The 62323-nt window shown below is 45.5% G+C and overlaps 2 protein-coding genes across 2 annotated transcripts; both read left to right on the top strand.

The window, feature by feature from the left end:
• Positions 1–12284: 12284 nt before the first annotated feature.
• Positions 12285–14140, top strand: CCDC184 (coiled-coil domain containing 184). Its single transcript, XM_036904747.2, has one exon. The coding sequence runs from the start codon at positions 13218–13220 to the stop codon at positions 13800–13802; it is 585 nt and encodes a 194-aa protein (XP_036760642.1). The 5' UTR covers positions 12285–13217; the 3' UTR covers positions 13803–14140.
• On the top strand, positions 13856–29658 carry LOC118922205 (olfactory receptor 10AD1). The gene is given in 7 exon segments (XM_057488008.1): positions 13856–14009; positions 16923–17058; positions 28356–28407; positions 28410–28734; positions 28737–28971; positions 28973–29193; positions 29196–29658. Coding segments are annotated over 7 exon segments (1170 nt in total). The 3' UTR covers positions 29243–29658.
• Positions 29659–62323: the final 32665 nt, after the last annotated feature.

Raw genomic sequence — 62323 nt, 5'->3', positions numbered from 1 at the left:
AAAGCTTTTCCTTTAAGATGGGAAACAAGATAAGGATGCCCACTTTCCCCACTACTATTCAACATAGTACTGGAGGTCCTAGCCATGGCAATCAGACAACACAAAGAAATAAAAGGCATCCAGATTGGCAAGGAACAAGTTAAACTGTCCCTGTTTGCAGATGACATGATATTGTATATAAAAAGCCCTAAAGAATCCACTCCAAAACTATCCAAAACTACTAGCTCTAATATCTGAATTCAGCAAAGGTACAGGATACAAAATTAATACACAGAAATCTGTGGCATTTCTATACAGTAACAATGAACTAGCAGAGAGAGAAATCAGGAAAACAATTCCATTCACAATTGCATCAAAAAGAATAAAATACCTAGGAATAAACCTAACCAAGAAAGTGAAAGACCTATACTCTGAAAACTACAACACACTCATGAGAGAAATTAAAGAAGATACCAATAAATGGATACACATCTGTGCTCATGAATAGGAAGAATTAATATTGTCAAAATGGCCATCCTTCCTAAAGCAATCTATAGATTCAATGCAATTCCTATCAAAATACCAACAGCATTCTTCAACGAACTAGAGAAAATCATTCTAAAATTCATATGGAAACACAAAAAACCCAGAATAGCCAAAGCAATTCTGAGAAGGAAGAATAAAGCTGGGGGGATTATGCTCCCTAACTTCAAGCTCTACTACAAAGCCACAGTAATTAAGATAATTTGGTACTGGCACAAGAACAGACCAACAGACCAATGGAAGAGACTAGAGAGCCCTGATATAAACCCAATCATATATGGTCAATTAATATACGATAAAGGAGCCATGGACATACAATGGGAAAATGACAACCTCTTTAACAACAGGTGTTGGCAAAACTAGACAGTTACATGCAAGAGAATGAAACTGGATTATTGTTTAACCCGATACACAAAAGTAAACTAGAAATGGATTAAAGACCTGAATGTAAGTCATGAAACCATAAAACTCTTAGAAGACAACATAGGCAAACATCTCCTGAATATAAGCATGAGCAACTTATTCCTAAACACATCTCCTTGAGCAAGAGAAACAAAAGCACAAATGAACTCATGGGACTACATCAAACTAAAAAGCTTCTGTATGGCAAAGGACACCATCAACAGAACAAATAGGTATCCTACAGTATGGGAGAATATATTTGTAAATGACATATCCGACAAGGGGTTAACATCCAAAATATATAAAGAACTTACAGGCCTCAACACCCAAAAAGCAAATAACCCAATTAAAAAATGGGCAGAGGATATGAAGAGACAGTTCTCCAAAGAAGAAATTCAGATGGCCAACAAACACATGAAAAGATGCTCCACATCACTAATCATCAGGGAAATGCAAATTAAAACCACAATGAGATATCACCTCACACCAGTAAGGATGGCCAGCATCAAAAAGTCTAAGAACAACAAATACTGGCGAGGATGCGGAGAAAGGGGAGCCCTCCTATCCTGCTGGTGGGAATGTAAGCTAGTTCAACCATTATGGAAAGCAATATGGAGGTTCCTTAAAAAAATAAAAGTAGAAATACCATTTGACCTGGGAATCCCACTCCTTGGAATTTACCCAAAGAATACAACTTCTCAGATTCAAAAAGACATATGCACCCCTATGTTTATTGCAGCATTTTTTACAATAGCCAAGATATGAAAGCAACCTAAGTGTCCATCAGTAGATGAATGCATAAAGAAGAGGTGGTACATATTCACAATGGAATACTATTCAGCCATAAGAAAGAAACAAATCCTACCATTTGCAACAACATGGACGGAACTGGAGGACATTATGCTCAGTGAAATAAGCCAGGGGGAGAAAGACAAGTGCTAAATGATTTCCCTCATTTGTGGAGTATAACAATGAAGCAAAACTGAAGGAACAAAATAGCAGCAGACTCAGAGACTCCAAGAATGAACTACTGGTTACCACAAGGGAGGGGTGTGGGAGGTTGGGTGGGGAAGGAGGGAGAAGGGGATTGAGGGGTATTATGTTTAGTACACATGGTGTGGGGGACCACGGGGAGAACAGTGTAGCACAGAGAGGGCACATAGTGGATCTGTGGCATCTTGCTGCACTGATGGACAGTGACTGCATTGGGGTGTGGGTGGGGACTTGATAATACGGGTAAATGTAGTAACCACATTGTTTTTTCATGTAAGAGTGTATATCAATCATACCTTAATAAAAAATTAAAAAAGAAAAACAACAAAAAAACTTCATTCTGTAATTTTACTGTTAGTACACTGATTTTATGAAAGTGTTTTATGAAGAGCATAAAGCAAATAACTTCAGTGTAAAAGTAATAAAAATATAAAATCAGGCAAGTTTAAAAATGTAGTGTTTTAATTAAATTTAAATTAAATCTGCAAGCCACAGGTATTCTGAGGAAGGCAATAATCTCACTGAAGAACATTAATGAGCCAAATAATTTGAAGCTGTGGATGACTCTTTGAGTAAGGAAACACAGAAGACTTCAGTGAGCCTCAGACAGCCTCTGTGAAGCTGATGACATATAGTACTAGATCCTGAATATGTTGATTGTTCTTAACCCTGAGCATTACACAGTTACAAGGGGCCAGATGCTTGGAAGACAGGCAACATCATCATCGATGAAAACTATTTCAAGTCACAATGAAAAGGCCTTTATATATTTTGGCTTTTGGTCAAGGGAAATGTGAAGAGAATATTACATACAGATGGCTAGAAGACCTCTGTATACATAAAAAAAGGACATTCTTCAGGTTTATATGTGGACTATATGCAAGCATTGCTATCTATTTTAGGGCAAGATCGCCTTTACAAGATACCTGTTTGGAAAAAAAATGGGGGGCACACATTACAGAATTTTACTGGTGGGTTTGATGGAATTTTGAGTCCAAGAAGACTTAGAACTTGTATTTTCTCCAATTAAAAGAATTAAGTCTCTTACCTAAAGTGCTATCATCCTCTGAACACCCTGATTTTCAACTAGCCATATTTCAAGTAGTCAATATCCATACGTGGCAAGTGGTTACCATCCAGACAATGCGGGCAGAGAACAATTCTATCATCGTGGAAAGTTCTGTTGGAAGGAACTGTTCTAGAGCAGTAACAGCAGCAAAACAAAAGAAAAAAGGGAAGACGAAGAGCTAAAAAGCCAAAAATGGAGGTAAAAAGGAATCATTTTAAAATTATTATTCCAATTATTCTAAACACTGGAATAGAAATAAGAAAAAAGAAACAACAGGTGGGACAAATAGAAAACATGTCACGAGATGATGGAAATCCAATCTTACTAATATTTGTAATTAATGTGAATCTAAATTGTAACAAAATTTAAATGTCTTTCATGAGTATCCCAATTAGAGGGTAGAGATGGTCAGGCTGGATGAAAAGGAAGACCCAAGTACATTCTGTCTATAGGAAACCCATTTGAAATATAAAGGCACAAATATGACAAAGGGAAAAAATGGAAAAGATATACCATACAAATATTTTTTTAAAAAGCTGAAATGGTTTCATTAATATCAGACTAAGTAAATACTAGAGCAATGAATACTACCAGTAATGAAGAAAGGAATAAAATGGTCAATTCAGCAAAAGGACATGGCAATACTAAACTGTTAAACATCTAATAAACGAGCTTCCAAATATAGGGAGCAAAATTGAACAGAAACAAGAAATAGATAAATCCACAAATACAGTTTAAATACAAATAATAATTTTATTAATATTAAATATAATTGCACTTAATGCTTTAGAAAAAAGACAGAGCCTGCTAAAATGGATAAAAAGAAAAATATCCAAAATCTGACTATATGCTATTTAGCGGAAATATACTTAAAACTTCAGGAAAAAGAGGTTGATAGTAGAGGAATGGAAAAGGATATATCATGCACCCCAGTTAAAAAAAAGCTGGTGCAGCTATAGTTAAAATTGGCTTTAAGGAAAAAAGCATTGTTAAGGAACAAGAAAACCACCTAATAATGAAAGTAATTTAATCTACCAGCAAAATATAACAGTTTAAAAATGCAAATCACACTTACTACATAGCACTAGAATATGTAAAGCAAAAATGACCAAATACAAAAAAAAATAATCAGAAGGATAAATTCACAAACCTAGTGGAAGCTTAGAATAACCTTTTCTCAAGTAATTTGTAATATAAGCAGACAAAACTCACTTAGGATAAAGATATTTTTATAAAGTTTATAAATTAATTTTAAAATTTATACTAATGGATATGCCTAAACCTTGCATCTGACAAATGCAAAACACATAATCTTTCATGATGCACACATGTAACAACTATGAACAAAAATGTGTCTATTAGGCAAACTTCTATAAATTTTGGAATCTTGATATTCAGCAGGAAGTGTTCTCCAATAATGGTTTTAAGCTACTAATCAATAATGAAAAGACAACCAGAAAATTCTCTTGTTTGCAAATAAAGACATTAATTTATTCAACAAATATTTAATGCATGCTTACTATGAGCTGGGCACTGTTCTAATCAGTTGGGATTACATCAGAGAAAAATTAATAATTAAAAGTCTGACAATACCAAGTGTTGGAAAGAACATGGAGTGATGAGAGACTTTTTCCTGTTGGAGTGTAGATCATCACAACCACTTTTGAAAACAACCTGGTATTTTCTAGTAGAGCTGAAGATAAGCATGTCCTCTGATTCAGCAAGCCCACCTGTAGGCATAAACTTTAGAAAAACATTGTTCTGTGCACCAGGAGACAGGTTAGTAATAGCCTAGGTTTGAAAGCAACTGACATGTCTATCAAGAGTGGAACGCACAGCAGAATGTAGACAGATTCAAACAACGGGTGCAGCAGAGCAATGAAAGTGAACAAAACACTGATAATATTTACAAATTAATGTGAAAAAGAAGCAAGATACAAAATGATCTACTGTGTGATTCCAATCATATAAAGTTCATAAGAATAATAAATTCATTGTTATTCCTACCATATAACGTTCAAAAATGGACAAAATTATACTACTTGTTTGGGAATGTATAAATATGTGATAAACTATAAAGAAAAGCAAGAAAATCATTACGATGACACTCAGGATAGTGGTTACCCATAGGAGGGGGACTTGACTCCTTGCAGCTGTGGGGGCCTTTGGGGAAGGGAGGGGAGACAGTGGCAATACTGCCTCGTGACTGGGATAGTGATTTTATATGTATTGCCTTTATTCACTAAATTGTACGTGTATGCTTATTTATGTGTATGCATTGGTGTTAATAAAGGTCCAGAAGAAAGGAAAGAAAAGAAAAGGTGGGAAGGGCATTTTAGACATAGAGAACAGCATGAATAAAGGTATGGAAGCAGGAAGTATGCTGGGGAGTGTGGGAACTACAGGTAGATTTGTGTGTCTGGAAGGTAAACAGCGAGGCAGAAGGTAGAAAAAAATGAGGCTGTAAGCTATGGGAAGCCTTGGAACATTTTAAGCTGGGTTGTAAAAAGGCTTAAATTTGACTTTTAGGCAGATTTGCTAACTGTTGTGAGGAGATGGCTGCCCAAGGAGAAAAAGAATAGACGGGGCAGAGGAAAGGCTGAGACCTCTACCCTCCTGCAGGCGGGAGGTAACAAGAGGCCGGAGGCCGGAGGCGTGGTGCTGCTTGGGGAAATGGGGAGGAGGAAATGGAGCACAGAAGTCCTGTGGGTATGACAGTACAGTAATCTTCCTATTTGAAAGACACACAATCACTTCAGGACTCTTTCCACTTCGAGTTTGTGGTTAAAATATGGGCGGTGGGGTGCCAAAATATCACACAGCTGGCCACAAAGGTAAATGAATCTATTTCTAAGTAGCTAACTCCCACAAGCAAGCCCGCCCTGGTTTTCAAGTCCTCCTGCAAAGGAGCTTCCAACGCCTCATCTCACACACCCGCCATCCCCAAGAAGTCCTTTAGGAAGCCCGGACTGAAAGGCTCCCTCCCGCCTCTGGCCCTCAGTGGGGTGGGCGGCGCTGCTCTCTGGGCGCTGGTCTGGTCTGAGTCAACAATCTAGGCTTTCTTTCCGGCTTCTGCTTCCTTCTCCGTCTCTGTCGATTACTTCCTTTCTTCCATTAGACCTTAGACTCAAATTACATCCCTGGCATTATCTCCATGCTCCATCTCCAATTCTTTAGAACCTTTCTCCATAATCATTCTTTTCTATGAAGAAAATGTTCCCCGAAACACTAATAAATGTCCACAAGTAGGAAGCAGAGGGGCCTTACGTCCCATAGACCTCATTAAAATTTAAACACCAGCGACTCAATGTTCTCATAATGTGAAATTGTGGGCAGTTTAGTATCAGTCACACCCTGGAGGTGTCACATGTGGCACTCATTGTTCTCCTGAGCAGCAGAAGCTACCACTGCCAGCAGTCAGAGGAAGTTGATTTTTCATAATAATAGAAGCAATTAGAAGCAGGTGTGCGATGGTGATGGAAAAGCTGGGATGAATAGATTGGATATGTGACTCAGGAGCACCCTCTGAGGGGAACTGAGTCCCAGTTTAACACATTTGATCTGGGCAATCACCAGAGAGCGTCACATGAAATTGTCCCCTGCTCCTTAGAGCCCTGGACAACACTGCTGGGCATACCAAGGGCTCACTGAAACTGTCCCCCTAAGGCTGTTCAGATTCTAACTAACCTCAATTCCTGGAATATTGTTTTTCTGAACCATGTTTAATGTGTGGTTTTTATTTGGTTTTACAATCTGAGAAAGACTGATCTTTGTATCTATCTCCTTTGTTATATATTTGACCAATGTGAAGAATTTTCATTTGTTTTTGTTTGGCTTCGGAACAGAAGTAGGGGAGGCAAAGCGAACAGAAAGGCCTCATTCTTATCACGGTAAAATATACCCTGAGCTGTCATTACCCTCATTACTAATCTAGCAGTTCAGGAACTCAAAGGGAGCAGAAATACTAGTTTTAAAGTATAGTAACCTTTCTGTTCATGATATCCCAATCTTATCAACAGCAAAAGGGAGCCTTTTTTCAGCCTGTCTCTAGCAGAGTAAGAGTACGTCAGGAGTTCTTCTCCTTGATCGACAGGAAGGGGTAGATCAAGGCTTGGCGTCATCCGGTTCTCAAACAACCTGCAGGGAAGGGGAAAGCATGCAGTCCTTCGCTCTTGAGTTATGACCGAAACGTGTCCTCAGTGTCTTCGAGACTTTGATGGGGCAGTGGTAGAACATGCCGTTGGGGTTTCAGGTCGGTAGGTAGGTGATAAGTCTCATTTCAAAGCTGCAAGCACTTTTCTGTTTTGCAAGAGGAGGAGATTCCCATGTCTTATTGGAAGTATCCCTTAGTTCAAAAAAAGCCTCTAAGAGGGCCATTTAACTGTGCGGACATAGGCCATAGATCACCACAGTTGAAAGCTAAGCAGCTGAACTGCTCTCTAAGATAAGGCAGAGCTGGGACTCTGCAGGCCACATGGCCTCAAGGAAGACGTTTCTTTTTCTAAGTATGGATTCAGGCTTCATTCATCTGTTCAACAAATATTGAGCACTTACCACATGCCAGGCACTATCCAAGGTGCTGGAGACACAGCAGTAAACAAACCCAAACCTCTACCCTAAGGGCTCCTACACCCCAAACAAACAAGCAAGTGAACACAGTGTAACAGATGGTGCCTGCGGTGGAGAAGAATAAAGCAAAGAACTGGAGACCCAGCGTGAAGGGCCTTGCACTTGAAAACAAAAGAAGCAGCTTTGTGCCTATGCACTGTGAGGGTGTAGCTGACCAGAGGAGATGGAGTTGTTCTAATGCAAAACTTCTTAAAACAGGTTATTCCGGGTTGGGAGGAAAAGCTGGGGACAGGGCCCTTCTCACTTCTGCTGCGGAGCTTTGAAGATGTGGTTGACATTCAGGGCACCCTGTCCAAAACACCACAAGAGGACTGGTACAGTCCCTGTCTGGGTGTTGAATAGAGCCATGGAGCACCCTCAAGTGGCTGCTAAACTGCAGGGCCTTGCTGGTCTGGGGTACTATCTTATGGCAAAAGTGAAGCGGCAGAAACCACTTTTGATATTATTTTTAGGGACTCTGAGAGGTGTGCAGAGAGCAAATTGAATGTGTTAATAAGAGTGGGACCTACAGAATTTTGAATGAATTGTCTACGATAGAAAACCACAGAATTCTTCAAGATAAGACAGGTGAGAAGAAGCCTGGAGGTTGATATGTCTTTATTGAGGAACATTAAATTTCTCAAAACTCCTTTAAATGGAAGGGAAGTCTGTGGCAGACATACTACAATCCATACCCTACCCAGATACTTGGACATAATTTCCTCCAAATTGACTGAAGCTCTGGTAATTTGTAAAGAAAAATTGCCCCGTGGCATCAGAAATTGTGTGTTCTCAAGTGGTGCAATGTTATCAATGCCTGATGAAGATTCTGACTTGGGCCCAAATCAGGTCCTGAACTGTTTTCACTTTCTTGGGCCAGAAAATATACGGAGAGGAGGGAGGTGCATGAGGCCCTGCACCAGGAGTCGTGGGTGCCTGCGGAGCTCTGCCTGCCTGGATCTGCAGCCCACTAGCCAGCCACACTTGGGCTGGTACTAGTCAGGTCAGAGTGACACTGGATAAATGACTGAACACATGCTGAGAAGGGAAAAAAGCCAGATAAGTGTTGACACAAGAGGACCTGCTGCACTCAGGAAGGGGAGAGAGGGTGAACACCAGTAAGCAGGTCTACTTGGTTGACATGTTCTTTTCTGTGGAAATTCAGATTGCATGAGGAGCTGGAAGATCCCCCTGGAGTTCTTGCTTGAGCAAAATTAATAATGGAAGGGAAAGAAATGGGCAATGGCCTTTAGTACCCCTAAAAATAGTTTGAGGGCACAGAGCAAACAACAGCAAGTCCAGCTCAGCTCAGGCCCTAGGTGAGGGGTGTGTGTGTGTGTGTGTGTGTGTGTGTGTGTGTGTGTGACCTCACGGCCAGGTCTGTGGCAGGAGAGACTCTTGAGTCTGTGGGCAGTTGAACTCCCTTTCCAGTCAGAGGTTTGTAAGGGTCCTTGCACATTACCATACCCATTTCTCCATACAAGCACAGAGTGGGTGAGCACAGCTGGGCAGCTGTAACACTGGGCAAACAACCCTCTCATGCTGAGAAAATTTAGTCTATGTGACAGACAAAATCCACAACAAGATGAGGATTCTGTCTTTCTTGTCCTCCAGGAAGGAGACCTCTCTCATTGACAGTTGGGTTCCTGGTCCTGTGCAGATTAGGGAATGAGGGACAGAAGAAAAGAACAAAGACAAGGACAAGGAGTTCCTTCTTGCAGGAGAGATAAAAAAAAAACACATCCAAGAAGTGAAGGGAGCAGAGGAGTGAAAAGTCAGAGCCAGCTTGAGAGAAAGGTTGGAGGTGTTTGGGGAGAAAGGAGAGAGAATAGCAGCAGCTCTGCCATGATGTGCGAGATGAAGAGAGAAGGAGGGGGAGAAAAGTTTAAGACACTTTGCTCTGTGCTAAGACTGTTAACCCCACGAGAGTTTTCCAAGAGACCACAACACAAATCTAAATTGCTTTTTGAATCTTTGTGGCTATTGGCTGTGTTTCTTTTGAATGTGATACCTTGCTGAGATGGGCACAAGGCAACTCAGCTCCATGGAAGTTACATTTGGGGAGCACTGTTGAGGTATTGGACCTAAGGTGCAGCAGCCAGCTCTACCTTGATTTTGACCACTACTCCACATATGAGTCAAGCAAGCATCCTCATCATGACTGTTGGCTTTATAAGTGCAAAAAGTACACCAGCCATGTAAGATAAACTAGACACCAGACAGAGGAAAATGGCAGAGACTACCAAGGACCACAATTTTAGGAAGAGTGTGATGCTTGGAAATGGGTGCATCTTAGGGGGACCTACACCTGTGCAGTTTGGAGTCTCTTCTCCCCATTGGCTGACGAAACAGGATGAAGGAAAGAAGAGCTAAGGTGATTCCCAGAGGGTAAGAGAAAGGCAGGAAGCAGAAGAGGACTGTGTGGGAGTTATTTTTTCTTGCAGTATGGCATACTTGCTATGTGCCAATACTCTCGTGGCATGGCCAGAGCAGATATTCAGCCCCCTTTCTCTTGGGGCATGGACCCCTCACAGCCCCTAGGGTGCTGGTGTGCAGAGGGCCCAGCCCTGTAGCCCAGATGGCCGACTGAGACTACGCTGCACTCTTTGCATCTGTCTCCCTTATTTTTCTGAGACTAGACCCTTATCTTATTTTCCCTTGTCTCGTTTTCACACAGAATTCCTAAAATGATCAGGCCTGAATCTGATGCACCAGTTGTCTCCTTCCTATGTTTCTGAGTCCTGCTACCAGTCTACTCCCCTAGTTTCCACCTACCCTTGGCCCTCAAATGTCTGACCTGGAATTTGACTGGATGGGTCACATCCCTGATTCCGGCATCTGTTCCCCAGGTTCTTATGTGCCTCTCCAATAACTCCCCCTCCCTCTAGACTCAGACCCCTATACCATCAGCAGACTTCATGCCAGCACTTCTGGGCAGCACGATGTAACCTTATGTGGAAAGCCTTGGGATATGTGGTATCCTCAACTATATATAGTGGCAAAGGGCATTGTGTGCTGGCATAACCCGGCTCCTACTGTCTGGGGGCTGTGTTTAATGTAAAGTTAAGGCTAAGATGCGAGGCCCTATACTGGGGACAGGGTCAGTCCTTGTAGGTAGAAGGTAGGGACCCTCCCGAAGAGTGAGGAAGCTGGCAACATGAAATCGTCCATGCGAAGTTGGGTTAAGAGATGTGAAGTAAAAGGCTCAGGTGACAAGCCCTGGAAGTTGCCTTTTCTGGCCAATGCAGAGCTGTCCGGGGATGGAACAGCAGGTTGAACTTGTAAGCCCCGAGAACATGCTTGCTGTAGTACGGTCAGAAATTCATGCTGTGTAAGCCTGGCTGTTTTTTTATGTCTTGTCTCTGTTTCTAGTTTTCCTGTAGTACTTTTGGTAAGGTCTTTTTGTAAAACCAGCTCATTTCATCTGTGCTTAGGGAAAAGCATTTCTGTCTTCTGAACTTCAGGAGTGACCTATGGGGAGCATGGCTGAGGGAGGAGTGAAGATAGCCAAGGTGAAAGCACCGCACAGTTTTGGAAGGAAGGAAGGAGCAAGCAAGTAGGATTGAGTCATTTGTTTTCTAAGATACAATGCCAAAGGGTTTTTAACTTGTTCATACATTTGTTTTGGGAAGTCACATTTTTTATGGCTGCAGAGTACTTGGTTATATCAACACCGTCTTAAATATTCTGCTGGTTAGAAAATTTCCTAATTTCTATTTTAATAGCAGTAAGACAGGCATAGGCCAAACAGGTCTTTAGTGCCTCCCCCACCCACACCAGTTTCTCTGCCTCAGCCCCACTCTTCATCACTAGAGTATGAAGCCAGAGAAATTCCAAGATAATTCATTTGCTTCACTGAACCCCTAGTAAACAAAACACCCATACCCAGCTCTCCCCCATCTTGAAGTGGCAGTTTGCTTCTCTTCCCAGGGTTTTCTCCTCATGAACTTCTTTTTTGGTTTCTGACCTCTTGGCTTCTCCAATCTACGAAGGTTGTTATTGTTTGCTTCCCAATCCAAGGTCATCTGTCCTTACATTAAATTCAATTTTTCTTCCTCCTCATCCCCTGCTACTGCAGCCCTCAAGTAGGGAAAGGAGTGGTCACAAAGGTTGAGACACTCAGTGTCTGTCTGTACATTGGCACTGGGCCTGCGGAGGGGGGACTGGCCGCACAGTTTCCCGGTCCACCCCTCCCACACATTGCCAACAGTTCACCCTTTCATCTGTGAGCTGATGCACAGTGCTGTTGAGTTAGCAGCAGTATTAGAGATTGTCCAGTCCAGTCCCCAACACATCAGGAAAATGACTTTAGTCAAGGTCTTTGAATGAATAGGTAGGTGGCAGAAACAAAATCTAATTCAGGTCTCCTAAAATATACGACGGTGTGGACTGGGGAGTTGTGGGTGGGGGAATAGGACGTAAAGCCTCGCTTCTTTTTAAAGAAGTCATTCAGCAAATGTACCAGGCATTTCCTTCCTGCTTGCCCGGCACTATTTTAGGTGCTGGGAATTCCGTGATGGAGGGCGCAGAGGATAGAAACCTTTGCCCTTAGGAAGCTTTCCTTCCCAAAACTTCAGTACGTGGCCTCACCGTCCTGGGAAAACTCCCCGTGCCCTGGGTAGGACCAGCGGGGTCTCAGCCGGGAGGGAGTCACTTCCTTTGTCAGCTCCCGTGCTGTCTACAGGGCTGACAGGCCGCAGGAGCCGACGCGAGGCGGAGCCCGCCGAGCCCCTCCAGCCCGCGCGCCGCCGACGCCGGCGGGCCAGCTCCAGGGCGCTGCGCCCCGCCCCGTCTGCGACCGCTAGAGGCGGCCGCACCGGCCCGCTTCCCGGCGCCCGGCTGCAGGACGCGGCAGCGAGGCCCGGCCCACCGCGCTCTCCGGAGGGCGGCTGCCGGCGGGAAACGCCCGCCACGCAGTGGCGCGAAGGGTCCGGTGCCGGGACTGGCGGAGGGCTGCCCTCTCCCGGGCCGGGGGTTTGCGCAGCCGACCCTCGCTCACGCTTCCCTGTTAAACACCGCAACCACCCTCTCCGCAGCCTCAGCGGAGCCGCCGCAGCGTCCCGCCCAGGCGCCCCGCCCGCGAGCCCGACGCCTGGGCCCCACTGCAGCTTCCCACGCGGCCTCTCCTCTCTTCCTCACTTCCTGGTTGCCATGGAGACATACGTCATCTACGTGGTGCGCGTCGCCTTGGAAACGGGGGCATCCGCGGCTGAGAGGCCCGCCCCTGCCGCCTCAGGCACGCTCGCGGGCGCTGCCGGTCAATGGCAGGGGGGAGTCCCGATCCGGATCCGCTGCCGGCCGCGGCTTCGATCCGGGCTCCTTCCTCCGAGAGCGCTTCTGTGAACAGGGTGCCGGCGCGCACTGCTGCCCGCGGGGCCCGGGGGGCGGCGCGGACCCGGGCGCGATTGCGGACGTGAGGCGGGGCAGGCGCTTCTGCCCCCGGCGAGCCGAGAGACGCCGGCCGGGACTCTCGCCGGGTCCTCGGCCCGCCGGCTGGTCCCGGCCTTCCGCGATCCCGACCGCGCCCTCCGCCGGGGACTCGCCTCCTCTCGTCGGCTCCCTCCCCTCCCGGCCCCTTCCTCACCCGGAGGCCGGGCTGGACAGGACCCGCTGCTGCCATTCAATGGAGGACGGTTTGCTGGAGATCATGACCAAGGACGGCGGCGACATGCCGGCACCTCTGGAAGTGTCCACCGTGCCGGCCGTGGGGGACGTGCTCTCCGGGGAGTACAACGGCGGGATGAAGGAACTGATGGAGCACCTGAAGGCCCAGCTGCAGGCCCTGTTTGAGGACGTGAGGGCCATGCGGGGGGCCCTGGATGAGCAGGCCTCCCACATCCAGGTGCTCTCAGACGACGTGTGCGCCAACCAGCGGGCCATCGTCTCCATGTGCCAGATTATGACCACCGCGCCCCGCCAGGGAGGCCTGGGCGTGGTCGGCGGCAAGGGGAGTCTCCCAGGCGCCCCCCGAGAGCCCGAAACGCCTTCTCCCGGGATCGGGGACAGCGGTTTGCTGGGTCGCGATCCTGAGGACGAGGAGGACGACCAAGAGGAGAAGGCGATGCCCTGCTCTGCCACACCCACTAGTCACTGCGAGCGCCCGGAGAGCCCCTGCGCTGCTCTCCTGGCGGGGGACGGGCCACTTGTGGAGCCCCTGGATCTGCCCGACATCACTCTGCTGCAGCTGGAGGGCGAGGCCTCTCTGTGAGGGGACTCCGAAGGGGCACGACTGTCCCGGGCTGCCATTGGGTTTCCAAGCGCATGACGCGAGGGACTGGAACGGCGCGGTGCAGCAATGCTGCTCTCAGACCGCTGCGCCCGTGGGTCAGGCAGAGAGATTCCCTGGAGGAAGGACTTTGGGAGCATCACAAATTCTTTCTGCCTAACCAAGGGAGATGTAGCAAACTGCGGAAAGGTGAGGTTCCGGGGAGAGGAAGCACCCATCTCTGGACCGCCGTCCATCCCCTATCCTGCCCATTTTTCCCTCCCCAGGCAGCAAGAGAACTCCTGACTTGTGTAAATAAAATTCTGCTTTTTCTATTCTGACAAAGGACTAACCTAGGACTATGGCAAATACTCTTTAACGATTTACCTAGAAATTAAGGAATTTGGGGGTATTCTGTTCTGGCAACAGGAAATTTACCCTTCTGCTGAAATCCAAGATGTTGAGCGCTCTGCAGAAGCCTCTACCCCTCACAGATCTCTGCGGCTGCTGATTGGTAAAGGAAGCTTGAGGAGGGAACTCCAGCCCTAGAAATCTGTGTGAATGGGGGTTCCAAGGGCCCCTGGACTGGGAGGAGCTGGCTGTGAATGTGCATGAAGACGTAATAGCTCAGCCACTAGGATTTTGCATGCAGAGCGGATTCTGCCTTGTCATCCCTTCAACTGGGATTGCTTTATCCACTCGCTGGGGCTTAAAGAACAAAGAGCCCAGTTCACAGGCAGAGACTTGGGGGGTGCTCAGCCGCACCCCTCCAGATATAGGGGATATCTGAGGGACTCTTGGGGGCCGCAGCCAAAAACTCTCTCTCTCCTCGCTACACCTGCTTAACTTCAGTTCCTTTTCCTGTCGAAATGTCCCTACCTGCTGCCTCTCGGTGTTGCCTCCATAACGTCTTGTGTGTGTTATGTGTGCCAACTTGTGTAGTAGTGTGTGAGCCCTGAGGGGCAGGGCTTGTGGCTCTGGTGTTAGGTTTAGGGGGCTTCAGATCCTTCTGAGAGTTCCAGGCTATCATGGCGCTTTCCCCTCTCCTTTCCTCTTATCCCCCACAACCAGGGCATGGAGCATGTGGCTGTCCTGAGGTTCCTAAATGATATGCCTCCCTCCCAGCTCAAGTGGTGACTTTGTGTGCCCTTCCTCTTCCTCTGTGTACTCCTTCTTAATGCTTTCCTTGGTGTTAACCTTAATAAAGAGGTGTCATCTCCCCTCCTTGCTGAGTGGTACTAGTGGATGGCAGGGTGGGGCTTCTGGGCCCGCTGCACGGACCAGAGCTTAGTGGTAACTGCAGGGACCATGCCTTCCCTCCTCTCCCCTTGCCTCCAGCTCTAATGAGTCGACCATCTGTGTCCTGGTTGGGACACGCACTGCCAGTTCTACCCATTTCTTTCCCAGCTGTTCTGGACCTGGACCTCAAGCTGGACTGGTGAAGTAGAGGGTAGCGCTGTGACGCCCAAACAAACAAGGGATTTTAGTAGCTACAACTCCAGATGTGCAAGAGACTTCTTTTCAGGGAAGCACTTGGCCTCGGGAGATGATTCCCAAATCTAAGTCCTGGAATGGCAGGCATGACACCTGTTCCAAGGGAGGGCTTGCGAGGGGGCACTGTTCAGGAGGGATTGCCTGGGATCTCTGGGAGCAGAGTGACACATCACAAAGAAACCACAGTAACTGCCTCAGGCCCTGGTGGAGAATGCTGGTAAGGAGATCCCCATGGAGCTCAGACTGACAGCAGCTCTACTCTGCTCCCCAGCACTGGAGATTTCCTGAGGCCACCCCAAATGGATTTGGGAAAAGAATGAGTTGGGGTGCTGTGTGTGTGCAGCCAGGAGCTGGAAACAGCACCGGAGTCACAGATCTGGGCTTGAATCACAGTCCAGCACTGCCTGAGGCTTGATTTCCTGCTTGAGACCTAGTTACTGCATGTAAAATCGGGACAAGAAGTTGTCGGGGAGAAAAATATCTAAGACCCCGTAGGACATGTTGTGCAAAGGTTTTTTTCTTATAGTTCTCTTGTGATGGGGACAGGTGAGGGGTGGTGGTGGTGGTTGTGGTGACTGACATCGCTGGAAAAACAGAACTCGGAAGATTAGGAGCTTTCTTTTTATATAGTGCTTCCCTATTTAAAGAACTCTTATCCCTCAGGATAGTCAAGTCAATGGGGATGATGAGATTCCCAAGATGACATAAATGTCATACAGCTTTTCTTGATGTGGGAGCAAAAACATTTTTGTCATATATGTCATGCAGCTATGGGCCAAAAAGGCCTTGGGGGCCAGACCTGTGCATCTAGGATGACCAGAGGAAGCCTTGGATGTGCAGTGGTTGGTGAATGTGTTCTGGGGCCCCAGAGAGGGCAGCAACAGTATATTAACGGGGAAATGCCCCTGAGGGCTGGGTAATAGGCTCCTGTGCCAGTTCCAGCATTCAGCACCAGTAACAACAGCTGTCAGTAGGCGCAGACGGGGTGTCAGACACTGTACCCAATTTTACCTCCCAACAATTGTATGAAGTAGGAACTATTATTTTCACCTAACAGTTCCACAGGCTCGAAGATTTGCTCAAGGTCACACAGCTAGTACTTGGCAGAGTCAGGACTTAGACCCTGGCTTCTGACTTAAAAAGCCTTAGATCGGATCCCCTCTGCTAACTGCTCTATTGTTTGGGTCTTCAGAGAAGGAGATCCCTTTGTCCCTGATCAAAAGTCTAAGAGTTCTGAAAAAGAAACGCTGTTAGATTTAGTCACTTTTCATCTTCTCAACTTGAACAGGAAATTGCAGTTCAGTTTTGCTTAGTGACCTTTCTCAGAGGCCAGTGGATGGTAATACAATAGTGGCACAAAGAAGATGGCCTTCCGGACCTGCTCCTTGAGAGGAAGAAGCCAGTGCTCCCGGATAGTCCCTGATACACCTTGTTTCTTGTGTCTCTTTCCTATTACCTTTAACTCAGATTCTTCAGTCTGACATGAATCCCATTGACATGATGGTCTGGTTGACAGAAAGGTCTGGTTGAGCCCTTTCACCCTTGACTGCATTTCAGTTCTCCTTCTTATGCTCACTGTCCTAAATGTGTCATAAGTTTCTCACCTAGTCCCTCCCACAAATTCTCTAGCTATTGCTCCCACATCAAGAAAGCTCCAACTGCCCCAGAAGGAGCACTTGCACCGGCATCTCACAGGGGGCCGACAAAGTCTCTTCCTCCCACCCAGCTCCGCTCTTCTGTTTATCCTTTCGGATGCTCCTCAGAAGTGAGTTTCAGATGAGATTCCTAACCTGGGACTCATGACAAGGTCACTGCTGAACTTCAGGGGGCCATGGCCTCATGAAATTAAAATGCAGAATCATGCAAATTCTCCAGAGAGAGGCTCCACTATTTCAACTTAATATTTAAAGGTAGGAATTAGGTTAAAAAAAAAATCAGTGACACTTTTTAACTTGAAAACTACCAAAGAAGAAATGACTGTGCTTGAGCTGGGACTGTATGGAGTAGGCAATACACCCTTGCCTTCAGGGGCCTCCAGAGTATTTCCTACACTTAACTGAAATCTTCACATAAATCTGATTATTCAAAAAATTCAAATTACATTGAGAACCACTGGAATGTGCTAAAAATCCTGTTTCCCATTACTTCCAAGTATTCTAGTACTTGGAGTTTGCTGGAGCACTGCTGGTATGTACAGGTGAGAGGGTTCCCTCCACAAGTCTGGGCTGCACTTTATGTAACACAACACTGCGTGTGACTTACCCAGCTCTTGGTTTCCTGCAGGCTTGTCTCTCATCAGGGGTAGCTCTTAATCTCAAAGTGAAATACATATACCTTCATAGAATAAGCAACTTTAGCCTGGTACATCTAACATTTTTTCTAGAGAAATAGTTATTTCTCTAAGAGATGCAACTGAGCTCCGACGTAAATATGCAGTTTCATGTAGCCTCCTCACCAGCACAAGGTATTGTCCCCTCTTCATGTATGTAATGCAAAGGCCCACCTAGAAGTTTCCCCACAACTAAGGAGCAGTTCTTTCTCAAATATATTTAGGTTTATACTATTTGTAAGACAGGAAAACTGCTTACATCTTTGAAAAGAGTTTTCCTAAGCATCTCACCCCATCTACATGCCTAGTAGAAATTCAGTCAAGATACTCTATAAGAAATGATAAATACAAAAGGAGTATTCTTGAATCTTTTATCTCAGCTGCCCTCCTGCATCCCCCTTTTCTAGATTGTCACCAGAAAGTGAATTCCCTCATAGAAACACAGCCTTTCTGCTTGGAAGCACTGTACTTAACGCAGGAAGGTTGCTTTGTATGCTGTAATGCTGTAATGGTGCCACCTGGCGAGGACTTGGGACATTACAAGGGGACCCTCAGGGTGAATTGATGGTTTTCACTTCAGCAATTCCTGCCAGACGCTTAGTAAAGGCCTGGCTGTCAGCCAAATAGCGGGTGACGAGACAGAAGGGAAAGCTGAGCAAATAGCAAATAGAATGTACCTGAAGAATATAAACACTAATTGCAATAAACTCCTAACTGGTCTCCCCTAGCCTCTCACACATCTAAAATCCTGAAGATTAATCTTCCTAAACCACAGCTCTGAACATTCATTTTCCTCAGAGATCTACATCATGTCCCCATTACATGTAAATAAAATCCAGTGGTTGGGGGGGAGTCTGGTCCTCCCCAGTAAGGCCCTGGCATACTTTTTACCCATGCATTTCATTTCCAGGTACTTTTTCTAGCCACCATCCCATCATTTGGAAACCCAAATCAGCCAGCCAGCTGGAAATGATTCCCAAGGGTACCCCAGCTCTGTGGATATGTGGGCTGGGTGAGAACCCCCAACAGCCCATTTATCTTAGTCATTCTTCCCAAGTGCAGTCAGGTGAGAACCTCTCCTCCAGAAAAGGGACTACTGCACCTGGGTCACCCGCACCAGCTTCCATGGGCGTCCAGCAAAGCTGCTTTTTCCTCTCCCTCTCTTATGCTACCTTTAAGTGGGAAATCCCCAGAAATCATATGCAAAAACTTTTCATTATAAATTTGTGCTTTTATTTCTAGGAATTGGGTTCATAGCATTCACTGAATTCTTAAAGGGGCCTATAAAGACAAAAAGGTTAGCAAACCCTATAGTTAGAATATGCTATTCACCATTCCCCAGAAATGCCTGTTTTCTTACATCTCATCCCTTGCTCATTCTCTTTACTCTTCACACTTCATTCCATCTCTGCAAGTTGGAATCCTACCAGTTCTTCAAGGCCCTTCTCAAAGGCTACTTCTTTCATGAAGCCTTTCCTAATGTGATCTTGTTTTCCTTTAAAGGTCCAAATCTTTTTGTTTGTATTTCTTTTGAGGACAAGTACATTTTTTCCTTGCTTCTGTTATCCCTTATGTGCTTGTTATTCCCCCTCACCGATTATGAATATCTTGAGAGCTGGAACTGCTTCCTCATGTTTATAGTCTCTGAAATACGTTATTTTAGTGACTGTAAGCCATCATCTATTGTGTGGCACATCATTATTTTAGGTACTATTAAGAAAGAAAAAATACTGCCAATTAAATAATCACTATGCTTTCTTATCAATTATATTTTAAATTTTTACTCAGTTAAAGAGCTCATTTAGACTTATTTAGAAATAGAACATTTTTATATGACTACAATGTACACAAATATAACTGAAAGTCATTATGGTATTCCTACACAATTCTTTCACACTGAATCTAACGTTTCTGAGTTAGTTTTTGACTCAAAGTTGTTGATGTTATGTTGCCAAGTTTTTATGTTTTGGGGGTCATTTTGAGCGTTAGTGAAGCAGCATTTCTTAAAAAGAGAGCTTCACTGCTATCTGTGGGAATTTCTTCCAGGCCACACACCTCATTCTGCAAGTTCTGCAGTGGGGACTTTTTTGACCTTGCCAGAAAATGTTCAACAAAGATGTTCATTCAGACAACTAGGACTAATATTTCCTTAAATTGTCCTTAAATAGTTAATTGACTGAAACTTCAAGGGATTGTAGATTTCTAGGCATGCCACCTAGAATAGCAACAAGGCCCAGGAATGTGCAAGAATGATAACTATGTTCTGACTTTGCCGCTCAGCCAGCAGTAATCATCAGCTGACATTGATGATCAAGTACAAGGCATACCCCCTTCAGAGACATTAAAATGTGAGGGGAAAGTGTGTCTGGAGTTGATGAAATCAGTAGTAAAGGACCTTTCTCCTAATAGGCAGAAAATAAGTGTTTCACTGAGTCAAATCTATAAATGAAAAACTTACATGATTTTAGAGCTGGAAAAAAATAACCATCTCTTAGAATCTTCAAAAATGTTATTGTCGAAAAAAACCTTAGTGATGATCATATAACCATTTTATATATAACTCAGATGTCTGAAGAGATTACCAGGCCTCTTAGAATCTGATCAAATTTGGCCCAAATTCAAATTCCAAAATCTGGCAATTCCATAGCATTCTACAGAATTTTTGCAATGCTCTGTGGTTTATTTTGCTTTTGCTTCCCTCTGCATGCACACCCCTGAGTCCATGCAAACTGCCTCAGTTTGACTCCTTATCAACTCTGACACATGCAGCAGCCTTTTCGGTGGCTTCAATAAGAAATATAACCCTACTGGACATTTAAAGATACATACTATAGAGTTGAGTGAAAAAAAAAATAGAGGGAGAAAATCATAAAGAAAGTTCCCACTGGGGAGTTCATGCCTTTCACAGGCTCCTCCACCTTATCCTTCCTGTGCTCTCTTCCTCCTCTTGCCTGCTCCATATAACAAGCAAATTCTCTTATTTTGAGAAAAATAGTTTCTCTCATGTTTAGTCCCCTGGGTGGGGAAAATTTACCTTATTTCTACTGCAAGTACTTTATGAAAAATATAGTCTCCTTCTAAGAGGATTTATAGTGAATAAATGTTTTACCATTGCATATAACTAACAAAATAGATGGGATGACATGCCCAAGGCTGCATAGTTAATGACAACAGAGAACTAGAACCCTGTTTGTCTGAATTATAAACCAGTGTTGTACTTTTTCCCATTAAGTTGTACTGCAACTTACTCTGCTCTAAGTGGTTACAATATGCTATAGGAAGCTTATAGTGCTTGGACTTTGAGAATAAAAAGGGGAAGTCAAAGTTCCTTGAGGAGGTGAATAAAGTTTGATGCAAGGAGGGAATCCAAGAAGGGAACCGTGACTAAGTCAATCTGCTGGCAGGCATTCGCCAATTGACTGCCTGTTATGTGTCATGGCAGGTGGCAGGCACAGGGGCAGACTCCGGGAAGTCATGGTCCCTGCCCTTAAGGTGCTCACAGTCTAATGATGAGCAAATGATATGTTCTTGAACTGAGACAGAGTGCTTCTCTGAAGATTGAAGGGAAAATCTGTTTTCTGTGAGCACTGTCAGCTGAATTAAGAGCACTTCAGTGTGCTGTGCACTAGGGGTGGGGATGAGAAGATAAAATGGAAAGGACAAAAGTAAAAAAAAAAATGAAGAGAAAACCTACAAGATTTCATTCTAGAGAGAACATCTATTATGACATTGGAAGGAAGGCAGTAGCGGAGGAGGCATTCCCTGGACAAGGTAAGTAGAAAGGGGTTGGGAAAAAAAGTGCATGCGGCCTCTACACTGGTACACAAAGTATAGGTAATATACAAATAGAACTTAAGATTTTATACAATGAGAAAAATAAAAGCTCACCGATATAAAGACACTTGGTAGGATGGGACTCATGCTTGGAATATGGCAGTGAAAAAGGGTACAGTACATTGTTTCTAAGAAACAGAACTGGGTACTGATGTGCAACTGGAAGGATTACCAGTCATATTATACACTGTACACTTTTGGGGAACCTGCTTCTGGGACAGAAGCAGCTTCTTTGCTGTGATCTACAGAAAGTCAGCCCTTGCCCTCAGCATTTACAGGATTCAGAAAGGAAAGGAGGGGAGAAAAGAGCAGGGAGGGAAGGAAGGAAAGAGACGAAAGGAAGTGGGAATAAAATAAGAGCAAATGATAAAAGGAAAGTCAGAGTAGCATGAGGGGAATGTCAATTTAATGTAATATAATCCTTCATAAGGAAGATTGAATGGCAGAGCAGAGATGCAATTCTGGATCAAATTCTGACCCACAAAGATGGAATTGATTAGTGAAATGGGAGTGAAGGAAATCTTCAGAGAAAGTAACTGCCATTTTTGTTCCTCTTGATAGCCAAAGATATACGGTGGTGTGTCCAGGGCTATGGGAAGCCTGTCTAAATACAGTTAAAAGATATGATTTTCATAGCCTGAGACTCCATGGGACTCCATGGAGGGGAAAAGTTTAAGGAAGATGGGATTTTCTTAAGAATGTAGTTCAGTCAATGCAATTACTTGGTAGTCCAATGAAGAGGAATGGATAGAATGACTATAGGGACCTCACTAATGAGCTTGGATTTAGAGATGGCAGGCAGAGAGCAGGCATAACAAAGAGAATAGTCCACATTCTTCAACACTTTTGAAAGCACAAACCATAGGCAAAAACTGAGGAATCTGATTGTTAAACAGTGAAAGATTTATATTCTATAAAGGGCATAATGGACAAAGTTAGCAGGCAGATGGCAAAATGAAGGAAATACTTGCTTTGTCTAAGACTGATGGTGATATATTATCCTAGAATATAAATGGAATTTCTGCAAATGAACAGGGAGAATACAGCAACCCAACAGAAAAAAGATGCAAAACATATCAATAGGCAATTTACGGAATAGGAAAAAGCTAATATGCATGTGAAAATCTGATCAAAATCATTAGTAATCAAATGCAAATTAAACTAACAATGAGATATCTGTTCATACCTCTCAAACCATCAAAAATTAGAAATCTAGGTAATTACAAATGAAACCACGGATGTGGAAATACAGAATCTTGCAGTGCTGCAAGACTGGTTCTATCACTTCTGGAAAGCAATCTGGCATGACTTGGACCCATTAAATAGATGCATACCCTGTACCCCATAAATTCTTCTCCTAAGTAATATAAAACAAATTCTTTACAAGTCCAGAAGAGGACAAAAATGGGAATGTTCATTACAGGGTTATTTGTAGTGGCATGGTGTTGGGGACAATGTGGATGTTCATTACTGGAGGAGTGGAAAGGTACAATACGGTGAGTGCACATCATAGAGTGCTAGGCATTGATGTGAAGAAACAGATTAAATATTAGCATCCAGCAATGAGGATGGAGATGAAAAACAGTGCTTAGTGAAAAAAGTAAGATACAGAATGAAACCTATAACTTAATAGCTTTGTAGTAATAACTATTTTCCATATACACATTTAAATAGGAATATGTACATTAAGCACATTGGGAAGTTGCCTATTGTGTGGAGGGGATGAGAGTTGAGATAAAGGGTGTTAAGACAGATTAAAGAAATAAAGACATAAAACAAGAGAGCCTTTCCTTGCAAGGACCAAGATGGTGTATCATAAACTGAAGAGTATGATTAACTGAGTCCTTTGTGGAACAAAAACTGTAAAACAAAACATAGCAAAACACAAACACAAATATATTAGCACCTAGAATACTAGTAAAGGAGCTCCTGGAAGAGGAAAAGCTGAAACGAGGAGGAAAAACTTGCAAAAATATTGACAGTGAAATGGGCCTGTTATTCCCAACAAGAAATACAAGGAACAGATAAGTCTGATGCTCAGGGCACACAGGGTGCTTGCTGTTTACAGCTGGAAGGGAGAAAGTAATATTTTTGGAGGTATACTTTATTTCATTTAATCCTCAAAGCCACATTAAAGTAGATACTATCTTATTTAAGACGTTTTGGTTGCAAGAAAAAGAAACCCATCTGTAATAGTATTGAAGAAAAAAGGAGTTTATGATAAGAATGCAAGGTTATCTCACAAAACTCAAGTGCAAAAATGCAGTTGGTCTCCAAGGCTAACCAAAACCCAGGCAGCCATTGTCTCAAGTTCTTTCTCTGGAGACACGGTCTTTTTTTTTTTTGGTATCATTAATATACACTTACATGAGCAACATTGTGGTTACTAGATTCCCCCCATTATCAAGTCCCCACCACATACCCCATTACAGTTACTGTCCATCAGCATAGTAAGATGCTATAGAATCAGTACTTGTCTTCTCTGTGCTATACTGCCTTCCCTGTGGCCCCACCCTCTACATTATGTGTGCTAATCATAATGCCCCTTTTCCCCCTATCCCTCCCTTCCCACCCATCCTCCCCAGTCCCTTTCCCTTTGGTAACTGTTAGTCTATTCTTGGGTTATGTGAGTCTGCTGCTGTTTTGTTCCTTCAGTTTTTTCTTTGTTCTTATACTCCACAGATAAGTGAAATCATTTGATACTTGTCTTTCTCCACCTGGCTTATTTCACTGAGCATAATACCCTCTAGTTCCATCCATGTTGTTGCAAATGGTAGGATTTGTTTCCTTCTTATGGTTGAATAATACTCCATTATATATATGTACCACATCTTCTTTATCCATTCATCTACTGATGGACATTTAGGTTGCTTCCATTTCTTGGCTATTGTAAATAGTGCTGCGATAAACATAGGGGTGAATATGTCGTTCTCAAACTGGGCTGCTGCATCCTTAGGGTAAATTCCTAGGAGTGGAATTCCTGGGTCAAATGGTATTTCTATTTTGAGTTTTTTTGAGGAACCTCCATACTGCTTTCCACAATGGTTGAACTATTTTACATTCCCACCAGCAGTGTAGGAGGGTTCCCCTTTCTCCACATCCTTGCCAGCATATGTTGTTGTCTGTCTTTTGGATGTTGGCCATCCTAACTGGTGTGAGGTGATATCTCATTGTGGTTTTAATTTGCATATCTCTGATGATTAGTGATGTGGAGCATCTTTTCATGTGCCTGTTGGCCATCTGAATTTCTTCTTTGGAGAACTGTCTGTTCAGCTCCTCTGACCATTTTTTAATTGGATTATTTGCTTTTTGTTTGTTGAGGTGCATGAGCTCTTTATATATTTTGGATGTCAACCCTTTATCGGATCTGTCATTTATGAATATATTCTCCCATACTGTAGGATGCCTTTTTGCTTTATTGGTGGTGTCCTTTGCTGTACAGAAGCTTTTCAGCTTGATATAGTCCCACTTGTTCATTTTTGCTTTTGTTTCCCTTGCCCGGGGAGATATGTTCATGCAGGAGTTGCTCATGTTTATGTCCAAGAGATTTTTGCCTATGTTTTTTTCTAAGAGTTTTATGGTTTCATGACTTATATTCAGGTCTTTGATCCATTTCGAATTTACTTTTGTGTATGGGGTTATACGATCCAGTTTCATTCTCTTACATGTAGCTGTCCAGTTTTGCCAACACCAGCTTGAAATGATTTCTTTAATCCCCAAAATAAGGGATTAGAGATTGCAGAGAAGAAACCAGGTTTCAAGCTGTGAACAATTCAAATTGTGAGAGGTACGTTTTATTTAAAGCATACCTGCAAGATGATAGCCAAGCCTTGCAGCAGGGTGAAGCTTTCTGAAAGGAGAATCTACAGGAGTCAAACAAGGCTAGCGAGTTCAAATACTACTTGGGTGAATCACCACATTCCTAAAACAAACACACTCTACAGAATAAATGAACAAAACAGTGGCACATTATATTTCTTTCCTGTGGTCCTAGCATGCTGGAAAGCAACAGAAACTCTGTGGTTACTGTTGAATATATTTAGTACTGTCCTGCTCATCTTCAGTAATATGACAGGAATCAGAGTCTTACTTTATAACAACACATTTTCCCACCAGTGTCAGGGGTAATAGCACACTTTGTTGATTGTGCTCCTGCGGTCATGGAATGGAGGCCTGTCTCCCTTAACTCACCAGCACTGGGCTTTGAGAATTCCACGTGTTTATCAGCAGAGCTTTTCCCTCTCAGGATCTATCAGACATCACTGTGACTCAGTTTCTCTTCATTATAACCAAAACTCTATGATTTCTATGTTTATAATTTTATGTCCACATATGTGATGATATTACTACTAATAATTGTTAAGGACTTTGAGGGGACTCAGTAAACAGCACTGCTCTTCCCATCTGGTTCTGAATCAACTGAGAAATAAGACAGGGTCTGCAGATGAAGGCTAAAATATCACCTTTTTATTAGCAGCAAAGCAGACATTTGAGCAATTGAACTTCCTGTTGCAGAAGCACAGAGTTAGACACACAGACAGACATATTTCCCCGTAACTGGCAGCACTCTGTAACCACAGAGCCTCCCCAGGCAAGGGTAGAGCCTGTGCTGGGGAAGGCCACTCGCTCTCAAGGGTAAGACAAGAGGAGAGGATAGAACACATGTGCTCAGTCTCTCCTAAAGTCACCAGTCAGGTAAGCCCCTCCGCCTCCTGTGAGATGGTGTGAATGAGGGAGAAGAGAAAGGTCAGGACTGTTACGTTATTACAGTTCCACCCGGGTGGAAGGACACATCAGGAACGTGGAAGGCGGCACCTTCCCTAGCCTACGCCACCCCTAGCAGCACCCAGCACCGCCTTCCCTTACCCGTTAGGTCTGTGGTTAACCGGCATATTCTATATTAAGACAGTCCTACTTCCACCTTCCTGTGGCTGCTTCTCCAATGCAAACCACTCCCTGTTGAGAGGCTCTTGGAACATTTAAAACATTCTGTTTTGATTGAAAATGGTTCTAAAATGGATCAAAACAGTAAGTTACTGACTCTGAAGCCAGTCTAGACCCACAGCTGAAAATTGATTCCCTGTTCTTTGGCAAACTGTGTTCAGCTACATTGTCCAACCCAGCTTAACAGAGATTCTTCTTGAGATTAAATTGCATCATCAAATTACATAATGAATTGGAGGTTCAAATGCCATGATATGTGTGAACTATTTGTAAACTATTGGTAATTTAAATGAGATTACAGACCCTCAAGTCTTGAAATAAGAAACCTGAGGAGTCATGGGTAGTTCTTTCTCTCATCTCTATACATTTGGCAGAAGAAAATCCCATGATCCTCTTCTGGTTTAACAAGGAAATCTCACAAGTATATACAGCTTTCAGAAAACAGAGAGCTATCAATTTAAATATTTCCACAGCCATAACTGAGACCACCATTAAAAATGACATTTTAGAGGTTTAGGTTTAGTTTTACAGCACATAGCAATAATTTCTGATGTCCAATCTTAGAAAATTCTTTGTCAGAAGAATATCTGCAAGCATATGGTTTATGCTGTAGAATAATATGATCTTTATCTGCAGCTAAAAGAGAATGAAGTTTTCTATTTTCTTGCTGGTATTTCTTCAACTAACAGTGAAGAGGGCCTATGATTTCCAACTCAAGGTGCTAAAATTCAATTAGTTAGTACTGAAACAAAATTTAAAATCCTGAAAAGGTCAAATCATGCACTATGAAAAAGTGGGGACAAAAGAAGATTGTTAGCCAATGGAATATGTGATGTGTAAGGATTCAAACCTGTTCTATGAAATGCAGCACACACATAACCTAGTAATGATACTTAATTAAACATTCATCACCTATGGTCCAGATGCCAAAGAACTAAGTTCATCAGACACAGCTTCTCTTTCAGAGTGGCCCACCGGATCAGGCCATCCCCCTGGACCGGTGCATCGTCAAACAGCAGGAGACTGTCTCTTATTTGCCACAGTGATTCAGTGACAAGTGATTCATGACCAGTTGAGACACAGAATGAGGTAGGATGTAATTTTCAGGATATTGACCTATTTATTTACACAACCGCTTGATTGGTTTAAGCCCCAATGGTAGTTAACAAGGCACCAGGTGCCAGGTTTCACAGAATATTCTTTCTGGCACAAAGAGCCACAAATAAGCTTATACTCCTTAGGTCCTAGTGATTCCTTAGGTTGAATTCAGTTCCTTCTTGGACAAGTCTCGGGCTTGTCTGGACTGTAGCTCACTGATTTCTCTTCTGGACCCTGACCTCAGCCCCGACATGTCTACTGGGCCCAGGATTCCAATCCACATCTTGTATTAAACAGTGCTCTCTGACCCTCCCTGCCCTCTCTGGGCCCCTAAAAGGGGGATTTCCAGGGACGAGGTTTAGGAGAGCATCCCAAAGCAGACTATGGTGCTGCCATGCTCCCAGCCGCTGCCCTGACCCATCGGGAAACCACCTAGAGGGAGTCCAGACCTGAGAGGAGCTAAAGGTGGCAGTAGGGGGCTAAGTATCTTCTAAAAGCAAGATAGGCAACTCGAGGTATTTAAAGACAGGGAGAAGAAAAGGGAGTTCAATCAGAGGTAGTAGAATGGCAGACATCCATCACCGAAGAGGAGAACGGAGAGGGAGAAGAAATAATTGAGGAGAGGAGTTAAGTGGAAAGACTAATGGACGGGGAAGGGTGAGAGTGTACGGAGGTGGGAGTGGGAGAAGAGAAACAAAAGAGGAGTGGCTGGCAGAACTGAAAGTTAAAAAGGAATATAGCAACCGTCTGGAAGCATCGTCCACCACTCATTCATCTTGTTCTTCCGGAGCTGGGTTTCGGGCCCTGCTGAGTGCCTTGTGTTACCTGTGCTGCTCCTGTCCTCCGTCTGCAAGCAGGTCCAAGACAGCGCATCTAAGGAGTGGCGGCACAGTGGCAGAGTTTATCCTCGTGTTAACTCTGAGCAGAGCTCTCCTTCCACTCAGGCATCGCTCTTTGCCCTCTTCCTAGCCCTCTACAGCCTTGCCATGGCCAAGAATGGCCTCATCATCCTCATCACCTGGACAGACGCCAGGCTCAACGGCCCCATGTACTTCTTCCTTGGCCACCTGTCCTTCCTGGACGTCTGCTTCATCACCACCACCACCATCCCACAGAGGCTGATCCACCTGGTGGTCGGGAACCACACTCTCTCCTTTGCCTCCTGCTTGACCCAGATGTATCTGGCTTTCAGGGTAGGTGTGGCCGGGTGCATCCTCTTGGCTTTTATGGCCTATGATCCTATGTTGCGGTCTGCCACCCCCTGAGCTATGCCCAGATCATGAGCCGGCAGGTCTGTGTGAAGCTGGTGAGTACTGCCCGGTTATTTGGGCTGACCAATGGCATCTTGCTTGATCACATGACATTTCGTGGTCCATTCTGTAAAGACAAACACATAGGAAACTTCTGTGAGGCCCCCAGAGTGATTGCTCTCTCCTGTCGGGGCCCCCAGCTCAGCCTGAGAACGATCTTTGCCCCTCCCGGCCCCCGTCCTCGGAAGAGCCTCCTCCTCAGGTCTGTAAAAGACCTTCTCTACCTGTGCCTCCCATCTGACTGTGGTCATCTTCTTGTACACCTCAGCCATGTTGTCCTACATGAATCCCCGCAGCACACACGGCCCTGACAAAGACAAGCCTTTCTGCCCCCTCTCCACCATCATCACGCCCATGTGCAACCCTGTCATCTACAGCTTTCGGAACAGGAAATGAAGGGGGCCGTGGTGAGGGCCCTTGGGAGGACCAGCTAGAATCAGGCAGATTCTGTGTAGTGGGAGGACTCCTGGAGGGAAGCTGCCTCCCCTGGCTTGGTCATCCCCTAGACCTTACAAGTGGGAAACTCACTAATTGATAAGCTTCGGAAAAGAGTATTACTGGCTTCATTTCTACCAGCATCAGTCCTGGAAGATCCTATTGAGGTTTAATTCTCATCTATGTGACTTCGCTTCCAGCACAGACTGAGCCTCCCAATCTTCCCTTACTAACACATTTTCATGATTGGAGCGGCGAGTGTAATGAAATGAAGAAGTTTCTCTAAAACTTAGGGAAAGGCAGTATGCTCCTCAAAGGGAAAGACAGCGAAGAAGATGACCAGCCCATTCTTTGCAGAGCATTTTTTTCCAGGGCATAGTCAATTACTAGGAACCCTGGCTTTGAAAAAGGAGCAGTTTGGGAGGCATGAGGGAAGCAAAAGGATGTGTAGACGTTACAAGAAAAGCAATGGGTAGGAGAAATATACTGTCAAGTATATACTCAAAATACTCTAAGAAAGGTCCCCCAAAACATGAAATGATTAATAGGATTGCATCACTTCTCAAAGGTAACAAGAGGTAGAGCCGAATGCCAGTACGTGTGGATCACTAATGCAGAGGGGAGAGGGCAGAGGCAAGAGAAGGTAGTGTGAGGAAAGCACCACGGCCCTAGACTGTGAATGGGAGTGGGAGCTTTAGAACAAAATCTTCTAGTTCTGGAAAACTTCATGTGACATATATAAGAAAATAAAAAGGACAGGTTAACTTACTGAACATTTATTTGCTCCTACTTGAAAATTTTCTTACTAGTCTGGATGTGTATTGTGCAATTTAAATATACCTCTTATTTTTCATGAACACTATTTCCTATCTCTTGTTTAACTAACAATATACTACATTTTCTGAGACCCTTTACTCATATCTCTGTCTTCTTTCTCCTCTATTTCAGTCTCATCATCTAAAGTCAAGAATAAGGGTTTACGGGGGGGATGATTTTCTTCCCTGTGGATATTTGTCAGTGTCTTAAGACATACTTGGTTGTCACAACTAGAGGGGCATGTATGGTACTGGCATCTAGGTAGGTAGAGGCCAGGGATGCTGTGGAACATCCTACAATACCCAGAAGAGCAGCCTTGCTGCCCAATGAAGCAGTATGCAGCTCAGGATGTCAGTAGGGCCTAGGTTGAGTTAACTTGATATAGAGATGACATATGAAATGGGAAGAACCAGGAACGATTAGAGGTACTGCTAGGGGAAGAAAAGAGACAGCGGGAAACCAAGAAGAATTTAGAATACAGAATTCTTTCTGCAAAGCCATTTTCTGTTTGACTGTGGGCAGGATTTCACTGGCACTGCCATGGCAACAATCAATGTAAGGAGTTCTGATAAAACCTTCTCTAAAACCTCTGTGTTTGTCTCCTTCTGAGCCTACCTCTGCTCTTCCAGTTTCCTCACATTATAGGATTTATCCTGAATAATGCCTTTCTATCTGCCAGCCCAGCATGGGCTCCTATTTAAATTCTGACCTTATCTTTTCTTAGTTCAAACCAAACTTCTCCCACCCAGCAGTCATCCTTCCCTTGTTCCCACCAGTCTGGCACCCTGCACAGCTCAGTCCTGTGCCTCGTCACCTCGGCTCACTTGCGGTGGGACTCCTACGAATACCATCTAGTGCAACCTGTGGGCCCACGTGTCCTCTTACAGGAACACTCCCCATAATCTCAACATTTTCTCTCCTTTGCCTCACCAATCTCCTTTTCTCAAGGCTTGTATTCCCCCACCCATATGCTCCACTCATCCTAATTGGTCTGCTTTACAATTCAGGTGTGCTGGATATTTTCTTTTGCCCCTCTAGAACCAAGTACGAATCTTCTCCTTCTGATCTGTAGACAGACTTTTGTTGACTGCATCAAGATTCTTCATTGCCCTCTGCGGTCTACTTGGGTTCAGCTGATAAGAGTTACATGATATGATAGAGGAAGTCAGGACGAGAGTCAATACGGATGTTTATTTTCCTGGCTCCTTCCCTGCTGTCCCAGAGGCCCAGTCGGGTGGCCTTTTCCTACAGCTCTTTCCTTGCCCTTATATGGTGGTGCCTGCTCTCTTTTCCTGAGAACCCATGGTGCTTCACCATCCCTCTCTGATTTTCCGTACTCCTGTCCCCATCATGGTAAGTCCCCTCATTGGTCCTATTTAAGTGTGTCGACTATTTTCTCCCAGCACATTGGCTGACTCAGTAACAGGTACCAGGCGCATATTACCAAACACAAATGGAAAATTTCTCAAAATAGGCTGTATACTATTAAATAAAGCAAATTTCAAAACATTTCAATGATACAGAATCATTCAGACCAAGTTCTCTGATCATAATGTAGTTAAGTTAGAACTCAGTATCCAAAAGTCAACAGGAAAGAAATTCATTTGCTTGGAAATTTCGAACCATGATTCTAAGTAACCTATTTAATTATTCTAACCAAACAAAGAATGAATTCAAGTCCTACCACATGAAATGAGTAATGGGCTTGGAAGTTGTTATGCCCACCCTCACCAATAAGAAAGAAAATAGGGTGAACAAAGTGAGAATCAACAACACTTCTTAGGCCCACCAGAGAACTGATATCACAGGGCGGTCTGCAGCCCCAAAACCTGGGAGGCAGCCGAGCACAGACAATCACAGTTTCCTGAGGTAGAAGCTGGAGCCGGGGCCTGGTAAGAACACTTAAAGGGAAACTGACCAGTTACTGGACACTGAACATGGCTAGATTCAGAGATGAAACTCCTGGGCGCCTGCCCCTTACAGGGTCCCTCATAGTTTCATGAGGTTTACTTTTAGCATCCCCACCAGATTCTCATAATGCAGATCAGAAAAACATCCCCTTGTGCTTTCAGAGAAGGTAGGGAAATGGAAATGTAACCATTCAGAAATAAACCAAGTGAGCTCCTTTCCCCTTAACAGCCTATCCTCAAGGAAAACTATTTTATGAGAACCTCACCAAGATGGAGATGGACTCGAGAAATAAAAAAGCTGGGAAGCACTTGCGAAGGTCACAGTGCAGGAACACAAACTCACTAGAAGACTGAGACCTAATCATACGACTATGGAATGCCCCCCCCCCCACCGCCACATCTTTCATGACATCAGTAGAGGTGGAGGATTTCAAGGATTATAACTGAAAGAACTGCCACCCTCAGTGCCTGAGAATTTTACAAAACCAAAAGAAGACAATAGTCCTCAAGTTAAAGAGGACTTAGCTGTCCCCCAAATATAATATTTGTAAAGGAAAAACACACATGGGGACACAAATAAAATTTCTGAAAATGAAAAACAAAGAAACGTAACAGTCACCTGAATGAAAAGACAGGTTCCCTTTTAGAGAACCCTTCTCATTTTGACAGCTGTTTTCTTAACAATGAAAGTCAAAATATAAAATTTATCTCATATAAAACTCCATAGTAGCAGACTAGAGAGGAGTTGGAATTCAGAGAGAGAGAATACTCCAGCTGGCCTGGCAGAAAGCAAATAACCACACTGTGAACTGCCTGTGGGTGCCATGTGGCAAGGAACTGTGGGCAGACTCTAAGAGCTGAAAACAATACCACAGTGATGACTAGCAAGGAGACAGGTACTTCAGGGCTACAACTGCAAAGAAATAGATTTTTCCAGTAACCAGTGAGCTTGGAAGAGGACCCTGAGCCTCAAATGAAAATTTCAGCCCAGTTGATACATTGATCTCAGTCTGGAGAGACCTTGAGCAGAAGACCTGGCTAACCATACCCAGACTCCTGACCCAAGGAAATTGTAAGATCATAAATCTGTTTTACTTAAGTCACTGAATGTGTGGTAATTTATTCCACAGCAAGACAAAACTACAACGTTTTTAAAATTCTAAGAGAATTCTATGGCAAAATGTATGACATTAAATCTGCTAACACAGATGAATGGAAAATTGCTACAAAATACTATTATCCAGAACTGAGTGAAGAAGGAATATGAAACATGATCATACCTATAACCATCTAATTAAATCCACAGTTAAAAAAATATTTCTATAAATAAACAGCCAGACATGTGACTTAAGGCAAATACTGTGAATAAAAGAAATAAATTCTAATTTTAGATATATTAGAAAAAGAGGCAAACACTTTGATTATTTTAAATGATACCATTCATACCAAACTTGAAAAAGACTAAATAAAATGTGATACCAAAACTTGAGAGAGACAAACTAAACTAATCTCACTCAGAAACACAATTTAAAAATTCCTTCTAAAGAATTGTGTCCTACAGTGTTATAAAGATGTAACTTGCATCATGAAAAAAATATAATATGTCTCAATAATCCAAAGATGATTTAATATCAGAAGATGAGTTAATATAAATCCCTACATTAACAGATGGATGAAGAAAAACAAATGATCATCTCAAGAGATTCAGAAGAGCATCTATTTTATTGAAAATTCACACCTACATAAAGGAAAAAGAACACACCTCTCAGCAGACCAGGAATAGAAATGAACTGAAGCTATCAAGTGAATATACATCAGAAATCTATAAGAAACATCATCCTTAATAGTAAAACATTAAAATTACCTTAAATCATAAGCAAGCCTAGGGTAACTATTATCCCTACCTTTATTCAAGATTGTACTAAAGATTCTTGACAGTACAATTAAGCAAAAGAATTAGATAAATGGTACAAGAATTGAAAATGAAAAAATTATAGTTACAGATAATATGATTATCTTCTTAGAAAACTGAAAGAATGTGAAGATAATTTATTAAAATTAGTAGAATTTAATGAGGTTAGTGAATACAAAATCAATTTACAACAATCAAATTACATTTGCATATGCCAGCAAACAAAGCAGAAAGCTAAATTCTGAAGATTTCATTTGAAATAGTATCCAAAATATAAAGTACATAGGACACAGTGAGATATGATTTCACATCAGTAGAATGGCTTTTATCAGCAGGTCAAGAAATAACAAGTGTTGGTGAGGATATGGAGAAAGGGGAGCCCTCTACTCTGTGGGTGGGAATGTAAATTTGTCCAGCCAATGTGGAAAAGAGTATGGAGGTTCACACAGTTGGTCTGTCTTCCTTCTTATCCTAAAAAGGACACCGATGTCAGAGCCCTCAACAGCCTGTGCCTGGGCAGGATGGGCCTTGTCATGGACAAGCAGGGTGTAGTCAGCTCACTGTGGCCATGCATCAGACTGAGACATGGTCCCCAGGCCACAGGCCAGCTGTGGACACACATCCTCCCTGTCCTGGGGTCAGTGTCCTGGACCCCCTTTGGACTCCCTTCCCTTGGGCAGAGGCGGCTCTGAGGCAGCCTGGACTCACTTCCCCTCTCGCAGCCACCTGGGCTTGACCTTGTACAGCCTGAAGAAGTGGACAGGGACATCCTCGAGCTGGCAGGCCTCTCTGATGAAGTGTAGTATGGCCTCCTTGGGGCTCTGGCCCCGCTACTCGCGGTACATGGTGGGACCATGCCTGAGGATGTAGGTGCTGCCCATCTTGGCGACGATCTGAGGGGGTATCACAGGCCTGTAGGGCTCTGCCTGCTCCCCCATCCCCCTGCCCTGTCCTGGCCCTCAGCCTGTCCTCACTGGGCAGGGGGAAGGCTCTCTGCCATCCAGAGCAGGAAGCCTTGGTGGCCTTACCCACTGTGGGAAGTAGGTCTGTGGCTCTAAGTACCTCCTGACATGGGCCAGCTCCTGCTGGTTGCCCAGGTCAGCCTGCAGCCCGTAGGCAGCCAGCAGGAAGGAGGCCACCTTCTGGTGGGTGCACTCAGACCTCAGCACCTTCTCCCTCAGGTGGCAGTAGTTCAGGTTCCTGGCTGTCCTGTCCCTGGAAGGCAGTTGACAGGCTTCTGAGAGGCTGGCTCTGCCCCACTGGCCTGGCCACCACCCTGGGCCTCCTGTCACCCTGCCCTAGGTCCTGGGCCTCTCCAGGTCCCAGGAGGCCCATCCCTGTCACATGGGCCACTTTCCAGGGTGGCGGATGAACCTGCTGCCATCACACCTCAGCTCCCGCATGCTAGACCCAGGCCTGTTCCCTTAGCAGGGGTGGCCTTCACCAACCCTGGGCCAGCTGCTGCCAGGGCTCCAGGGACAGGCCCGTGCAGGACTGCCTGGATTCACGGGAACTGGGCAGGCCCAGAGTTGAAGCTCATTCCCAGATGGGGTGTTTTCTGTTCATTCTCAGCAGAGGCGGCTGGGAGAGCAGCTTAGATTTTCTAATTCTATGGACCATGGCTGGTCCCAGAGCCAGCATAGCTCCCCTCCATCACCCCAGCCCTTCCATTCTCCTCTCCATGACCACTCCAGACCCTTCCACAGCCACACCCTCACTCCAGACCCTTCACAGCCACACTCTCATAGTCAGACCCTTCCAGAGCCATACCCTCAATCCAGAATCTTCTACAGCCACATCCTCAATCCAGACCCTTTCATGGCCACGCCCTCATAATCAGATCTTCCCACACATTTTCAGTCTGGAAACTTTCACAGTGACACCCCCCACTCTCCAGAATCTTACACACAAGCTAGCACATGCCTTCCTCCCCACCTCTCTGCCTAGGAATGTTTGTTGGGGCCACTGGCACCAGCTCAGGTGACACCTGGGGATGCAGGTCCTGCTCACGTGCCCCTGGTCTGGGATAAACAGGCCCCTGGGCTGTCGGGGGTCCACCAACCTACAGGCTCTGGGGCAGATCTCTCAGGAGAGTAGCTCCTGTACCTCTGGTGGAGCCTGCTGGGGTCCTGCCCTGGGAACCTCTCCCGCCCAGGCCAGTGCCCAGCATGGAGCCCCACACAGGGGGACAGCCATCTCAAAGAAGGCATCTTCACATCCTCCCAGCACCTGCCAGGGAAGAATCCCGTCTGGAGACCCAGGTCCCCGTGTGCCAGAGAGAGCTTGTCTTTACAGCATGTAGAGTATGGCTCCCACCTGCAACGCAGAGCCAAGTCCTTCCTGCCTCTTGGTTCACCGTGGTGGATGCCCACCATCCCAGGGAACATCCTTAATGTCAGCAGCAATTACCTTAAGAACCTTCCATTTTCCACATAGTACTGCACCCTGAGGAAGGTCATAAAGGCTGTGCCGGGCCTCCTGAGTCCCTGTGGGTAGGGGCAGAAAGAAGGAAGGCCATGCGAGTGGCCCAGCTGGGCCCAGCTGGCACTGTCACCACGGATAGGCCTCCGAAGGCTTTAAGCTCAAGCTCAGGTCTCAGCCAGGGTAGGTCAGTTTGATCTTACATTCCTAAAAGGGAAACCCAGTGGAGCATCTGTGGCATCCCCAAGCTTTCACCTAGACCCACACCCAATGCCAACTCCAGGAGCAGCGAGAAAATTGAGGGCAGCAGGTGCACCAGCTGGGCTGCAGGCCATGGATGGTCACTCTGCACAGGGAGCATCCTGGTGCCCGCGCCTGACCCAGAGGAGTGGACACTCGCTCAAGGGAGTCTGGGGCAGCCCCCACCTGGCGGTCTAACTTACTTTACACATGTCTCTATTCCAGTCCTTTGAGAAGTACTTGCTGAGCTCCTGCTCCAAATCCACGAACATGTACTCGTTATCTGAAAAGAGGAGCCTCGCTGGAGTGATCCCTATGGTCTGGGATAAACAGGCCCAGGGGGCATGGTGGAGTGCGCTTCTATGGAGTGGCTGCTGGCTGCTTCCTGGGCTGGCACTCCAAGCACAGCCCTCAATGTCCAGGGGTCAAATGTTGCTGGCTGCACAGATGGTTTCCAAGTGCAGGAATATTGGATATCAAAGGTGATATGTGCTTCAGGAAAGCACCAGGTGTCCACATGGTCTTACCCCTCTACCTGGGGACCCCTGGCCCAACTTTGGAATAAGTCCTGTACAAATAAAAATGCCTATGAATCTGGAAACGAATTCACCAACTTCAAGTTGACAATCCATGTTAACTTGGCTCTGCCAGGAAGGGGACCACATGAGGGGCTTCCTTCCACATTATGCATTTCTGTACTTTTGGAATATCACAACCCTGTGTTTCCTGTATACACTGGGAAATAAAGCAATTATCTTAGAGAGGAACATAAACCTGAGAGTGCCTCCAGGCAGTTACACTCAAGGCTTGGTGCCGGGACAGGCCGTGAGTCGTAACAAACGCACCCCTTGGTGAGGGAGGCTGTAAACGCAGGGCTGTCATGGTGGGGGGGACAGGGGGGCTCACTGTGTCTTCCCCCAATTCTGCCGTGAAGCTAAAACTGCTTTAAAAAAATAAACACTTTAAAAAAATCCTAGTGTCCCCTCCAAGTCCAAGGTGTGAGGGTTCTGGGTGGACCCTGAATCTGCAGCTCAGTTGTCCCAAAATCCCAACATGCTTTCAGATGCCTTCAGCTCATTGAGACCACAGTCCCGAAGACATTGGGTGTCCCCATAGTTTTAAAAATATTTCATGTAGGATGCAGGTGTGGTTACTTCCCATCTATTAGGAGCAGGGCAAGGCCACAAAGGCCCACAGAGGCTCCTCTTTATGTCCAGGGAGCCCCTGAGCAGCTAAGAGCGAGGACCTTGGGGACAGTGGGGGCCCCACAGAGCCCCTGCCAGGTGTCCACATGTCCTCTCCCTTCCAGAAGGGAGCGCTCAGCCATCCATCCAGTCTGCATGGCCCCCAGGAATGTGGCTGCTCCAGACGTAATGAAACAGGGGCTCGGGCCCTGTAACCCTGGGCCTGTGGGACCCTCCCTGTGTCCTGGGAGCAGATGTCTGCAGAGATGCCTGGCCCAGGGCAGGGAGCCCTGGGCAGTCGCCCTGAACTGACCCCGCTCCTCCCAGCAGGTGGGGGTCTGCCGAGTCTCTCAGGCCTGCTCTGTCCCGGGTGGGGGCCTGTGGAGGGTCTACAAGGGGTCCCTCTGAGGGGACTTCTGGAAGCCCCCTGCTGGGTTCCTGGGAGGACAGAGGTGCTTCTCACTGAAGACTCCCATTTTGTACCATTTGAGGCCTACCCAGCTGTGTCCCGTGGTTCCAAAAAGTCACAAGGCAAATACAGGTTGAATAACGGAATGAATTCTTCCCCAGTGGCCAAGACAAGGCTAGAAAGGAGGGCTGGAGAGGAAACGGAGAGGCTGGGGGCCAGAGTGGCACACAGGGCCCCCCACTGGGGTGGCCCTCCCAGTGGGAGGGGTCGCTGCACCCAGGGACCTGCTCTGTCCACATGGCCTTGTGGGACTGAATCCTGCTCAGTGTGCTCAGCACACTAGTCCTACAAAGCAGAAATGGGGGTGTGAGATGTCATTCTAACAGTGGCCAGCCCGGCCACGCAGGCAGGGGGTGGGCCATGGTCACAGAGCTGAATCACGTCCATTATAAAGGATGTGCCTCTGGTGAATGCACTCCTAACACTTCAATCAGAGGTCACAACCTCATGCAAGGTGTGGCACCTTCTGTATAAGGTACATAGAGTGCTGCAGAGCTGGGCACCTGTGGAAGGAGGCCATGTCCCTGGGGCCACCGCCTGTGGAATGTGGGGGACAGGCGGGGCAGCCAAGGCCCTGGCAAAAGGCTGTGGAGGTCAGAGGGGTGGCTGACAATGGGGTGTAAAGCAGCCAAGAATTGGGAAACCACAAAACAGAAGAGAGTATCATAGGGCAGCTGCAGCCGCAGGCATGGTGAGCCAGGGAGTGGGGATGGGGGCGTGCAGCTGTACCAGGCCTTGCAGGGGTCCCAGGCATCTCTGAAACCTGCAGACAGCAGCCATGCCTCTGCCTCGCCTGTCATGCAGGAAGACCACCCCAGAAGCGCAGGAACCTCTGGGAAGGAAAGGCATCAGTCTTTCTGAAACATGCTGGGGCAGTGGGCAGCACAGACACCTGAGCGTGGCCGGTCCAATTCCCCTTGCTCAGAGCCCACTGCCCCTGCCCGGGGAAGTTTGTTGTTTAGGCAAGTGGACCAAGAGTTAGTTAAGGGCTCCCCCAACCTGCCATGGTAGCTCACAGCATGCCCTGCAGACACAGGCCCCAGGGGGCAGAATGGCTGGGTCCCCGGCCTCACCCCTGGCCTGGCACAGGAGGCACTCCCTACCAGCTGTCCTCTGAAGAGAGGACAACTGTGCAAAACACACTTTTAGCAGTCCAATCTCACAGGTGACTTAAATGCATGCTCTCGTTTACACCATGAGATTCACATCCAGAGCACAAAAGCTCACCACAGCAGCTCCCAGGTAATGCGATGTCCCCTTAAAGCACCAAGATTGCATAGAAGGACACACCATCCCCAAGTGCTAGCATGATCTAGAGATAAATCCTGGGCACCAGCAGAGAAGACACTCCCCTACGTCATTCACCTTTGGGGAGGCCCTTGGGGGTGGCCTCAGTTCCTGCTGTGCCAGGTCACCAGAGGTGGGGACACTCACCCACCTGACTTGCACTGGGTGCTTGCCCACAAAGCACTGCCAGCAGCGACACCCTCTGCTGTATGCCAGGCTCCAGGGTAGGACTCAGAGCCGCCCTTCCATCTCTACCTTGTCACTGTGCCTACCCCGTGGTACAGATGGGGAAACCAGGGCTTGCAGAGGCTAGAAAACGTGCCAGTCACACAGCTAATACAGTCTTGATTACTGGTTCCCCACCAAGGAACCCCGAAGGCAGGGGCTGGCAAACTAGGGCCCTGGGCCAAACCCCGCCTGACACCTGTTTTTATAAATGAAGTTTTTTCAGATCACAGCCACGCCCATCGGCTCACGTGATCTCTGTTGCCACTCTCATGCTCCAAAGCCAGAAATGCTCATTATCTGGCTCTTTACAGAAAAAGTCTGGCGACCCCTGCTCTAAGCAAACACCATTTTTAAAACTGGTGTAGCAGCTACATAAGAACATACTCTCTTTCAAGAGATACATAGAGTTTTTAGGGGTGAAATAGCATGAAGACTGGGACTTAACTTTAAATAATTAACAAAATATGTAGGGTTTGATAGAGCAACTTTGGCAAAAGGTTGCCAATCATTGAACACTATTTTATCTACTTTCGTGTATGTCTGAAAGTTGCCAAGATGCATTTTCAATAAAATAAGCCCTGGGTTTCCCTACCGTATAGGCAGGCGGGGCTCCTGGGACCCTATCCTGAGAGCAGTGGAAGGAAAACCGTGAGCCGCAATGGCCCCCTGCTTCTTCCTCTAAAATGCCTGCCTCTTTGCTCCAGGGGACCAGCCTGCCACCCCTTCCACCCCTCCTAGTCCTTCTATTATTTTACTCAATAAGTACTTATTAACTGCCTACTATGGGCCAGGCCCTGTGCTGGGCTGATAAGCTGGTCCCAGCCCTGCCTTCAAGGAACTTGGTTCTAGGGCAGAGAGACAAGCATGATATGTAATATAATATGATATACGGATTCCTGAACCTGGGCACCTGTCCCCTGCCTCTCCTCCTACTCCCCACAGACCCAATCTCCTCATTGCAGCCACAGAGATTTTTCTAAAATAAAAATACTCGAGGGGGCGGAAGATGGCGGCGTGAGTAGAGCAGCGGAAATCTCCTCCCAAAACAACATATATCTATGAAAATATAACAAAGACAACCCTTCCTAGAATAAAGACCAGAGGACACAGGACAATATCCAGACCACATCCACACCTGAGAGAACCCAGCGCCTCGCGAAGGGGGTAAGATACAAGCCCCGGCCCCGCGGGAGCCGAGCGCCCCTCCCCCCAGCTCCCGGCGGGAGAAGAGCAGGCAGAGCGGGAGGGAGACGGAGCCCAGGGCTGCCGAACACCCAGCCCCAGCCATCCGGGCCAGAGTGCAGGGCCCTCGATACTGGGAAAACAGGGCAGCAAGAACAGTGAGCAGGCACTGGAGGCTGGGCGACAGAGGACATAAGAAAAGCGCGCGACCATTTTTTTTTTTTTTTTGCTTTTTTTGCTGCTTTGTTTTGGCGAGCGCTTTTTGGAAGTCTTAAAGGGACAGGGACCCCAATATTAGGGAAACAGGGCAGAAAGACCGGTGAGCAGAGGCCTGAGGCTGGCACCGGAGAATAAAGAAAAACGAACGACCACCTTTTTTTTTTTAATTAAAAATTTTTTTTTTTTTTAATTAAAAAAAAATTTTTTTTTCTTGTTTTTTTTTTGTGGTCGTTGTTTTGTTTTGGCGGGTGCTTTTTGGAAGTCTTAAAGGGGCAGGGCGGGCCACTTAATCCAGAGGTAGGGAATCCGGGATCTCTGGGCACCCTAACCCCTGGGCTGCAGGGAGCAGGGAGGCCCCTTACGGAGATAAATAGCCTCCCAGCAGCTCCTGCTCCAACGCGACTCCACCATTTTGGAGTAGCTGCCCGAGCCAGGCCACGCCCACAGCAACAGCGGAGATTAACTCCATAGCAGCCGGGCAGGAAGCAGAAGCCCTGTCTGCGCGCAGCTGCGCAGCACAAGCCACTAGAGGCCGCTGTTCTCCCAGGAGAGGAGGGCCACAAACCAACAAGAAAGGAAGTCCTTCCAGCCGTCACTCGTCCCAGTTCTGCAGACTATTCCTATCACCATGAAAAGGCAAAGCTACAGGCAGACAAAGATCACAGAGACAACACCAGAGAAGGAGACAGACCTAACCAGTCTTCCTGACAAAGAATTCAAAATAAGAATCATAAACATGCTGACAGAGATGCAGAGAAATACGCAAGAAAAATGGGATGAAGTCCGGAAAGAGATCACAGATGCCAGAAAGGAGATCGCAGAAATGAAACAAACTCTGGAAGGGTTTATAAGCAGAATGGATAGAATGCAAGAGGCCATTGATGGAATTGAAATCAGAGAACAGGAACGCATGGAAGCTGACATAGAGAGAGACAAAAGGATCTCCAGGAATGAAACAATATTAAGAGAACTGTGTGACCAATCTAAAAGGAGCAATATCGGTATTATAGGGGTCCCAGAAGAAGAAGAGAGAGGCAAAGAGATGGAAAGTATCTTAGAAGAAATAATTGCTGAAAACTTCCCCACACTGGGGGAGGAAGTAATCAAACAGACCACGGAAATACACAGAACCCCCAACAGAAAGGATCCAAGAAGGGCAACACCAAGACACATAATAATTAAAATGGCAAAGATCAAGGACAAGGAAAGAGTGTTAAAGGCAGCTAGAGAGAAAAAGGTCACCTATAAAGGGAAACCCATCAGGCTAACGTCAGATTTCTCAACAGAAACCCTACAGGCCAGAAGAGAATGGCATGATATATTTAATACAATGAAACAGAAGGGCCTTGAACCAAGGATACTGTATCCAGCACGACTATCATTCAAATATGACGGTGGGATTAAACAATTCCCAGACAAACAAAAGCTGAGGGAATTTGCTTTCCACAAACCACCTCTACAGAGCATCTTACAGGGACTGCTCTAGATGGGAGCACTCCTAGAAAGAGCACAGCACAAAACACCCAACATATGAAGAATCGAGGAGGAGGAACAAGAAGGGAGAGAAGAAAAGAATCTCCAGACAGTGTATATAACAGCTCAATAAGCGAGCTAAGTTAGGCAGTAAGATACTAAAGAGGCTAACCTTGAACCTTTGGTAACCACGAATTTAAAGCCTGCAATGGCAATAAGTACATATCTTTCAATAGTCACCCTAAATGTTAATGGGTTGAATGCACCAATCAAAAGACACAGAGTAACAGAATGGATAAAAAAGCAAGACCCATCTATATGCTGCTTACAAGAAACTCACCTCAAACCCAAAGACATGTACAGACTAAAAGTCAAGGGATGGAAAAACATATTTCAAGCAAACAACAGTGAGAAGAAAGCAGGGGTTGCAGTACTAATATCAGACAAAATAGACTTCAAAACAAAGAAAGTAACAAGAGATAAAGAAGGACACTACATAATGATAAAGGGCTCAGTCAAACAAGAGGATATAACCATTCTAAATATATATGCACCCAACACAGGAGCACCAGCATATGTGAAACAAATACTAACAGAACTAAAGGGGGATATAGACTGCAATGCATTCATTCTAGGAGACTTCAACACACCACTCACCCCAAAGGATAGATCCACTGGGCAGAAAATAAGTAAGGACACGGAAGCACTGAACAACACAGTAGAGCAGATGGACCTAATAGACATCTATAGAACTCTACATCCAAAAGCAGCGGGATATACATTCTTCTCAAGTGCACATGGAACATTCTCCAGAATAGACCACATACTAGGCCACAAAAAGAGCCTCAGAAAATTCCAAAAGATTGAAATCCTACCAACCAACTTTTCAGACCACAAAGGCATAAAACTAGAAATAAACTGTACAAAGAAAGCAAAGAGGCTCACGAACACATGGAGGCTTAACAACACGCTCCTAAATAATCAATGGATCAATGACCAAATCAAAATGGATATCCAGCAATATATGGAAACAAATGACAACAACAACACTAAGCCCCAACTTCTGTGGGACACAGCAAAAGCAGTCTTAAGAGGAAAGTATATAGCAATCCAAGCATATTTAAAAAAGGAAGAGCAATCCCAAATGAATGGTCTAATGTCACAATTATCGAAATTGGAAAAAGAAGAACAGATGAGGCCTAAGGTCAGCAGAAGGAGGGACATAATAAAGATCAGAGAAGAAATAAATAAAATTGAGAAGAATAAAACAATAGCAAAAATCAATGAAACCAAGAGCTGGTTCTTCGAGAAAATAAACAAAATAGATAAGCCTCTAGCCAGACTTATTAAGAAGAAAAGAGAGTCAACACAAATCAACAGTATCAGAAACGAGAAAGGAAAAATCACGACGGACCCCACGGAAATGCAAAGAATTATTGGAGAATACTATGAAAACCTATATGCTAACAAGCTGGGAAACCTAGGAGAAATGGACAACTTCCTAGAAAAATATAACCTTCCAAGATTGACCCAGGAAGAAACAGAAAATCTAAACAGACCAATTACCAGCAACGAAATTGAAGAGGTAATCAAAAAACTACCAAAGAACAAAACCCCCGGGCCAGATGGATTTACCTCGGAATTTTATCAGACATACAGGGAAGACATAATACCCATTCTCCTTAAAGTTTTCCAAAAAATAGAGGAGGAGGGGATACTCCCAAACTCATTCTATGAAGCTAACATCACCCTAATACCAAAACCAGGCAAAGACACCACCAAAAAAGAAAACTACAGACCAATATCCCTGATGAACGTAGATGCAAAAATACTCAACAAAATATTAGCAAACCGAATTCAAAAATACATCAAAAGGATCATACACCATGACCAAGTGGGATTCATCCCAGGGATGCAAGGATGGCACAACATTCGAAAGTCCATCAACATCATCCACCACATCAACAAAAAGAAAGACAAAAACCACATGATCATCTCCATAGATGCTGAAAAAGCATTTGACAAAGTTCAACATCCATTCATGTTAAAAACTCTCAGCAAAATGGGAATAGAGGGCAAGTACCTCAACATAATAAAGGCCATCTATGATAAACCCACAGCCAACATTATATTGAACAGCGAGAAGCTGAAAGCATTTCCTCTGAGATCGGGAACTAGACAGGGATGCCCACTCTCTCCACTGTTATTTAACATAGTACTGGAGGTCCTAGCCACGGCAATCAGACAAAATAAAGAAATACAAGGAATCCAGATTGGTAAAGAAGAAGTTAAACTGTCACTATTTGCAGATGACATGATACTGTACATAAAAAACCCTAAAGACTCCACCCCAAAACTACTAGAACTGATATCGGAATACAGCAAAGTTGCAGGATACAAAATCAACACACAGAAATCTGTGGCTTTCCTATATACTAACAATGAACCAACAGAGAGAGAAATCAGGAAAACAACTCCATTCACAATTGCATCAAAAAAAATAAAATACCTAGGAATAAACCTAACCAAAGAAGTGAAAGACTTATACTCTGAAAACTACAAGTCACTCTTAAGAGAAATTAAAGGGGACACTAACAGATGGAAACTCATCCCATGCTCGTGGCTAGGAAGAATTAATATCGTTAAAATGGCCATCCTGCCCAAAGCAATATACAGATTTGATGCAATCCCTATGAAACTACCAGCAACATTCTTCAATGAACTGGAACAAATAATTCAAAAATTCATATGGAAACACCAAAGACCCCGAATAGCCAAAGCAATCCTGAGAAAGAAGAATAAAGTAGGGGGGATCTCACTCCCCAACTTCAAGCTCTACTATAAAGCCATAGTAATCAAGACAATTTGGTACTGGCACAAGAGCAGAGCCACAGACCAATGGAACAGACTAGAGAATCCAGACATTAACCCAGACATATATGGTCAATTAATATTTGATAAAGGAGCCATGGACATACAATGGCGAAATGACAGTCTCTTCAACAGGTGGTGCTGGCAAAACTGGACAGCTACATGTAGGAGAATGAAACTGGACCATTGTCTAACCCCATATACAAAAGTAAACTCAAAATGGATCAAAGACCTGAATGTAAGCCATGAAACCATTAAACTCCTGGAAGAAAACATAGGCGAAAACCTCTTAGACATAAACATGAGTGACCTCTTCTTGAACATATCTCCCCGGGCAAGGAAAACAACAGCAAAAATGAGTAAGTGGGACTATATTAAGCTGAAAAGCTTCTGTACAGCAAAAGACACCATCAATAGAACAAGAAGGATCCCTACAGTATGGGAGAATATATTTGAAAATGACACATCCGATAAAGGCTTGACGTCCAGAATATATAAGGAGCTCACACGCCTCAACAAACAAAAAACAAATAACCCAATTAAAAAATGGGCAGAGGAACTGAACAGACAGTTCTCCAAAAAAGAAATACAGATGGCCAACAGACACATGAAAAGATGCTCCACATCGCTAATTATCAGAGAAATGCAAATTAAAACTACAATGAGGTATCACCTCACACCAGTAAGGATGGCTGCCATCCAAAAGACAAACAACAACAAATGTTGGCGAGGCTGTGGAGAAAGGGGAACCCTCCTACACTGCTGGTGGGAATGTAAGTTAGTTCAACCATTGTGGAAAGCAGTATGGAGGTACATCAAAATGCTCAAAACAGACTTACCATTTGACCCAGGAATTCCACTCCTAGGAATTTACCCTAAGAATGCAGCAATCAAGTTTGAGAAAGACAGATGCACCCCTATGTTTATTGCAGCACTATTTACAATAGCCAAGAATTGGAAGCAACCTAAATGTCCATCAATAGATGAATGGATAAAGAAGATGTGGTACATATACACAATGGAATACTACTCAGCTATAAGAAAAGGGCAAATCCAATCATTTGCAGCAACATGGATGGAGCTGGAGGGTATTATGCTCAGTGAAACAAGCCAAGCGGAGAAAGAGAAATACCAAATGATTTCACTTATCTGTGGAATATAAGAACAAAGGAAAAACTGAAGGAACAAAACAGCAGCAGAATCACAGAACTCAAGAATGGACTAACAGGTACCAAAGGGAAAGGGACTGGGGAGGATGGGTGGGTAGGGAGGGATAAGGGGGGGAGAAGTAGGGGGGTATTAAGATTAACATGCATGGGGGGGTAGGAGAAAAGGGAGGGCTGTACAACACAGAGAAGGCAAGTAGTGATTCTACAACATATTGCTATGCTGATGGACAGTGACTGTAAAGGGGTTTATAGGGGAGACCTGGTATAGGGGAGAGCCTAGTAAACATAATATTCGTCATGTAAGTGTAGATTAGTGATAGCAAAAAAAAAAGGGCAGTTCCTGTGTGGTAACCTCCAACGAGTTCTACACAAGGGTATAAAGGGCATATAAAAGTGTAGGCAAAGGGTCTGTTTGTGTTTATACAGAGGATCAAAGCCTAATAGGGCTACCCCGAAAATGAACTAAGATACGATATGAAAAAGAACTTCCAACATCTGCACCCTCTGGAAGACTCATGCCAGAAGATGAGCATCAAAAAACCCCAACAAAGATCCACGCACTGCTACAGCTGTAGATGCACTCATCCCACCAGTTCCTGGACCTGCCATGGGAATGAGGAAGGAGATATCTAAGCTGGCCTGTCCATACAGTAAAACAACAAAATTGGACTGGATCTATACTGTTGGAACTCAACCAAGAATTTGGAGAAGTGCAAATTGTAGCGCTCCAAAGTCTTACAACTACAAACTATTTATTGTTAAAAGAACATATGGCATGTGAACAGTCCCCAGGAATGGGTTGTTTTAATTTGTCTGATTTCTCTCAGACTGTTCAAGTTCATTTGGACAATATCCACCATATCATAGATAAGTTTTCACAAATGCCTAAGGTGCCTAACTGGTTTTCTTGGTTTCACTGCAGATGGCTGGTAATTACAGATATGCTTTGGTTATGTAACTATACTCCTATTATGTTAATGTGTGTGTGCAATTTAAGTAGTAGCTTAAAACCTATACATGCTGAAGTTACTCTACAAGAAGATATATCAAAGAAATAATCAATCTTCCCATGTTTTCTTCCGCCTGCTACTTCTATAGCTTTTCTTCTTCCTTCCTAATTACAACCCTTAAATAGAATTCGTGCCTCATATCAAATTTACCGAGTATCATAATTCTTCCAAGTGGTAAAGATACCTCAAGACAAATGCTGGGCACAGAAGCCACAGGGCATAAATATGCAAAGAAGTAAAAAGCTAACTTTTTCAAACAATAAGGCTTCTCTCTCACTTACCAACTTCACATTTCCCTGTATGGCCCCGGAAGATGACTGGTTAGCCAGAGACGGGTAAGATTCCTCAAGGGAGGAACAACCTAAGACAGGCACAGTCGCAGGGGGGCCATCAGGTGAGAAATTGGGGATCAACAGAGGTGAGGCTTAGAACCTCACCCCCCCGTTCTGAGAGAAATCTTCTGCATACGTGGATGTTTTATTGCCCTGGTCTAGCTTGGATTAACACATAGTCTACAGGCACACACCTGATCATCTACATGTGCTCTCTTACAACACTAAACTATGTTTTCTACCTTTATCTTGTATCTACCTACCACTTCAGCATTTTATTAAAAATAATAATAATAAAGAGAGAAATGTGGTATCCACATATAAATCAAGTATAAAAACCAAATCAGTATTCATATTTGAACTGACTGTTTATAGTTCATAATGCATGAGCAAAACCGAAAGTTTCTGTGATGACTGCCCTTGTACTGTTCACTATGTAACTTATTCATTATGTAAGAATTTGTTCTACATGTAAAAACTTGTTTGTTATGCCTCAGAAGATTGGAGACTGACAAAAATTAGGCTTGGGGTGGAATAATGATTGTGCATTGAGCATTGACTCCCCTATACAGAATTTTATTGTCGTTAACAACCATTTGATCAATAAATATGAGAGATGCCCTCACAAAAAAAAAAAAAAAAAAAAGGACAGACTTCCAATGGTAAAATAAATTAGTAACCGGGATGTAATGTATAGCATAAGGAATATAGTCAAGATATTGTAACAGCCTGGTAGGGTGATAGCGGGAACCTAGAATTATGTATATAAATGTTCTACCACTGTGTTGTACACTTGAAACTCATGTAATGTAATACTGTGTGTCAACTACCCTTCAATAAAAAATAATTATTATAAAAAAAAAAAAAAAAAAAAATATGATATACGACACAGTGACATGATATGATACGGTACTATGATATGGTGATAAGATATACGGTGATATGATACGGTGACATATCATATAACATATGTGATATGATGACATATGGTGATAGGCTATGAAATGGCACATAACATAAATGACGATGAGATGAGAATGAGCCACATAAGGAAGAGAGAGTCCCCTGCCCTGGGCCAACATGAAAGCCCGCACAGGGGTCTGAGCCCTCTGAGAATTAATGGAAGACAAGGAAAGGAGAGGGGTCCTGGGCAGGCAGGGTGGCCAGGACCTGCAGGATGCAGGTCTAGAGACCTGGCTTTCACCTTTAGAACACCAGGGTGGTCTGCCCATGTGTCTACCGGGCTGGGCTTGGAGCCCAGGATTTGAGCCATCACCAGCTAGATGTCGCTGTGAGGGCGTTTTTAGATCAGATTAACCTTTCAAACAGCCTTGGAGTACAGCAGCTGGCCCTCCTGGGTGTGGTGGGCCACATACAAGCAGCTGAAGGTGCAAAGACAAACCCAAGGTTCCAGGAAGAGGAGGAGGGACTCGCCCGCAGCCGCCCTGAGGACTCCAGTGCAGCAGCTACTCCTCCTGGGCCCCCGCCTGCCAGCCTGCCCTGTGGATTCAGACTGGCAGCCGATAGTCGTGAGGCAATGCCTGAGAATGACCTCTCTGTCTGTCTATCGATATCGACATGGAGATCTATAGCCCTCGTTGGCTCCGTGTCTCCGGAGAGCCCTGACCAACACAGGTCCCATCTGGGTCAGGAAGAATGTGCTTAGTGCTGGATGACAAAGGGCTCCCCCCAACTGCCCAGCTGCCTACAGGCGCCCGACACCAGTCCCAGCCCTGAGCGGTGCACCTGGGGCCACAGCAGGGCCCAACTCTGCTGCCGGACTGGGACCTCAGCCCTTGTTCCCGACACAAGGGGCATGATGGCCGAGGCCACCCCAGGGCTGGCCCAGGGGACCCCAGTCTATGCAGGGACAGTGAGTCATGAGCAGGTCTCAGCGGGTGGGAGGGATGCATGCCCGAACTCGGCTCTGTCTGTCTCTCCCTCTCTGTTTCTGTGTCTCTCTCTATCCTTCTCCTCTCCCTCTCCCCTCTCCCTGTCCCTGTCTCTATCTCTCCCTCCCTATGTCTCTGTCTCTGCCTATTTCTCTGTCTGTGTCTCCCTCCAGCATCTCTCTCTATCTCTCTGTCTCTGTGTTTTTTGTGTCCCCATCCCCTCTTTTCCCCGCCTAGTCTATCTCTTTTTCTGTCTGTGTCTCCTTGTCTGCTCTGTCTCTGTCTCTGTCTGTCTCTATCTCTGTCTCTCTCTCTCTCTCCCTCACTCTGTCTCTCTCTCTCTCCCTCACTCTGTCTCTCTCTGTCTCTGTCTCTCCCCTCTTCTGTATGGAATATTGTTTCCCGAATTTCACGCAGGTTGCCTCTGGTTGGGGCCTCGGGCCTGAGAAAAGGCACAGGTGATGCCATGTGCAGGCACTGGGCAAGGCCCACGGCCCTCCTGCTCCCAAGGGTAGATCTCTGAAGCAGGGGCTCCATCACAAGACCAAGCAGGCCTGCAGGGCACAGAGGCTGTTGGCCTGAGGCTCAGCTGGGTGCCGGGTCATGGGAAGCTTGGGTCTGTCCCCTTGTGGACGAAGGTCCTGGGCTCACCCAGGGGTAAGACAACCCCAAATTCCTTCCTTGAACTTGCCCTGCCTGCCTGTCAGCACAGCTGGCTCAGGTGTCCCCACTCAGAGCAGCTGGCAAGAAAGGGCTACTTAGCAGCAGTTGCAGCACCTGGCCTGTGAACTCTCCAAGCAGCAGAGACCCCCAGGCTCCCTGCTTCCCCCATGGCTGTTCTAGGCCAGGCCCCTGCGGGACCACCTCACTCCTGCCTGCGCCCACATGGCCTGCTGCTCAGGCTGCAGTGCGCACACACACACATGCACACACACACGCTCACACACACACACACACACACACACACACACACACACACACACACACACACACACACAAATGCCAAAGGCCAGGGCCCAGGCATGGTGCCAGCCTGGGAGTCGGTTTCCTAACACCCACTATCATTCAGGCATTTTCATTTGAATGCTCTGAGCCTTATGACCCATGGGATGCTGAGCCACCAGGAATTGCCCGGGGAGCCACTCTCAGTCGTGGAGTCTCTGCTGTGACATGTGGGTCCCTCCACCTTCTGGGGGGTGGCCCTTCCCAAGGGAGTGGCCCCACTCTCGGGAGACCCCAGCGCTGAGGTGCTCATGCACCATACCTTCGGGACCCCCCAACCACGACACTAACTCCTCCAAATCCCCTCTGTGCTTCACAAGGCCCTCCTGGCCACAGGGACCTCAAGGGACTGTCCCCTTGTCTAGTGCACACAGGGAGGAAACTTAGGGCCACCTCAGGCCCCAGGACCCATGAGAAAAGGGGACTCTGTGGGGCTTTCCTCCTCTTGTGAAAGCAGTGTGGCCTCAGCACAGGAAAGGAGCACAGACGGGTTCTGGTGACCCCAAAGGTCCCCCTGATTCCCTTATTGTTTAAGTCACTCTCAACCCACAAATACTAGAGGCTGCCAAGAACAGAGTGGAGATGCTGGCTTCACACTCTTTCCTTCTAAACCACAGAGCCCAGGACAGGCATGGCTCCCAGCAGCTAGCACCGGCAGTCCCGGAGCAGACTCATGGCAACCTTAGTCTCTCCAAAGAAGGAACAGCAGCTGCTGGCCCTGGGAGACCTGACCCCTTGGAGTGCAAGGTCCAGGGCTGCACGTCCACTCTGAGCGTCCAGCCCCGGGGCCTCAGGCCACAACCACACAGCCCCTCCCCGGGCCCGCAGTGCTCCGTGTGTGTCACCTGGAGCCCAGCGGCCCACCAAGTGGTGGCACTGGCCATCTCAACTCTAGCAGCAGATGGAGTGGCAGGTGACTGTAGGATGGGTACAGACAGCAAGAGCCCCTCCAAGCCCAGAGGGAGGCCACCACCACCCCGACCACATAGCAGAGGCGGCCCCCAGGCCCTCCAAGGGCTGTGGGTCCACATGCAGCCCAGCATGAATGCACCCTGAGCACGGATGTCTGCAGGATGAACCTGTGATGTAGGCACGTGGTCCTGGAAGGTGAGACCAGCGTTGTGAAGTCCCCAGCCCGCTGCCCCAGGTCCCCCAGTGCGGCCTTCACCATGCCCACTAGAAGCCAGGAGGCTTCTTGCATGATGGTAGCCTCAGTCCCAAGCACCAGGAAGAATTCCAGAACAAGATGACATTCACAACAGAGCCCAACGCCAGCACACATCCTCCCCCGAAACGGACTGTGCTTATATGTGAATGTTCATTTCCTCCCTGGCGCTGTCCACGTGGACCCACACAGAGCAGCCAGTGCCAAGTGGTTAAAATGGTGGTTGTGGACAAAGACATTATGCTGGGGCAAGGCTCCCCATCAGCTGAGCTATCCTGCAGCACCCTGGAAAAAGTCCACCTGTATTAAAATTTAACAGCAAAGCTGCCATCTGCTGCTCCAGGGCATGACCCCAGCCCTGGGCACCTGCCCGCCTGCCTGCAGTCCTGTCTTTCTGTTCTCAAATTCTGCCTGAGCCTGGGAATTGGGGGCAGCTGCCTGACAAACAGCAGAGCAGGGGGCTGTCAGGAAGCTCCTCCTCCTCCTCTGACAGCCTGGGTATCTGACACAGTAGTGGGGAGCACCGTGTCCCCTCGGGGGTCCTCTGTGGGGCAGGAGACCCAGTGGCTGGGGCAGGGGGACCAGGAAAACCAGCATGGGAATAAGATCCTGGGCATCATGCGAGGTGGAGACAGCACTGTGTTCTGCAGGAAAAGTGCTTTAAAAGCTGTGGGGCAAAGCTGCACAGGGGGCTGTGCGGAGCAGGGTTTGCAGTGCCCCACACCCCCTGGGATATTCCCTCTTCCCGCTCACTGCTCGGGGCCCCACCTGGTCACTGAGCAGGGATGCACACCCCACCTGCTGCTGGGGGCAGACAAGCAGAAGGTTCTGCTGGGGGATCAAATTGCCATCTTTCCATCTCCTCATCGTGGGGGAAGTTATTTATACTGATAACCCCAGAAGCCCCCAGCTACTGATGACAGTCTCCCAGGTCATTTATGAACCACATGCAGGTGGTGCCATCCACTTCCTGGGACACAGAGAGGTGCTCAGGTTGCCCCCAGTGTCTGAAGCAGCACCCTCCAAGGCCCTGTGGGGTGGCATTGGAGTCCCCCACACATGCACACAGCCCTCAGGTCCCCATTTTCCTGCCTGTGTTCTCCCATGGAGCTGGGGGGCTGAAGGAGTCCCAGGGCATGTGGGCAGCGCGGGCGAGCGGGCGGGCGCAGTTTCTCCTCAGCGCCAGGCGGGGGCGGCGGCTCTTCAGGACCAGCCGGACGCACCGGGAGACGCGGCGCGGCAGGGCGCTCTGGCCGCGGGGCCGCTGAAGGCGGTGTGCCCGGAATCTCCCTGCTGATAACATCGCCGCCGCCGCCCCAGCACCTGGCCGCCCCGCGAGCGCTCGGCCGGCGGCCACCGCCCGCCCGTCCCGCTTGCTGGGCCCGAGGCCGGGGGCGGGCGGCGGCGGCCCCTCAGTATGGCCCGCGGGGGTCCCTGCCCGGCCCCGAGCGGCGGCGGCGGCTGCACCGCGGAGCCCGCGCGGCGCCCGAGAGCCCCGGCCAGGACGCGGGGCGGCGCGGTGGTGGCGCTCCTGACGCTCCAGCTGCACTTGCTCCAGGCGCTGGCTCAAGGTAGGACGGCGGGCGGGCGCGGAGCCCCCTGAGGAGCGGGCGGTGGGATGCGGGTCCCCTTGAAGAGCGGGCGGTGGGGCGCGGGATCTCCTGAGGAGCGGGGCGGGGTGGGGCGCGGGGATCCCTGAGGAGCGGGGTGGGGTGGGGCGCTGGCCCCCCTGAGGAGCGGGGTGGGGTGGGGCGCGGGGACCCCTGAGGAGCGGGGCGGTGGGGCGCGGGGCCCTCTGAGGAGCGGGGCGGTGGGGCGCGGGATCTCCTGAGGAGCGGGGTGGGGTGGGGGCGCGGGGACCCCTGAGCGGGCGGTGGGATGCGGGTCCCCTTGAAGAGCGGGCGGTGGGGCGCGGGATCCCCTGAGGAGCGGGGCGGTGGGGCGCGGCGGTCTTAGCGGGAAGCGGCCGCCGGGAGGAAGGACGGAGGCGCTCGCGCACCGAGCCCGGGGTGGTGCGTGGCCGCGGGAGGGGACTCGAGCGCCCCGGGGACGCAGCCTGTCCGTCTCTAGCTGGCTTAAGCGGGGCGGCGCGCACCCAGCCGCCGGAGCTGGCCGCTCCGTGGAGCTCAGACGAGGGAGTGGTGGGTTCGTATCCGACCTGGACGAGGCGAGGGGCATCGAGCTGGACTCCCCAGCGCCTGGTGCCCGACGCTGGGTCCCGACCCCAGGTGGGGCCAAGCAGGTGACAGCGGAACTTTGGTGCCCACAGCTTTTCTCCTCGGGTTTGTCCCCGCCGCACCCCCTCGGCTTGTGTTCAGGACGTAGTGTGGTCTCCAAAGGGGCGAAGTCCACCCGTAACGCCAAGCGACCCTCTGCAAAGGGAAGTGGAATTTCTTGTGAACTGAGCTTTCCCCCTAATCCGGGTGCCTTTACAAACTCAGAACGCAGCGCGGCCAGCTTGCATCCTTTGAAGTTTGCTTGTCTGCAAAGAAATAAGGATGAAAGCAAACAACAAAAAGGCCGAAATAACTGCCTCAAACCTCCTTTTGGTGAGGTCTTTAAAGGTTGGCGTACCTGTGTTGCTGCCGGCGGCGTTAGGAACACGCCGTGTTAGGTTAGGAATCCTTAGGGGTATGGGGGATTTCTGTCCCGGCAAGACTAAAGGCGGATGAGAGCCCTAAATCAGCAGCGTTCAGGGTCCCCCGAGGATGATTAACGTGGAGTAACTATCAAAAAATGATTTCGGTGTAACCTTTTGAAGATCTGAACTTGAAACCATCATCTGGTAGCTGAGCGGCGAACTCCTGATTGTCCTGTTGATGCTACACTAATGTTATCTCAGTTGTGGTCCTCCCTGGCCCCTCCTCAAGGTTTTCGTGTTTTGCTACATGAAAACAAATTGCCGTATTTCTGGTTAATTTAACTCCTCCATTACTTGGGAATTTTTTCCTGCTTTTTGCTTAATGACTGACCAATAGAATAGCATCTTACCAAGTTATTTTGTAAAATGGGATCTGTAGATTGCCTGAGAAGTCAGGTTCAAATGAAGAAATCTAAATCCCTTAAGGATGACCTTTAAAGTGGGAATGGTGTTTGTTTTTCCTTTTTTTAAAACAGTGACTTGCACTTTGCAGTAAGCCCTTGTACATTTATATGCTTGAAGATTTGTGCACAAGTTCAAATGGAGAAATTACTGGTGGCTTTTTAAAAAAATTCTTTGTGTAAGTTTTGGAGTGGGGTAGTGTGACTACTCTAATTTTCTCTTCTGTTTATAGATCGTTTTAGCTATTTGAGGGTCCCTTGAAATTCCATGTTAGTTTTAGAATCAACTGATCAGTTTCTGCAAAAATAAAATCAGCTGGGTTGTTTATAGGGATTTAATTTGTAGAGCAATTTGGGGAGTATTGCTATTATAATGATATTAAATCTTGTAATCACGAACATGGGATATCTTTCCACTTTAGATCTTTATTTCCTTGCAATGGTATTATTTTGTATTTATTTATTTATTATTATACAACGTTTGTATTAAGGTGTTATTGATACACACTTTTATGAAGGTTTCACATAAAAAAATGTGGTTACTGCATTCATCCATATTATCGAGTCCCCCCCATACTGCATTGCAGTCACTGTCCATCAGTGTAGTAAGATGCCACAGTGTCACTACTTATCTTCTCTGTGCTACACTTTCTTCCCCATGACCTCCCCCACACCCTGTGTACCAATCATAATACCCCTCAGTCCCCTTCTCCCTCCCCCACCCCTCCCCTTTGGTAACTGCTAGTCCCTTCTTGGAGTCTGAGTCTCCTGCTGTTTTGTTCCTTCAGTTTTACTTCATCATTATACTCCACAAATGAGGGAAATCATTTGGTACTTATCTTTCTCTGCCTGGCTTATTTCACTAAGCATAGTACCCTCTAGCTCCATGCATGTTGTTGCACATGGTAGGATTAGTATCTTTCTTATGGCTGAATAGTAATTCCATTGTGTATATGTACCACCTCTTCTATATCTGTTCATCTACTGATGAACATTTAGGTTGCTTCCATATCTTTTGAGGAACCTTCGTATTGCTTTCCACAATGCTTGAACTAGTTTACATTCTCACCAACAGTGTAGGAGGGTTCCCCTGGTGGCTTTGTTTTGAAGTATGTTACACGGATTTCAAGTTATCGGTTGCACTTTGAAGGCTGTATAATGTGTCACATTTTTACAATTGCAATGTTAATGAAAAATTTTAACAAAATGTACTAAGGCAACAGTCACAGTTGTTAGAAATATTTCATTGTCACCAGTAAAAACATTGGCACCTGATTTACATTTATAAGGTTTATGAAAGTGTACAGGTCTTTTAGTGTAAAAACTTCAAATGGGTTGTCATAAATTTTAAATTCATTGACAGGTTTCTGTTCTTTGTGCTCTGTGAAATGTGTAATATATTCATTTTTAAATATCATGTTGAAAATTCATATTACAGGGGAGATGTTACCATTTTGACAAAAGCTCATGTATCTTGAAAATGAAAATTCTGGTGCTGCTGTAGAGATTTCTGATGGGAAGATGAGTTGGTTATAATCACCTGACTGTATACTCTTGACTCTCATAAGATGTAACATTCTAAATGGCATACTTACCATTAAGTTGGAATTGTTCTCAAGTATTATTATGTAGCTAAGTGAAGCAATTCCTAATTTCTACACGTTCTCTCTTCTAATGATGTTTCATGTGGTTAGGCTTGCTCATGCTATCTTGGGAGAAAGTGAGAGCAATATTGACCAGTAAAAGTGACCTATAGTTACATAGCCTTAGTTACACAATTGGCCATTATGTGAAATACCATGTTCAGATCTTCCAAATTTAACTTTGAGACATTCTGTAGTTTCTTCTTTATGGTAATGAGAGTTTGAGTCATTATACATGTTTGGATTTTGTGTGTGGTGGGGGTGTGATTGTTCTAAATCCTGAAGAGCCAAGTCTTTCATTCTGAAAGGCAGGTGGCAATGTGTGCTTTCTTTTCTCACTAAGGAGCCACACCTGAGTGTTTTAGAAGGCTGCCTTTTGAGGCAAAGGTTGGTGGGGTTATAAGTATCATGTGTGTGAGGTCTGTGGTGCCTTAGTTTTACTGCTGGATCTTTGCCAGGCTCATTGATTCTGATAATGTTCAGTACAGCCTCATATGTTCATGTTCATCAGGCTGAGAAGCTTTTCTCAGTTTGGCTTTGGAGTTGTTCATAGTTTGCAGTTTCTCCTTTGGAATTATTTCTCATCATTTAGACCCATGATTTTTGAAATTGGTGCATATCAGAGTTACCTGGGAAATTGGGTGAACCTGTAGAGGGCCAGTTCCTTTTCTTCAAAGAACCGCAGCTTGCTTTCCAGTTTATTCAAAATATACCAGAGTTTTGAGAACCTACTACCTTAGATTGTCTTGTTTTTCCTCATTTCAGTCACCTGCTTTCCTGGAACCTTTCTAGCCCTGTGTGTCTTGAACTTGGTTGCATATTGAAATCACTGGGAAGCTTTCAACAATGCTGAGGTCTGGGTCTCATTCCCAGAATTTGTTTTAATTGACTTGAGATTTGACCTGACATGACTTGATTTCCCTCGTAACCTTGTAGCTGGCTTGTGGTTCTAGTATGCCCCCCCACCCCACTCCAGTGACTTTTATGCACTTTGGACCCCTCTTAAACCTGTTCCATGTTCACGATCTCAAACTTTGAAATTTCTTCCTGACTTAGCCAGCTTTTTACTCACTCATTGTTTATTATTGACACAGTCAAGCTCCTCCTTTGTGCTAGCTTGGGATGTATATCAAAATCACCAGTAAAATTAAAAAGTACAGTCACCAAGGCTCCACCTCAGACTTGGAGTGTCTCTGGAGTGAGTTTGTGCATTTAAAAAAGCTCCACAGGTGGATACTAATACTTCTGTTAAGGTTTTATCCTTGTGTTGCCCAATCCTATAATCTTACCCAGTTCTGTCATCCTTAGTCTGACTTCCTGTGGCGTGGACCCCTGCCTGGACCACTTTTATCAGGCTAATTCCCAGCCTTGGGTTAGGCCTACTAATTAGGCAACTCTGCCACTGGTTTGCTGGAGAAATCACTAAACAAGGTTAACTGGGTTCACTACAAATCTAGCTTCCTTTTGGGTGCTTATTTCTTCCTATGACCCCAGAAGTGCTCTGTTGCCCCTTTTCTTCTCACCCACTAGATCCCTTTCCCCTCTAAACTTTGTAATTTGAGTTAACTGCAACTTGAGTTCCAGACTTCCTGCTTCCCTGAAGAGTCTTCATAGTGTAATTCACTTCATTTAGTAAATGCTCAGATACTTGCTGATTAACTTTCATTAGACCACAATACATTTAACACATGGCAACTGGTCAGTTGATTGGTAACTGTCTTGTAAACCTAATAGTAAGCAATTATCACCCTCTCTGCAGTCTTATGCATAGCCACCTGTGGCTAACCCTTATTGAGCTCTTATGTGCCCAGCATGCAGTGCTTTTTTCTAGGTAGGCTCATTTACTCTTCCCTGAGAGGTAGGAAGCATTTTGCACTCACTCTACTTGTGAGGAAACTGAGTCCCTGAGATGTTAACTAATTTGCCAAAGGTCCCGGGACTGGTAGTGATGGAGCCAGAATGGAAAGCAGGCTGCCTGATCCACAGTCTGCATTCGCAACCACTGGGCTAGAGTGACTCCCATGTAAGCCTGTGGCTTTATATGGGGAGGGAGAGCAATCTGACGATACCAAAGGGAAGATGGTGGTTGATATTTTCTAAATTTGGTACTGAGCTAAAGTAAAACCTCAAGTTTCAGATGACCTTATTTACTGTTATTGTAAAAAAAAATACATTAGGCAATTTGAAAAAAAGAGAAGGATATGCATAAGTCTATATACCCATTCCTCTCTCATAGTGAACACTGTTGACATTTGATGTTTTCCAAAATAAATTTTTTTCATAATGTAATCGCCAGGTTCCAAGTGAGAATAGGTTGTGGCAGTCTGTTGGCAGGTTCAAACACCCAGGAATTGGCCACTGGGAGTGTACTAATCATTTCCTTGAAAACAGTTGGAAAATTTTTATCTGCACTCAAGTACATGCATTGAATTCCTTTACATGAACATAAAGGGATGAGATTTGTAAGGTACATACCTTTTTTTTTAGTTTGCTTTGGCATGCATTTTATCTAACCAGTTGAGTTTAGCTATATACTGGAATTATACCTAGCCAGAGTTTTCTGTGCCCTCAAATATTGGGGTAAAACAGTAGAACTCTGACAAGTGGGTAATTCAGTGGAATCAAATAAGATGTAATATTCTATCAGTTGCTTGTGTATTATTTCTATCCTAAGAGTCCTTGTGTTTTAAAGACATGGATTTGGGGCCTTCCTGTAGGTGTCCCAGACATCAGAGCTTGGTAATAACTGAATCTAGAAATGGAACAGACACAAAGTGAGTGGGAAAACACAGAGACTGGATTTTGATTAGGTCATGGCTTAAATTTCTGCAAGTAAGAAAAGCAGTAGTTCTAAGGGCAGACCCTTTAAATGTAAATCCATAAAAGTTTAATAAAGCTGAGGGTGGGGAATGAAAATCAGGTTGAAAGGTAAATTATAAGGAGAAGTTAAAGTAGAATTACATATACATATTTTTTTCTTAAAAAGGTGTTGATGTAAGTTTTATCTCGTTAAATACTAGTACGCAATGATAGTTTTACCTAATGTAACCAAGCATTTTATTTTACTTTATTAAGCTATCATTGATATATACTCTTATGAAGCTTTCACAAGAAAAACAATGTGGTTACTACATTCACCCATATTATCGAGTCCCCCACATACCCCACTGCAGTCACTGTCCATCAGTGTAGTAAGATGCCACAGAGTCACTACTTGTCTTCTCTGTGCTACACTGTCTTCCCCGTGACCTCCAACATACCAATCATAACGCCCCTCAATCCCCTTCTCCCTCCCTCCCTTTCCACCCTCCCTCATTCCTACCCTTTGGTAACCCCTAGTCCCTCTAGTTTGGTAACCTCTAGTTTGTTTTGTTCTTTCAGGTTTGCTTTGTTGTTATACTCCACAAGTGAGGGAAATCATTTGGTATTTGTCTTTCTTTGCCTGACTTATTTCACTGAGCATAATATCATCTAGCTCCATCAATGTTGTTACATTGCTCAGGGTTTGTTTGTTTCTTATGGCTGAATAGTATTGTGTATATGAACCACATCTTCTTTATCCATTCATCTACTGATGGACACTTAGGTTGCTTCCATTTCTTGGCTATTGTAAAAAGTGCTGTGATAAACATAGGGGTGCATATGTCTTTTTGAATCTGAGAAGTTGTATTCTTTGGGTAAATTCCAAGGAGTGGGATTCCCAGGTCAAATGGTATTTCTATTTTCAGTTTTTTGCAGAACCTCCATATTGCTTTCCACAGTGGTTTAACTAGCTTACATTCCCACCAGCAGTGTAGGAGGGTTCCCCTTTCTCAGCATCCTCGCCAGCATTTGTTCTTAGTCTTTTGGATGGTGGCCATCCTAACTGGTGTCAGGTGATATCTCATTGTGGTTTTAATTTGCATTTCTCTGATGACTAGTGATGTAGAGCATCTTTTCATGTGTCTGTTGGCCATCTGAATTTCTTCTTTGGAGAACTGTCTGTTCAGCTCCTCTGACCATTTTTTAATTGGATTATTTGCTTTTTGTTTGTTGAGGTGCATGAGCTCTTTATATATTTTGGATGTCAACCTTTTATCAGATCTGTCATTTATGAATATATTCTCCCATACTGTAGGATACCTTTTTGTTCTATTGGTGGTGTTCTTTGCTGTACAGAAGCTTGTCAGCTTGATATAGTCCCACTTGTTCATTTTTCCTTTTGTTTTCCTTGCCCAGGGAGATATGTTCATGAAAAAACCGCCTATGTTTACGTCCAAGAGATTTTTGCCAATGTTTTTTTCTAAGAGTTTTATGGTTTCATGGCTTACATTCAGGTCTTTGATCTATTTCGAATTTACTTTTGTGTATGGGGTTAGTCAATGATCCAGTTTCATTCTCTTACATGTAGCTGTCCAGTTTTGCCAACATCAGCTGTTGAAGAGGCTGTCGTTTCCCCATTGTATGTCCATGGCTCCTTTATCATATATTAATTGACCATATATGGTTGGATTTATATCAGGGCTCTCTAGTCTGTTCTATTGGTCTAGTGGTCTGTTCTTGTGCCAGTACCAAATTATCTTGATTACTGTGGCTTTGTAGTAGAGCTTGAAGTTGGGGAGCATAATCCCCCCAGCTTTATTCTTCCTTCTCAGGATTGCTTTGGCTATTTGGGTTCTTTTGTGTTTCCATATGAATTTTAGAATGATTTTCTCTAGTTTGCTGAAGAATGCTGTTGGTATTTTGATAGGAATTGCATTGAATCTGTAGATTGCTTTAGGCAGGATGGCCATTTTGACAATATTAATTCTTCCTATCCATGAACGCGGCATGTGTTTCCATTTATTGGTATCTTCTTTAATTTCTCTCATGAATGTCTTGTAGTTTTTGGAGTATAGGTCTTTCACTTCCTTGGTTAGGTTTATTCCTAGGTATTTTATTCTTTTTGATGCAACTGTGAGTGGAATTGTTTTCCTGATTTCTCTCTCTGTTAGTTCATTGTTAGTGTATAGGAATGCCACAGATTTCTGTGTATTAATTTTTTTTTTTTCTGAGAGGGCATCTCTCATATTTATTGATCAAATGGTTGTTAACAACAATAAAATTCTGTATAGGGGACTCAATGCACAATCATTAATCCACCCCAAGCCTAATTCTCAACAGTCTCCAATCTTCTGAAGCATAACAAACAAGTTCTTACATGGTGAACAGTACAAGGGCAGTCATCACAGAAACTTTCAGTTTTGATCACGCATTATGAACTATAAACAATCAGGTCAAATATGAATGTTCATTTGATTTTTATACTTGTTTTATATGTGAATCCCACATTTCTCCCTTATATTATTATTATTTTTTTTTTAAAATAAAATGCTGAAGTGGTAGGTAGATGCAAGATAAAGGTAGAAAACATAGTTTAATGCTGTAAGAGAGCAAATATAGATGATCAGGTGTGTGCCTGTAGACAAAGATCCTGGCGCTGTTGCAGTTGTAGCTGCATTCATCCCACCGGTTCCTGGACTTGCCATTGGAATGAAGAAGGAGATATCTAAGCTGGCCTGTGCATACAGTAAAACAACAAATTTGACTGGATCTATACTGTCGGAACTCAACCAAGAATTAGGAAAAGTGCAA

Source organism: Manis pentadactyla, chromosome 10, assembly GCF_030020395.1.
Source record: "Manis pentadactyla isolate mManPen7 chromosome 10, mManPen7.hap1, whole genome shotgun sequence".
Classification (NCBI taxonomy): domain Eukaryota; kingdom Metazoa; phylum Chordata; class Mammalia; order Pholidota; family Manidae; genus Manis; species Manis pentadactyla.
This window is presented reverse-complemented; position numbering and strand designations above follow the sequence as displayed.

Excerpts from the sequence above, each read along its gene's own strand:
- CCDC184 (XM_036904747.2), top strand. The coding sequence starts at position 13,218 with ATGGAGGACGGTTTGCTGGAGATCATGACCAAGGACGGCGGCGACATG.